Raw genomic sequence first — 72,089 nt, 5'->3', positions numbered from 1 at the left:
AACTTGTCAAATTTGTACCAAAATTTTGTGGATGTTACATCTTCCCCACCTTAAAATGAATCTCGTCCACGAGATTCGCTAGAACAAATGTGGATACTTCTTTCTTGTTTCCGATTCTAACTCCCAAGTAAATTCTGGTCCTCGTCGGGAGTTCCACCTTATTTTGACTAGCTTCAGCTTTCGTCGTTTAAGTCTTTTTACTTGGAAATCTTCAACTTGTAGAGGTTGTTCTACAAATTTTAGATTTTCGTTGATTTCAACATCCTTTAAAGGCATAGCTAAAGTTTCGTCAGCTAGACACTTTCGTAAGTTAGAAACATGAAATACATCATGTATTCCTTTCATCTCTTCTGGCAATCGTAAGCGATAAGCAACATTACCAATTTGTTCTAACACTTCAAATAGTCCAACAAAACGCAGACTTAGTTTTCCTTTCTTACCGAATCGCACAACACCTTTCCATGGTGAAACTTTTAACAAAACTTTATCGCCTACATGAAATTCTAACGGCTTACGGCGAATATCAGCATAATTCTTTTGTCGATCTCTTGCCGTTTTAAGTCGTTCACGGATTTGTAATATCTTATCTGTTGTTTTTTGGACTATCTCAGGTCCAGATATTTGATTATCTCCTGTTTCAGACCAACATACCGGCGTTCTACATTTCCGTCCATACAATGCTTCAAATGGTGTGGCCTGAATACTTGTGTGATAACTGTTATTATATGAGAATTCCATCAAAGGAAGATGATCATCCCAACTTCCTCCTAGATCAATCACACAAGCTCAGAGCATATCTTCAAGCGTTTGAATTGTTCTTTCACTCTGCCCATCAGTTTGAGGATGATAAGCAGTGCTAAGATTCAATTGAGTTCCTAACGCTTGTTGGAAACTTTTCCAAAAATGAGAAGTAAATCTACTATCCCGATCAGATATGATAGATAATGGCACACCATGCAATGATACTATGTTATTCACGTATATTCGTGCCAATCTATCCATAGAGTAAGATTCATTGATAGGTATGAAATGAGCAGACTTAGTTAATCTATCAATAATGACCCAACTAGCATTATGTTGGCGAGTAGTCTTAGGGAGTTTCGTAATGAAATCCATTGTTGTCATCTCCCATTTCCAAACGGGTAGTTCAAGTTGTTGAAGCAAACCTGAAGGTTTCTGATGCTCAGCCTTGACTTGCAAACAAGTTAAACATTTAGCTACGTATAGAGCAATATCCTTTTTCATCCTGTTCCACCAATAGTTAGGCTTAAGATTTTGATACATTTTATCACTACCTGGATGCATCATATACTTCAATCGATGAGCTTCACTCATAATCCTTTCACGTAAATCCTCAATCTTCGGTACCCAGATTCTATTTTCAAGTCTGAGTATGTCATCATCTCCTTTGACTAATATTGTACCATTATGTTTTTCTTCGGAGATTTTATTTTCTTCGATTGCATTCTTCTGAGCTTCCTTGATTTGTGCAATAAAATCTATTTGTAGTTCCAGTCTTAAGGCTCTAACCTTCTTGGGTTTTCCATGTTCTTTGCGACTCAACGTGTCAGCTACTACATTTGCTTTTCCTTCATGATAGATGATTTCACAATCATAGTCATTTAAGGTTTCCATCCATCTTCTCTGACGCATGTTAAGTTCTTTCTGATCAAAGATGTGCTTTAAACTCTCGTGATCAGTGTACACGATAAATTTAACTCCATATAAATAGTGTCTCTATAACTTTAAGGCAAAAATTATGGCACCTAATTCCAGATCATGAGTTGTATAATTCTTTTCATGTACTTTCAATTGACGAGAAGCATAAGCTACTACTTTGTTTCGTTGCATTAGTACGCAACCCATCCCAGAATGAGATGCGTCACTATATACAACAAAGTCTTTTGTACCTTCTGGCAAAGCCAGTATAGGTGCATTAGTAAGCTTTTGTTTGAGTAAGTCAAATGCTTCTTGTTGCTTGGTTCCCCATTCATACTTAACATTCTTTCGAGTTAAAGAAGTTAAGGGAACTGCTATTCGGGAGAAATTCTCAATAAATCTTCTATAATATCCAGCCAAACCCAAGAAACTTCAAACTTCGGTTGGCGATTTAGGAATTTCCCATTTAGCTATTGCTTCTATCTTGGCGGGATCTACTTGAATTCCATTTGCGTTAATAACATGACCAAGAAATTGTACCTCATGAAGCCAAAATTCACACTTAGAAAACTTAGCATACAATTTCTCATTTCGAAGTAGTTCAAGCAAAATCCTAAGATGAACCTTATGATCCTCTTCCAATTTAGAATAAATAAGTATATCGTTGATGAACACGATTACAAATTTATCTAAATAAGGCTTACAAATTCTGTTCATCATATCCATGAATACTGCGGGAGCATTTGTAAGTCCAAACGGCATGACCGTGAATTCAAAATGTCCGTATCGGGTTCTAAATGCAGTCTTTGGAATATCTTCTTCTTGAACTTTTAATTGATGATAACCCGAACATAAATCGATCTTTGAGAAACAACTTGCTCCTTGTAGTTGATCAAATAAATCATCGATTCTTGGGAGCGGGTACTTGTTCTTAATTGTTACTTTGTTCAGCTCGCGATAATCGATGGACATTCTCATCGATCCATCTTTCTTTTTCACGAATAAGATCGGAGCTCCCCAAGGTGAAGAACTTGGTCTTATAAATCCTTTCTCTAACAGTTCATCTAACTGTTTCTTTAATTCTTTCATCTCCGTTGGAGCTAATCTATACGGGGATTTGGCTATTGGAGCGGTTCCAGGTACTAAGTCTATTCTAAATTCAACATCAAGCTCCGAGGGTATTCCTGGTAATTCTTCAGGAAAAACGTCAGAAAATTCTGAAACAATTGGTACGTCTTCTAATTTCTTTTCTTTAAGTTATTCTGCCACGTACACCATGAATGCTAAGCATCCTTTGCGTAAACATTTATTAGCTTTAATCATCGAGATTAATTTAACATGACCTCCATCTTTGTCTCCAGCAATTTGAATAATTTCCCCGTTTGCATGAATTTCTATTGCTTTCTTATCGCATAAGATACGGGCTTGATTATCAGATAACCAGTCCATACCTAAGACAATATCAAAGCCTGCCAATGTCATGGGTAACAACTGGACAGGTATGACATGTCCTGCTAGTAGAATTTTGCCTCTATTTAAAACTTCAGTTATTCTAACCTGATTACCATCGGCCGTTTCTACTACAAAATATTTGTCTAACTTAATTAAGGGTTCAATTAATAGGCTGCAAAATTTCTTATCTATAAAACTTTGGTTTGCACCTGAGTCGAACAAAACTCTAGCATAGACATTATTGACGAGAAATGTACCGGTGATAACTTCCGGCATCTCAGCTGCCTTCTCAGTGTTGAGCACAAAAACATGTGTATTCCCTTTTCTACCTTCATTCTTGGTGCCACTACCACTTGCACCTTCTCCTCCAGTCTTTCTCTTTGGACATTCATTTTGAAAATGTCCTGTTTCTCCACAACCATAACAAGCAATCTTATTTTTCCAACAATCAGTGGTTGCATGACCCACTTGCTTACAATTAGTACATGTAACTGACTGATTAAACCTGCACCTTCCAAAGTGTCTCCGGTTGCATATCTTACACAACGGGATTGATGATTGAGAATTCTTTTTCTCTCCACGATATTGTTTCTTATCGTCCCTTTCATTTTTCTTAAACACAACATCCTTCTTGAAGGTATTTTCTTTCTTTTCTTCTTCACAGGTTTTAATCAACCCATTCATCATATACCTAGCCAATTCCATGGCTGAATCAATGGTTTGAGGTAGAGACGATCTGACCATATCTCTAATTTCCTTTAGCAAACCCCAGATATAACGAGTGACCTTGTTATTTTCCGGTGTTACCAAATGTGGTACTATCCTACAATATTCCAAGAACTTAGTATTGTAGTCCTTGAGATTTGTCCCAACAACTCTATGATTTAAGAACTTGATTTGAATTTCATCTTTCTCGTTCATTGGGCAAAAATTCCTGATTACGAGCTCCTTAAATTCTTCCCAACTCAGTTTGTATATGCTTAATCTACCCTTAGCTTGTATAAGGGTATTCCACCATTGCAGAGCTTCGCCTTTGAACGATTGGGAGGAATACTGAATTGCTTCTTCCTCAGAGCACTTACTAATGACATTAATGGCTTCCATTTCTTCAAGCCATCCCAGTGCAACAATAACACCATCGCTTCCATCAAAATTCTTGGGTTTAAATATCTGGTATGTCTTATAACTACAGCCTTTCTTAGTCTTCTGTTTCTTGGTTTTCTTCTTCTCATAATCACTATCAGCATTAGAGCTGACATGTTCTTCTTCTTCTTCTTCTTCTTCTTCTTCTTCTTCTTCTTCCCTTTTAGACTTGTTAGATTTCTCATTGCTCGATGTTTCCTTCTTTCTCATAGTCTTGAGCATAGCTGGAAAAGCTTCGGCAATTCCTCTTGCGATCAGTTCTTGCATATCTTCGTTTCTTACGAATTGATCACCAATGGGAGGGGTAGCATTTTCTTCTTGATTATTAACAACTTGTTTTTCGGCATTTTTCTTTAGTCTCCCTCTTGTATTCCTTGAGGGTCCACTATTGACTTCAACGTTTGAGTTTCCTCTTTTTGACATTCTATAGACAAGAAATAAAGGTAACTTATTAGTTACTATCTCTAAGAATTTAGCAATAGCATATATATCTTATCCGTACTTTCATGTGCTTAAATTGGTTAAAGCCTAAGTACTTTTATCATATACTTAATTCGCTAAAACCGATGGCTCTGATACCATCCTGTCACACCCCGCCTTCGGGCCTAGGCGTGTGACTCACAGTTGGTAACACTTTTGTCATTTTATCAAAGTTTGCAGCGGAAAATGTTATTTTAAAATATTTACAATCATAACATAGGGAATTAAACAACCTTGTTTGTTTTACAAAATTACTTGTTTAAAAACAAGTTTAATATATATATATATATATGCCTCAATACAAAATTAGCTGAGCCACCAGCTGTAAATTATGCCTAGTTTTCTTTTATCTCCACTGGCATATTCTTCTCTATACCTTACTCTTGGTTACCTGAAAACAGTTTGAAAATACGTCAACTATATCCAGGTGAATACGCTGACTTAATAAAACATTTTCACAATTCGTAATGACACAATTCGTTTCTTACGAATTGATCACCAATGGGAGGGGTAGCATTTTCTTCTTGATTATTAACAACTTGTTTTTCGGCATTTTTCTTTAGTCTCCCTCTTGTATTCCTTGAGGGTCCACTATTGACTTCAACGTTTGAGTTTCCTCTTTTTGACATTCTATAGACAAGAAATAAAGGTAACTTATTAGTTACTATCTCTAAGAATTTAGCAATAGCATATATATCTTATCCGTACTTTCATGTGCTTAAATTGGTTAAAGCCTAAGTACTTTTATCATATACTTAATTCGCTAAAACCGATGGCTCTGATACCATCCTGTCACACCCCGCCTTCGGGCCTAGGCGTGTGACTCACAGTTGGTAACACTTTTGTCATTTTATCAAAGTTTGCAGCGGAAAATGTTATTTTAAAATATTTACAATCATAACATAGGGAATTAAGCCTTTCTTAGTCTTCTGTTTCTTGGTTTTCTTCTTCTCATAATCACTATCAGCATTAGAGCTGACATGTTCTTCTTCTTCTTCTTCTTCTTCCCTTTTAGACTTGTTAGATTTCTCATTGCTCGATGTTTCCTTCTTTCTCATAGTCTCGAGCATAGCTGGAAAAGCTTCGGCAATTCCTCTTGCGATCAGTTCTTGCATATCTTCGTTTCTTACGAATTGATCACCAATGGGAGGGGTAGCATTTTCTTCTTGATTATTAACAACTTGTTTTTCGGCATTTTTCTTTAGTCTCCCTCTTGTATTCCTTGAGGGTCCACTATTGACTTCAACGTTTGAGTTTCCTCTTTTTGACATTCTATAGACAAGAAATAAAGGTAACTTATTAGTTACTATCTCTAAGAATTTAGCAATAGCATATATATCTTATCCGTACTTTCATGAGCTTAAATTGGTTAAAGCCTAAGTACTTTTATCATATACTTAATTCGCTAAAACCGATGGCTCTGATACCATCCTGTCACACCCTGCCTTCGGGCCTAGGCGTGTGACTCACAGTTGGTAACACTTTTGTCATTTTATCAAAGTTTGCAGCGGAAAATGTTATTTTAAAATATTTACAATCATAACATAGGGAATTAAACAACCTTGTTTGTTTTACAAAATTACTTGTTTAAAAACAAGTTTAATATATATATATATATATGCCTCAATACAAAATTAGCTGAGCCACCAGCTGTAAATTATGCCTAGTTTTCTTTTATCTCCACTGGCATATTCTTCTCTATACCTTACTCTTGGTTACCTGAAAACAGTTTGAAAATACGTCAACTATATCCAGGTGAATACGCTGACTTAATAAAACATTTTCACAATTCGTAATGACACAACACCAACAGTATTCAACGACTCAGTGGGTCTCAATCCCATCTCATCGGAACTAACATACGCACAAACCACATAATCGGACTTCACTCCCCCTAGAGACAGTCACTTGCCTCATGGTCAATATGTCTGTAGTGTGCCCACTACAGTACGTATATGTATGGATCCAGACACATGTGTATTTTAGCCTGAGTGCTTAGTACTACCTTGTATCAAAATGTTTTAGAGAATTTGAACCAACCCTCATGCAAATATTTCCATAACTCTTTTACATATGGATAACAGTCCATAGTTTTAAAGAGTAAATATCTTTTCAAAATATACAGTATATAAACGTGTTCACGTCATAAAACTATAAAAAGGTTTGGACGTATTCACCTTTTGTTGATTTCAAGATTTCTCACCAACAGATATCTGATCTTTATCTCGGACCTATAGTACGAGAACAACATTCTATAAATAACTAGATCTATGATCTAGCTTTAGACCTTAAGTCTATTTGCATAACCTTTACCTTGATATTCATTTCATTTTATAAAACATTTATATACTACGTTTCTTCATCATGAAGGAACGTATATATATTTCATTTCTTCATCCGTAAGATATATCTTTATAATAAAGAATAATATTTTATTCATAATCTTATCTTATGAAAGCTACATTTCACTTATTAATTGATCAAGGTATAGACTATACCCCCGACTAGGGTCTAAGCCATATATATAATAAAATAATCGGACAGAACCCCTACCTTGTATGGCTTGTGTACGAAATGCTTAAACTTCGCGTGGGTAGCACTCCTACTTGCACGTACTTCTAGACAACTAGCGCGTCGGAATTGTCGAGGCTATGGCATGGAAACCGAGGTAATGTGTGGGTGATGTGAAAGAGACTTCATCCCCATGGCTGCCTATTTATAGCCTGAATCCGTGCATCTTCGCGTATCGCGAAGCTGCACTAGCCTAGGTGAGTCATCGCGTAGGCTTGCCACGTGTCGCCACGTGTCACTCCGGTCTGCCACGTGTCCTGCATCTTCGCGTATCGCGAAGATGAAAAACGTGGATTCTTCGCGTATCGAGAAGATGCAAAACTTTGAATCTGTTCATTTTTGGTCCCTGATCTTTTGGTAACTTGCCATATCTTGATTTCATCTCATCATCCAAAACTACAAAGGCGGCTCGCGGAGATGCGAGCGTGCGAAGTGCAAAGTGCGCCATCAAAGCGCCACATTGTGCCCATCGCCCTTCATCCGAGCCCGTGCCCGTGCCCGTCGGGTGCTTCGCACCCTCTGTTAGGACTAGTGAGAGTGGTTAGCCATACAAGAACATTATCATAGAAAACTCCTTCTTTATAAAGTGATTTCATTTATTTCCCACCTTCCATGTGGGATGGGGATTATCATAGAAAACTCCTTGTATTTTCTTGTGTCTTAGATTGTTGGTTTGATCATTTTTGAATACTTGGAAGCTATTGTATTGCATTTTGATGAAAAATTTGGGATTGTTTGTTTTGATTAAATTTTGGAAGCTAATGTATTGCAAATTCAGACCATTTTTTTGTTGTAATTGCTCTTATAATGAGTTCAACTGTGACCAGTAAGTTCTTTTTAAAATAAAATTATTGATACATGAATCTAGATATAACATTATGTTTTTTTATTTATAAAGATTTATAAAAGGGATATATGTAATTGATGTTGTTATGAAGGAGATATATGTAAATACTTCTTTAGTTAGTTCATTAAGGGTAGAATAGTCATTTAATGTGTTAATTTTAATGTATTTGGTAAATATGTAATATATATGGTTTAGGAAGGAAACATATATGTAATAAACTAACTTAGGAAAGGGAGATATGTAAATGGCCCTTTCATATTTATTAATAGAAGTAATATTAATGTACTAATTATATATATATATATATATGTTTAAAAATCAAATGTCAGCATACTCACATAAATAACTGTAGTTCAGAGTTACAACTCTTTATGCAACTTGTACAACATCAATATGCAACAGAATTTGTACACTTATCTTCTCCTTTAGGTATACGTGTACGATAAAGAGCAACGATGCCGGTGGTGCTTATCGTCGTCTCACTTCTCTCTCCATCACTTTCTCTTCGTCTCCTTCCTCCATTGAAGGTCTCAACATCCCAGTAATTCATATCCAAGACCAAGAGTTTGTTTCAAATTCATCGATTTACCTACCCTAAAACTCTTAAATTGTAACATTCGTTATTTTTCAAACCCGACCAATTTCTAAAACTTTCGTTATTATCTGGACTATCGTTATTTAATAAATATCAATAATTTATTAACTTTTTGATCATTGGTTATTTAATTCACTTTCTGTCACTCGGTTTAGTTCTTTTATTTAATAAATTATTAAAACTTTTAGACACGTTCATAATATACCCACCTAGCTAACTTTTACCCACTTTTGAACCTAAAACCAAAGCCCGAGGACCTAATCGCAAACTAATCAAGTTATTTTCCCTCCCTCCCTCTTCTCTTCCCGTCAGCAGCTCACACCCCCCCCCTTCAATTTGATCCGTTAATCATGTCGTGAATCATGGAATCAATCACCCCAATGCGTTAACTGGTCATTCCCGTGTTCAATCATAGTCTAATTATGTTAATTAATAGCCTAACGACACCAAACCTTGGTTATACGAGCCGCGACTCTCTTTGACCCAATTCACTATAACTAATTGTGCTCAGAAGCATTTCAGGATTGATTTTAATCTCGTATTTGAGCCGTAAACCCTAGCGTCTCGTTCGCAGTCAATTCGTCACTATAACTGGTAATTAATACATGTTTTAGGTTCGTTTTTATCCAGCAAACATGAACCCCAAGTCAATTTTGATCAACAACAAATAATTAATCAAATTTTGAATTCTAGGGTTTATGATTTGGGGAAGATGGAACTGAGTATGTATATAGTTATTTTGTTTTGATCTTCTAAATGAGTTAGACACCTGCCTTAGTGGTAAGTGCAATTTTCTTAATACGTTGAGCCTGCCTGGAGGCGTGGGCTCGAGTCCCCCCACAACCTACATTTCTGGAGTAACTTGACTTCGCCGTATGACCGGTGGAGGTGAAGGAGATGGTGAATCATAAACTAGAGTTCTCTCCTGTAACTGATTGTTTTTCACCATCCTGTCATACTCTTCTTTCAACTTTTGTTGCTCTTGTTGGTACCACTCCTCCGGAGTCAACACTGCTTTCCCAGATCTGGATTGGTGACGAACTCATGTTTCATCACCATCAAATCTGGGAACTCTCCGGATCTGTCTTCCAGAACCGGAGTTCGAGTACTTCGACGAGATTCTACAAAGATCTGTCCGGCATCTTCTAAAATATCGTTTTTGGGGATGGAATTTGTGGCGTCAACCTATAGGGTTTCCAGTTTTTCTAATTTCTTCCCTAGCCAAGTGTGAACGATTACCCTTTGATTTACCAGAAGCAGAAGAAGAATTAGTAGCAGGTTATCAAACCGAATATTCCGGTATCAAATTTGGTTTATTTTATGTTGCTTAATATTTAAATCTAATAGTTTCTTCATTATTTGTAACAGTTCTTTACTTGGGAGGTTGAAATCTTTCTATTCCGTACATATATGTTCTTGATCTTTTTGATATTACAAAAATGGGTAGAGTTTTTGGAACAATAATTGGTACCTTTATTACATTAGCTAAAACTTATTTGTTCTTGTTCATTCCTATCGCAACAAGATGAACTCTACCGCGGCTGAGAATGGATCAATTATTAAACCCTCGGTACAATATTGACGATCTCAAGAAACATTTTATTCAAGGATTAAGTTATTACTCAACAAAAAAGAATTTAAATTATTAAAAGATATGATGAATTCAGAAGCAATATATATATAGCAGACAGAATTCCAGGGATCTCCAGAAACTTCAATCCGTTTTCCTCTCGCCGGAGCTACCATAGGAAACTGTTGGTTCTGACTCATCGTAATAGACCACAAAAACTTCAAAAAACAACCAAAAAAACCGTGAAAGCCAGCTTTGAAAAATACATGGCGCCAATGAAGAAGCACAGATCCAAACTGGATGGTCTGGATTTATGTTTCCACAAGTACGATACACTAAATACCCGGTGAGATCAGATTCCAGCTAATTTTTTTGCAAAGCAGGCATCGTGAGTCTCGTCACAGGAAGGACAAGATGGGGGGTCTTCCCGTAACCACCCACCGGCGTGAGAATAAGTACTGTACTGTGATTGAATAAATACGGAGTACAAGTAATTGCTCTGATTAAGTGAGTGTGAATGAATATCTCATGAAGACGATTCAAGTATTTATAGCTGGGGGTGAGGGAAGGTGATTGGTGGAGTTGTCATTGTCAAGATATTCCATATCTACCTGAATGGACACGTGTCGAGCGTTTATAGGATATGACAGCCTGGCTTCATTTGGGACGTTTATCAGGTGTCTAACTGTCTTTCTTTCATTGGCTGATGTCGCTATCAGGGAATGTTGGGCAAATATTCTAGAAGTTGTTTGTTACAACTGCTCTTCCATATCTCGTGGGAACCTTGCTCGTGTGAAGTTCGTTATATGTCATGTGGATTCTCTTCCGCATATGCACATTGGTAATCCGTGGGTGAGGTTCGGATCCGTGGGGTAATTTCTTTGATTTGCAGGTAGCATTACTACCCTACATCTATAAGTCCCCCAGTCCATTGTTTCTTCTGTGTCGTGATGTCGCGGGTGGAATTATGGACTCATTGCTCTGCTCTCAACGTGAGGTGAATCTTGATCCACGGATTTTGAAACCTTTTTTTTTTACTGAGGTTACTATTTAGGTGTTGACATGTGACAACTTCAGTCTAAGCCTTGTCAGGCGTTACTTTTGAGATGTCTGCACGTATTTTTAGGCGGCTGGTTGAAAATCATTTTGTTTTGTCACTTCCCGCCTAACGTCTAATTGTCTTATTGGATGATAACTGACGATGAGTTGTTCTCTTTATATCGCATTAATTGCGATGAGTATATATAGAGGGTGGGCGTTACTCTTATTTCTTCACTTGTAGAAAATTTCTAGCGATTTATCTTCTTTTTCTACATTTTCTTTGCTATCTATCATCATAGCTTGCTGTGAATCTTATCGTTCTGTTCTGATGGCTGGTGGCAAGACAGAGGGTCCTCCTTCAACCATCGAGAATATCTTGATAAACTGGAAGGAGAAAGACTTCCAAGATATCGTTAACCTGTATGGGTTAGCGCCGAAATGGGAGCCGGAACTCCCCGTCGCCGGCTCCACCGCGAATAGGCCTCCTCCGGGCAAGCTTGCCCTATACAGCGAGTTTCTTACTACCGGTAATTTCCGTTTGCCGATTACGAAGTTTGTGAGCCGCTTTCTTACACTGACGGGGATTCATATTTCCCTGATGCGTCCTTTCGGGCTTATGCGGCTACGTCACTTCGAATTCTGCTTCCAAGCGTTGAAGGAGGCGCCTTTAGTGGAGCGTTTTTGCGCTACTTACAAGTTCCAAGCCCACGGGAGCTGGTTTAGCTGAACCGTTGTGATGAATCCTATAGGGTCTGAGCCCCCTAGGAGTGCTCACGAGTGGAAGAACAAATTCTTTTGGATCAACGAGGATGTTATACCAAACTCTATGGTATATCGCTCGTTGACCGAGAAGTTTACTTATCTTACCTTGGCTGATTCCCAGAACTAGCCATGGTATGATACTCTGACGCGGACTCCAACTCCGATGGGCTTGATCCCAGAGCCTGCGCTCGTGTTGGTAGGAATGCGCCATTTGTGGCCATTCCCGGATGAATTCCCTTACTTCTCCAGGGATGATGGAAGTAAATAACTTCTCTTCTTTTGTTTTTTTAACATGCTTTCATTTCAGTGGATGGCTCTGTTTTTTACGTCCTCGTTCCTACCACCTCTAGAAATATGTTCCATCGTCCGCTTGAGGTAGGGGAATTGCCCATCCTTGAGCAGACCAAGGAAAACTTCAACTTCCCAATCCGCGGGCACCTCGAACCCACTGTTAGCGAGGCTGTCTTCGCCCAAGGTGTGTACTTTCTAAATCCTCGCCTTCTTACAGTTATGGACCTGGATGGGACGATTATCCTTTCCTCTAGTGAAGCTTGTTCTTCTAGCGAAGGATCGTTGTCCCAAGATATATAATGTTCACCGTTTGATTATGTAGGAGTTTTGCGCGCTATTGTATATTTTACCCGCAAACGCAAGCGGAAAAATGATGGTTCACCAAGTGGAAGAAGCCTTCAAATGTTTTCTGTCCTTAGACTTCCAACGAAACACTAAATCTGATGGTGTTGGCACTTCCTAATCACTTCCTTAAAACGAGTAAATCCCACATGACACGACTCACCCGATAACTGTGAAAAGTGTCGAATCTCAATCCGGGCTTCGCTAGTCTTCGATTGTGAATAATACTCGTTAAGGAAAACCTGCTGCATCTCACTCCAGTTCTCAATACTGTGCATCGGTAACGAGTTAAACCAGTGTTTTGCTTTGTCTTTTAGGGAAAACTGGAACATCCATCACCGATAGACCCGTAGATAGCTGAAAAATCTGATAAATGTGAGTACGGGTCTTCAGACGCTATCCCTTGAAAATGAGGAACAATGTTTATGTAGGATGGTCAGGATTTAAACGTCTACTGTCCCGGTATATGAACCTGTGGGACAATCGGTGAAGCTCCATCTGATATAGCCGGTCTGAACCGACTGTTTACTCCCTGATCCGGGGCCCCGTAATTCCTACTTATGTCCCTCGATACTTCAAAACCTCCCATGTTAACCTGAATTGGCGGTGTTCGTTCTTTCCGAAATCTTCCAATACCTTCTCTGTCTCAGTCTCTATTTCTCCACCTCTCACCTCTCACCCTAACCGGTTCCTCAACCTCCTCATTCCGAACAATCTCATCTTCATTTATCAGCTCAAACCTGTCATTCCTTCTAACCCTCCAATCATCCCCGTTACTACCATCATTCCTCTGTTCTTGTTCCTCCTGACCCCCCTCTTCTTCGTCATCAGTGTTAATACTGACATGATCGAAATCTCTGATGATTGGTTGTCGGTGACGAGGGGTATTGTTTGGGGCTGATGACCCGGGTTTGTCAAGGTTTCAGTTTCAGTTTCTGGATTGTCAGACTGAGTTTTGTGGTTGTTGATTGGTATTGATAGGTGGTAATGGGTCATTGTTTGGTGGGTTTTGGTTATTGGGTGGGTTCTGTTCTGGTTGAAAGATATTGTTATTGGGTGGTGGGTTTTGGTTCTTATTTTGATTCTGACCGTTCATGTCTAACTCTCTGATCTGAGCTCGGTTCTACCGAGCTACACATTCAATCTCGGACTCGTAAATCAGTGGGGAATTTCTTCCTAAATGGCAGGTGTGCATAAACTTGTTACCTGCACAGACAACACACCCCACGTAAAGTGGGAAAATAAACTAAACTAAAATTAAAAATAACAACTAAGATAAACTAAACTAAACAAAGAAATCAATTAACACAAAAACACTAAGCGCACTAACTCCTCAGTAAAGGCGCCATTTTTGATGCTAGACTGTCACTATCTAGTCAAAAGATGTTAAATCAATGTCCTAATCACCTAAGCAAGCTATGGTAAGTAGGGTGTCGAATCACGAGGAATATGTGGTCAGTGTGAAGTGAAATCGATTCCTAACATTATGAAGTAACTTAGTTAACAGTGCTGATCACAGTAGCGATTGATTGGGTTTAATAATAAGCAAGTAATTGAGCAAAGATTTGATCAATAAACAAAGCAAATCACACCGGGGAATTCAAGTAAGCAACTAACAGTATTCTCATGCAACCTAATAGATTAATTACCTGATATCAACACAGACTGACTAACAAGTTAAACCTTACGCATCCAAAATCGCTAACACACGGCACTGGTTATCAAACGGTCCCTGCCAATGTGACTCAACTAAGGGCAATTTATGCTTCCTTGCAAATAACTAGTCAATACAATCCTACGAGCAATAATTATAGCAACCAACAAACTAATCGTTCTGATTGACAAAAACCTAAACCGACTGAATGCACGGACTAAACATCAATACTCATAGATTAACATCAAGACAATTACAATTAGTTGTTCTATTACATGAGAAATAAACTTAAAGATTACAAACTATACATCCCGAGTATGACTCGAATGAACTAGCCGCGTCTCGGCATCTCTCGGTCTTTGATTTGAGTGATATAGATCATGTTGGAATTATGGACTGGTTCGAGTAAGTCAACACGGCCAACTGGGTTATGACCCGTGAGAGTTACACCGTGAGGTAACGAACCATAAACCAGCTTAAGTTAGTTAACTGGCTTAGACACTTTAACGAGATAAAATTACATGGAACGGACTTTGGAGCAAGACATGGACTTATTGACCCGTTGGGTTTATAACTAATTAGATTAGTTAAACCTAATTAAGGGGTTATATAAATATGGGATATTTTATAACCTTAACCTTAATCCTAACAAGTCCATCTTCTTCCTCCTATACCCTAATCGCCGGTCACCTTCATCGTCGGTCTACCGCCGCCGTCTACTGCCAGCCGCCTACCGCTGCTGCCACTAGTCGTCGAATGCCACCACTGCCTGCCGCTGTTGTCGCACGCCGTCGCCGTCTGCCCGCCGCTGTCCGCAGACTGCTATCCGCATACCACCGCCGCTGCCACTAGTCGCCAACTGCCGCCACTGCCTGCCGCTGTTGTCGCATGCCGTCACGGTCTGCCCGCTGCTGCCGCCGCCGTAGTCCGTAGACTGCTATCCGTATACCACCGCGGCTGCCGTTGCCCTCGTGCACCGCCACCGCCGGTCGTCTGTCTCGTTGTGTCACCTAGGTCAGTTCGCTAGCCTTCGGTGTCTCAACCGGTTATATATTAACCGAGGTAAACTTAAATATATCGTTAGTTTTAATTATATATTTATAGTTTGACCCGTACTCGTATTGTCTTTAACCGGATCCTGTTGGGTTTAGTTTCGGTGCTGATTAATTGTATACATTCCGCTGCGTATAATTATTAATCAATGAGATTAATTATTATTAACCACGTTTATTGAACCGGTTTTAATAAACAAAATTTTAACTTATCACCACTGAAACTCAACAGTGATATCAAAGCCTTGGTTACAACATACGAGTCAAACCTAGTAAATTTACAAGTTCTACATCATAAACTTCAAGGTAGTTGAAGTTTTTGATCTAGATAAAATATTAGGGCAATTTTAGTTTGGTCAAAATTTTATTTATTTTATTTGACCAAAATATTGCCCAACTTATTTTTCGTTGAATATGTAAATCTAGCCCGACCTTGATTGTATGGTTGAATGATTTTTTTTATTTTGGCCATATGGATGGTTCAAAAGTTGTATTTTGTTTTCGGTTTTATTTTATGGTTTTTGCCCACCTTGATGGTTCAAAATTGTAATAGATAGGGTTTAGTTTCTCATTACCTGTATTAGTGTAATTTTATAATGAAGAAGACCCGAAGGAAAACCGAAAACGAGCTCATGGAGTTCTTGAAGTCAATGGGAGTTACCAAAGATGACGGGATGCACCAAGAGTCTATCCTTGTGGTTGTTTTGTGTTGTGACCCCTTGACCCGATTGATCTTGCTAATAGGCTCTAGCAAGATCAATCACTAATCTTGGCCATTTAAGATTTACATATTCTTATTTGCTATTTTTGGTTGCTTGCTTGATTATAATAGGTTATAATACCACCAACCTAATAACAAATATATTATAATAAATTAACCAATCATGTTTTGCAAAATTAAACTAAATTTAATTTTCCATAACTAATAACTTAATAGGTAAAACTATTAACTTAAAATTGGTTGGTATTATCGCGACAAACTTAGTTTTAACAGGTTATATAAAACTAAGTGTCCTGAGAGATGAAAGGGTTCATCAAGTTGTCTAGATCAATAAAGTAAAACTAGACTTTTACTCCATTCAGTAATATTTAAAATTAATCCCAATTTAAATCAATAGTCTATGCCATCCTACTATAAGTCACACTTGAGGCATACTACGAAACTTCAAGTGTTTGGAGCTACAGCACCGCACTTGATTTCTAGCCTATCCCTTCAAGGTGAAAGGGTTTCGTTGACACATCCGGCTTTTTCACAAGTTACTATACTAGGGCGACTATTACTTTACTCTCTTGTTACGTACTACAGATGTCTGGAGACTTAGGTGGGCATAGATGAGGCTAAATGTAACTACTTAGGCAAATGTTGTCTTAATAGGCCTCATAAACGAGAGTTGTGCTCAATTCACAATTGGCAATCGTTGTCTGTCTGCCTAACCACTTACTAATGTTGTGTGCTACAGCTGCCATTAGTAACTGGAAGCCGGATTCTCAAGTTCCTATTTACTAATGTTATTGGTTCATTAATAATAGGATTAAAACATCGAAAATACTAATTAAAATTTACTTTTGCTTATTTAAACAGATGTCTACTGATAATAACTCCACATTCACTCTCAAGGATATTCTTGAGAAAGAAAAGTTGAATGGCACCAACTTTCTTGAGTGGCACCGCAACTTGGGACTTGTTCTCAAGATGGCAAAGAAGCACTATGTTCTCGATGGACTTGTTCCAACCGAACCTGAAAACAATACTACTGATGCCAAGAGGGTTCTTGACAAGCATATGGATGACTCGGCTGAAGTCGCCTGTATCATGCTAGCCATCATGTCTTACGAACTTGCTAAAGGCTTGGAAGATTTTGGTGCCTATGAGTTGCTTGAGCAACTCAAGGGCATGTTCCAGAAACAAGCCCATCAAGAACGCTATGACACAATGAAGCAGCTTATCAGTTACAGAATGAAACAGGGATCACCTGTTAGTGCGCATGTTGTCAAGATGAAAGGGTACATCGAACAGCTAAAGAAACTTGATTATCCCCTGTCAGATGAAATGGCAGCGGATTTCATCCTGAACTCTCTTCCCAGCTCTTACGACCAGTTCGTAATGAATTTCAATATGAATGGTTGGGTGAAGACAGTGCCAGAGCTTCATGGAATGATCAAGACGGCTGAGATGAATATTCCCGCTAAAAGCAATCAAGTTCTTATGGTTCGATCTGCTGGTGTCGTCAAGCCTAAACCCAAGAACCGAGATCATAATGGTAAAGACAAGAAGAAGGTTACTGTTGCTGCCAGGTTTGCGACCAACACTAACAAAGGTATTGAAAATGTACCACCGCCGCCTCCTGAGGAGCGCCAGTGCTATAAGTGCAACAAAATAGGACATTGGAAACGTAACTGTCCCGACTACCTTGTTGAGCTGAAAAGGCAGAGGACCAATGCTGAAAGCTCCTCTAAAGGTATTTCTATTTACGTTATTGAACTTTTCACTGTCTCTATTTACGTTATTTGATACCGGATGTGGTTACCACATCGTTAATGTTTTGCAGGAGCCTAAAAACTGGAAGAAGCTGAAACAAGGCAGCATGGAACTCATCGTTGGTGATGGGAAGATAGTCCTAGTTCTTGCAACTGGCACATATCATTTTGCTTGTCCGCCTGGCCTTGTAGTTACTTTGGATAACAGTTTGTTTGCACCTGGTTTGACCAGAAACATTATTTTAGTTTCTTTACTATTTGAACAAGGATTTAAGTACGTTTTTAATAGTATTGCTATTTCAGCCTACTTGAATGATATCTTTTATTTTGAGGCTAAACCTCGAACTAGTATTCAAGAGGTTGATGTTCAAATAAACAATAATTTATATAATCTTTCTGAATGTATCAGATCTGGCATCAATGATACATTTCTATGGAATTGCCAACTTAGCCACATAAGCAAGGAACGAGTCAAGAGACTCCAATCCGAAGGGATTCTTGAATCCACAGGACAAGACTCTTTTGATGACTGCGAATCTTGTTTAGCTGGCAAACTCGCCAAAGGCTCCTTCACTCATAAGAATGAACGAGCAAAGGATCTGCTGGGAATCATACATACTGATGTAAACGGTCCTTTCAGAACCATGTCTAGGAATCATGAAAGATACTTCGTTTCTTTTATTGACGATTATAGTTGATTGCTTATGTGTATCTTATGAAACACAAGCACGAAACTTTTGAAAAGTTCAAAACGAAGTGGAAAACCAACTCGGGAAAAATATTAAAATGCTTCGATCAGATCGAGGCGGAGGTATCTCAGCTCAGAATTCATACATCATCTGAAAGAGCGTGGAATTGTTTCACAGCTCACGCCACACGGAACAACCCAACACAATGGCATGAGCGAGAGGAGAAATCGAACCTTGCAAAACATGGTCCGATCGATGATGTGTAGAACTAACTTGCCTCACTCCTTTTAGAGTTTTGCCCTTTTGACCACCGCTCGCGTTGTCAATCTGGCTCCAACTAAAAAGGTAAGCAAAACCCCATATGAGATATGGCATGGGTGAAAACCCAATTTGACTTTCCTTAGAGTATGGGGATGTGATGCTTATGTCACTAGTGATTCTGATGATAAGCTCAATCCTCGCGGTGTAAAAGTTGTTTTCATCGAATACTATAACCAAAGCGGATATTATTTCTTCCATCCTGATACAAATGTGATTTCTATCAAAAGGAAGGGCCACTTTCTCGAGAAGGAGATTCTCGATCGAGGAACTGGAGATAATATTGTCGATCTTGAAGAAACTCAAGAACTACAAACTACCGCTGAGGAAGTTGGAACGTCTGATCTACAAGTTGTTGTTACTGATATATCAGACATGAACACAAGCATTCGCAGAAGTAATAGGACTCGCATACCAAACTCTAAATACCTATGGCATCTAGATGGTCCCGAGGTCCTCTTAGTAGCCGAGTCAAGCGACGAACCTACTAATTATAAATCTGCTATCTTAGATCCGGAATCTGAGAAATGGCAAGATGCCATGAACGTCGAGATGCACTCTATGCGTGACAATCAAGTCTGGAACTTGGTTGAGCTACCCCCCGAGTGTCGGGCAGTAGGGAGCAAGTGGATTTTCAAAAAGAAAACCGACATGCATGGAAATGTGCAGACTTATAAAGCACGGCTAGTCGCGAAAGGTTTTACTCAAACTCAGGGTATTGACTATGATGAAACCTTCTCGCCCGTTGCTATGACTAAGTTGATAAGGATATTACTTGCCATAGCCACATACTATGACTATGAGATATGGCAAATGGATGTCAAAACTGCTTTTCTTAATGGACATCTTTCTAAAGATGTCTATATGGTTCAGCCTGAAGGTTTTGTCAATCCCAAATATCCAAACATGGTGTGCAAACTGAATAAGTCCATTTATGGACTTAAGCAGGCATCTTGCAGCTAGAATCTTCATTTTGATGAGAAAATCAAAAATGAAGATGAGCCTTGTGTTTACAGAAAGGCTAGTGGGAGCACTATATCATTCCTCATCTTGTATGTGGATGATATACTAGTCATTGGAAACAACATCCCTATACTTAAGGAAGTTAAGAACTAGTTGGGATCATGTTTCACAATGAAAGATCTTGGTGAAGCTGCTTATATTCTAGGAATCAAGATCTACCGAGATAGGTCTAAGCGGCTTCTAGGGCTGAGTCAAAGTACATACATGGACAAAGTAATGGCACGCTTCTCTATGGATAACTCCAAAAAAGGAGCTCTCCCCATGGCTAAAGGAACCGTGTTGAACAAATTGCAATCTCCGGCAACAGACATTGAAATAAGCATGTGCAAGAAATTCCATATGCTTCAACGATTGGTTCTATCATGTAAGCAATGTTATGTACTAGACCTGACGTCTTGTATGCGCTGAGCATAACTAGTCGTTTTCAGTAAAACCCTGGCATTACCCACTAGACTACTGTGAAGAACATTCTAAGATACCTAAAAAAGACAAAGGACATGTTCTTAGTGTTTGGAGGAGTGGAAGAAGAGCTCACTGTAAGGTGTAACACTAATGCTAGCTTCCAGAATGACCGAGATGTTTTTCGCTCACAATTTGCTTGGATGAAGAAATTCATAGCCCACCTCGACCTGGTTCCAAGTTTTCGGAAACCGGTCAACGTAATCTGTGATAACACAGGATCCATTGCTCAAGCCAAAGAGCTCAAATCTCATCACAGGGCCAAGGACATTCTAAGTAAGTTCCACTATATACGGGATATACTGGAACAAGGAGACATCATAATAAGCAAAGTAGACACAGATCAAAACCTAGCTGACCCGATCACTAAACCGATGACTCAGGACAAGCATGATCATCACAGAGATGCTATCGGTCTTAGATTAGCTAGTAGTTTGTTTTGATTTAGTATTTGGATGTGTGAACAATTCAAACAGTTATACTTTTGAGTTCTCTTTTGATTTAATGGTTAAATGCAAATGTTGAATAATATAACTGTGTTCGGTTTTAATACGTTTAATCCATGAATATTGTATTCTCAATTATCCGTAGTCGGTCAGACTCGTGGGAACGACTCTGAATTAAGACTATTCTGACTTTGGACTCAAGGGGTTGACTTTCAAACTCACAGACCTCATTAAGAATGACGTTGGATGTAACTCGCATCAAATCATCTTCATGGATCTTAGTCATATGATGTTTTGATACTGGTATACTCATTTAGTATCCTTAGACCTAAGATACATATTAGAACTTTCGTTTACTAAAGGCTACTCTTTGATCAATGTCAACCATTGTCGCGTAACTGCCAGCTATAAAGGCATTGGTTGGGAATAATCTGAAGTTCAGTGAGAGTTGTATGTAATCAAGATGGGATTTTGTACTCTTACATGATATGTAACAGTTAGACATCTTGGCGCCCTCGTTGATTCAAACTGGTAAAGTGTGAGGCCTCACCCAAACTAACTGTGTGTTTGATTGGACCATTTTGACTCTAGATCGAGAACTATAATGATTGAATGCCATATGAGATTGAACCTGATCCATGTCTCATTGTTCAATTGATGTCTTATACAGAAAGGATAGATGACAATGATTACCATAAATTCATTATCTTGCAATAGTGTATTCCAAGATTGTTTTGGTTAATGAATTTAAAATATTATAACCTGTTGGGGGCAGCTATATGTAGCTAGAGCACCGCTGGCTATCAGTATTGTGAAACTTAACCGGAAACCGTCCAAGTGGGAGACTGTTGGAATTACGGACCGGTTCGGGTAAGTCAATACGGCCAACCGGGTTATGACCCGTGAGAGTTACACCGTGAGGTAACGAACCATAAACCCGCTTAAGTTAGTTAACTGGCTTAGACACTTTAACGAGATAAAATTACATGGAACGGGCTTTGGAGCAAGACATGGACTTATTGACCCGTTGGGTTTATAACTAATTAGATTAGATAAACCTAATTAAGGGGTTATATAAATATGGGATATTTTATAACCTTAACCTTAATCCTAACAAGTCCATCTTCTTCCTCCAATACCCTAACCGCCGGTCACCTTCATCGCCGGTCTACCGCCGTCGTCTGCTGCCAGCCGCCTACCGCCGCTGCCACTAGTCGCCAACTGCCAGCCTCTGCTGCCGCACGCCATCGCCGTCTGCCCGTTGCTGCCGCCGCCGCTGTTCGCAGACTGCTATTTGCATACCACCGCCGCTACCTTTACCCTCGTGCACTGCCACCGCCGGTCGTCTGTCTCGTTGTGTCACCTAGCTCAATTCGTTAGCCTTCGGTGTCTCAACCGGTTGTTTATTAACCAAGGTAAACTTAAATATATCGTCAGTTTTAATTATGTATTTATAGTTTGACTCGTACTCGTATTGCCTTTAACCGGATCCTGTCGGGTTTAGTTTTGGTGTTGATTAATTGTATACATTCCACTGCGTAGAATTATTAATTAATGAGATTAATTATTATTAAGCACGTTTATTGAACCGGTTTTAATAAACAAAATTTTAACTGATCACCACTGAAACCCAACAGATCATGTAGATGGCCTTGAGATGAATGAAAGTGATGGTAGGTTGATATTCCTCTCTAAAACGGCTCTGGAAACTGATTAATGTCGAGTTAGGTCGTCAAAACGTAATATAACACAAAACCCTAACTTTCCCGACTGTGGGACCCATCGCGTAGCGCGATGGTCCCCCTTCCTGGTCCATTACGTAGTGCGATGGACCAAAGTCAACGTTTTTTAAATATTTTAACGGGCATCGCATAGCGCGATGCCCTATCCTCAAAACCAATCACGTAGCGCGATGGGTTGCTTCACTCAGCAGCCTCAGTTTTCCATCTTGGTTATCGTGCTGGACATCCCGGGTCTTCATCCCGTGCTCGTATAGGTCCAAATTAGTCGCGTTAAGTATCTGTGACCTGAAATACAATAAACACGTATGAAGTACCAAAGTTCCTAAACTAAGCAACTAAAACAACTAAGTTAACGAACCAAACTATATACAAATAAATCGAACGTCACTTTCCCCCCAAATAGATTTGGACAAATTTGTTCTAATTGAAGCCTTCCTAACCATCAACGACCTGTTCTCCACAAGATAAGCATCATGCTTGGGAATGCAAGGCTTCCTTACATAAGCTTGAATTCGGTTACCATGTTACATAATTAATGTTACCATAAAAATATGTGAATAATATATTAAAAATAATAATTAGAATGTGGAAGTGGTAATGCATGTAAAATTGGATTATATAAATTAGTTAAAAATATTTAAAAATACCATTTCGTCCTGCAAAATCATCTCTATTGACCAGTCTTCCCTCGGTTTGCTATTGTCCTTGAGACTCCATAACTTCAATATACGAACCTTGAGGATACTTTCATTGTTAAGAATATCTAACTCGTTCAACACTGTAACGTTTATTGGCTCCATCATGATGTTTGTAAACAAATAACAATACAAAGAAAGTATTAATTTTATAATTGCTATAATGCATGAACAAAGCAAATAATATAAATGAATTAAATAAGTATAACGAAGAAAATCTACCTAATAAACTAACAAATATGATATTGTAAAAGGTGGTGTGATGGTGTGAAAATTCGTGTGCCAAAGACACACTATATATACACAGGTAATAGGAGTAATATTTTTGGATTGTTAAATACAAAAGGAATCCATTATGAAACGGTTATAAGTTACGGGTCAAGTTATTCTACAAAGGGAGATAAAAATGAGAATGATGAAAAAGATTTATAACCACACAAAAAAATCCTTCAAAAAAATTAAAAATAAATAAATAAAAAATCATAACTCAAAATAAAAAAACAAAAAAAAGTAAAAACACAAAAATGTTTCCTTCGTCTTCCTCGTTATTAAAAAAAATCTCAAAAAAGACACAATGTTGAGTGAAAAAGACCATTGTGTCTTTTTGTTTATAATTGTATTTTGTGTTTATTTTCGTCATTAATTGTGTCTTTTTTCCTTCACGCTGTGTCTTTTTTTCTTGATATTGTGTTATATTACTCAGCATTGTGTTATATTTTGTGATTTATTGTGTCATTTTTTAGTTATAATTGTGTCTTTTGTTCATTTTCGTCATTGTGTCTTTTTAGAGAGTTTTTTTTTAACGAGAATAACGAGGGAAACATTTTTTTTTAAACTTTTTCGTTTTTTACTTATATTTTGAATTATGATTTTTTTATTAATTTTTTGGAATTTTTTTAGGGGTTTTTTGTGTGGCCACAAATCCTTCTCACTTCTTATTTTTGTCGCCCTTTGTATTTTAACTTTTCCCTAGGATTATACTATTTTGGTTAGTTAAATATAAAAGGTATTGATTTATAAATTACAAGTCAAAGGCATTAATTTTGAATTTTAAAAGAGCTTGAAATATGAAACAAAATTATTAAACATATAGAAATTGAATCAATTATGAAACACTTTTAATTGTTACAATTGATTTGATATTGATATATTCTTGAAATTTTTGATTTTATAATTGATTTGATTTCAATTATATCTATCAAATAAAAGTTGTAAATATTTATCAACCGATCAAGTTATAGCACATTAATTAAATTAATATGATACAAAGAAAATAAGAAATATATACTTAGTTATGTCGTGTGTTTTCTCTCCACACTTCATTTTTTGGTTTTGGCCACTGAATGGAGGTCTACATTAACAAAAACAAAACACATTGTAAAAAAATAAGATGATTTGAACTAAAATACGATAATTAAAAACAAATAAACGAAAAACTTGATAATATATATGAAAATTTTGGTGTTGTAAGACTATAAGAGGGTAATTTCATCCGTGATATTTAACCCCCCCCCCCCCCCCAAAAAAAATCATGATCAAAGTATATATGTTTGATGTCTACCGATTATTAATTCATTAAAATGATGCAGAAAATTAAGGTTTCATTTATTGATACAAAGTATAAAAGGTATCGATATAATTCATATTTTCATATATATATATATATATATATATATATATATATATCTTTGATGTCTACCGATTAGCAAAATTAGGGTTTATAAAATTGAGGAAATTAATACATTAGAATGTATAAATGAAAATTTGATACGACGTAAGATGATATGGATATAATCCATCAAGGAAATCAAATCCGATTATTACCATAAAACATAAATATGGAATTGGAATAAATCGATGGAAACAATTAGAGGATATATTTTGCACTAACCTTGTTTAATATCAATCTTGATTAACCAAGCATAATTGATGAAGGATACTCAAGAGATTAACACGGACGAATAAGGAGGCGTGAAGGAATCTAATAGATGAAAAGCGGGAATTAGGGTAAGTGGCGGATACAATGTTGATAATCGAGTATAACGTAATGAGAATACCTAAATGGGTATGTTAAAAGAGTATAATGTATAATGACAAACATAAATGGGTTTCTTATTAATTGAATTTCTTTTTGAATTATTTAATTAGGAAGAAAATCAAAGAATGGGTTGTTATATATGGAAGCAATAGAGTTGTACCGATAAGTAGAGGTCATATGTCCAGAAACTCTATTACTTTATGTAACAACTCGGGCTTTCCATGTATGAATTTATATCTGTTACCCGACCCGTTTTATGTTCGAGAAATTTTAACAACGAAAAGTAAACACGTTTATCGAGACATTAATATAAAATTTATAATTGTTTATATACTTATTTAATATATGTTTAACTTTAGAAAATGTTCGTTTTTAGCCTAAACTAAACTCTAATCCTTATTTGTTCCCACCTCAAATCTCCAAGGGCTAAAATGCAATTTCTGTATAATATATTTATAACCCATTAACCCAACCCGTTAACTCATGACCCGTATACCCAATCCTAGACCCGTTTATCTTGCTTGATGCACAATTGTTGTCATAAATTAGGAATTTAATCAGGTTTGGGATTGTTCTTGCTATAAATGGCCTAACCGACTCAATGAATTAGGAAACAAGATCAATAATAAACCGTATGGGTATATAAAATTAAACCGTCTCAACCTAAAATCAATTATATCTCTTAACATAATGCAATTAATCACGGCTGTACACCTCCAAGACCAGCGCGAAACAAACCCCTATGGTTAATTGGATTTTTGAAGGCTGCATGTACCTTGATCGTCGTCCCTCTAAGCCGGCCTGTTGACTTCAAATTAACTTGTGTTTAAACCTCAAAGCAGTTAATGATTTATTTGTTTGAAATCGCCTATCATTGTTGTCATTAGCCCTAATCTTAATTGAATAAACGTTTAACGGATTGGGCGATTGAACATATAGGGTTCATAATCAAATTGGTTTTAAATAACTTATGTATATATTTATCTGTTTACACTTGTTAATCAACTGACACCCTAGCACAGATGGCTAGGGTGTGTGTGTTAACTTCTTTGAGCCGGCCTCTGCCCGAGTTCGAGTCCTGCAGCAGCCGTTTTTGTGGTATTTTCATGTTTTGTTGTTTTAAATTCTTTTAAATGATTTGTTAAATATTATAAATAATATTGAAAATCAAATAAGCGTTATTTAGTTAACCCAACCCGACATCAGTAAGTCCTTGTTTCTTATCAATTAATCTCATTACAAGTTTTCGTGTGTGTGTGTGTGTGTATATATGTATTAGTCTTTTAAATAAAACTGTAATAAACATATTAAACGTGGTGTCTATTAGATCTTCGTTAAATTTACAAGAATATAAATTTTATGATAAATACATAATTAAACGTTTATCGCTATAAAATATCTTAATTCATATTTATTTAAACTAATTGTTCGTAAATCCGATTTTATGACAAACAATGATTTTTATAGTTTAAATGGTAACTAATAATATTGTTTTTGCAATACTAATAATCTGTAGGATCAATCGTTCAATCTATAACATACCAATCATAATTGTAACTCAATCCACATCGAAATCCTAAATTCGTTATACGTATTACATCATTTATAATCCGTTCATAATATTATATTAGGATTATTGTTGATAATTCTCAAAGAGCGTGATTTCCACTTTCTTGACGTAAACATTCCCGTTTGGCTTATTCAATCATGTGAGTTTTATCATTCCCCTATTTTACTCAGTTTTCTAAAACATTTTGGGTACATATACGTATATCATACTATATATATACATATTTATACATATATATCAAAAATAACAAACGTGTAATTGTGTGTGATTAATCAAATCTACTTGTTATGTGCTTATTTGTCTTTGCATGCAATCGGAGAGGGTTCTCATTGACCACTGCCCGAATCGCTTGGCAACGGTTTTATTCTATTTATTTGCTCATGGTTGATTTACCGGCGCCCGATTCGCTTGGCAATGGTTTAGTCGACAACTTATTTGCTTATAGTTTGATTTCATTATCGTATTTATTACGTTTTGCTTATTTATTATATTAACATTATTTTTGGTGTCAAAACTTGATAAACTCAATCAACATGTTTGTTGACAAAACTCCATTTTCTACGCATATGCAGGTTGCTTGAAGTTGAAGTATGGACACTTAGAAAGACCTTAGAGTTACATTGAAGGAAAAACTTGAATTTAAATGATTGTGTATATGTATTTGAATTGTATTGTTGTATTGAATATTGTTTGCACTTTTGAAATAAAATAATTAAATAGATATTGTCACATTTACATTATGATAGTATATTCGAGCTGTGAGCAATCGGATCACGCCCCGGCATTTCCGCCTTAGGTTGGGGTGTGACACTTTAATAGGATAGGAAGATGTGTTTGATTATTATTAATTTTTGGTTGAAGAAAGTTTGTAGAAAAGTTAGGTATAATGAATCGGTTTATTTTAATTTCTGTTTATTATAGCATTCTGCAGACGTTAAAAAAACAAACAGTCTTTTTCTTGCATACTACAGATGCTTGGTCTACCTCTTCTTCCACAGATGTCTGTAGATTTGGTCTGCAGACTACAGACATTTTACCTTTTAAAAAACAAACAACACCTAACCTTCTTAGACTCGATTCCCTGCTCGCTAAGGTACTTATAAACACAATTTTATTGATATCTTTGTTTAGGACTTCTACCCTGATCAATATCATGATTGGACAAAACATAAAAACATTATTTAACAAATCATATTATAATTGTGATAAAACTCATTTGTTTATAAATTCTAAATGATTTTAAATTTATATAAACTATTTTATATAATTTTTGTTTTTTATTGCTATTTTGACTTACGTTATCCATGAAAATGCATTTTTATCATATTATTTTTTATTTATTTTATTATCAACTTCTCTTAAATCTTAAATATATATAAACGAAACTTTTAAAATCTCTTTGGTTGCTCTCTACATTCTCTCAAGCCATCAGATTCTTTTATTTTTAAATGGAGGTATTCCATGCATTTGATCCAAATTCACGGGTATGAGTCTCACCAAACCCAGATAGCCCTTAAACAGGTTATAACATTTCATTAAATTAAAAATCAATCTCACCAAATATTATATACTAAAAAATAAATATCCAATTTAAAAATATATATTTATTATTTATAAACAAGAAACAACTTTATAGTTGTAAAGAATAATCGGGTTATGGATCTTACCAAATGCAAATAACTTTTAAACCGAGTTATAACATCTCCTTTAAACTCTTTTATCCTCAAATCCTATGTATATTATTAAATTCATTATAACAAATAAAATTAAAATCTAAAAAAATGAATATTAAAAACGAAAAAAGTAAAGCTAACCCTGTAATATAGGAATAAAAGCTAGTTAAATTATATAAAACAGAAATGAAAAGGTGAACATCGAACAAACTCTATGCTCAATTTAAAACGTTAATAATTCGTTTTAATCTTTCCTCTCGTAGTATCAAGTAAAAAAAAGCAAAAAAATTATAATTCTGTTCAAATTTGTTAAGGAAAAAAAATTAATAATAATAAAAAATTGAAATGTTGGTTTTTTGTTTTCATGACTATTACTAAAAAATAAAGCAAAAGGGGCGCATACATGAATTTGTGGATCGACAATAGAAGAAAAGCAGACCTTCGTAGCAGCACCAACGGCAGTCATGTCCGCCGCCGTCGCCGTGCTATCTAAAACTTCTCATCTCCGTCGCGCTTACCGTGTCTTCTCCACTTACGCCGCATCTCGTCTAGCACCTCAAATCCCCGATTCACCTCTCCACCGACCTCCCATTCAATCGGTTCGTCCTCTGGCTTAAAACGCTTCCTTCCTTGGGATAATAATCATATTCGTTATATTTCAGGGTTTCGGATCATTCACAAGCCTCCCCAGGTTTCTATCCACTGGAACCAGCACTGACTCACCTTCCAAAGAAACCACCACCGTGTCAGATGATAAGGGCAAGCAGTCCGAACAAGGAAAGTCTGTTCGAGGCGGGGTAATAAACAAACAATTCCCATATTTTGGGCTTTTAATTAATTAATTGAGCATGGTTGTACTGTGATGATTTGCAGCCGATTTCTTGGTTGAGCTTTCTGTTGCTGATTGTGACTGGAGCAGGGGTTGTCTTTTATTATGATCAGGAAAAGAAGCGCCATATCGAAGGTAGATAACTATGGTGAGTAGGGTATGTGCATAGTTCTGGGAGCATTATGCTGATGATTAGAGTACACTTACTTACCAGCATATTAGTATGTCACATGTCACTATATATGTAGCTTACCTATTGGACCCGACCCGACCCGAGTTTATTATCATGTTATCCGTTTTCTTAAACTTAAACTTGTTGGCTGAAGGGTCAATTCCAGCCTGCATTGTGACTCCTTGAATATCTGATTGTTGGTTTCGGACTTTTAATGTTCAAAGTAGATTATGTGTTTGTAGGTTTTGTCTCACTCAGTAAGTGCTTTATTTGGTTGCATATTTGACTCAACAATAAAGAACAAAGTCTCAAGAAAGCACTTCTTTATTACTTGGCTTCTTTGTAGAACAATACATACATTGTCCATTGAATTAAAGATGCACTGTATAACATGTTTTTCTGTAAATGTGGCAGTTGATATAAGTATTTTGTTTATTGGTTTGCTCAAGTGCGGAAGTGAGCCTTAAGATTTCAACCTGTGTCCTCCAAGTAGCATATGACTCAAGCCCATCCTAACTTAAAATCCTAATAATACCAAATAGTTTAATAGACAAATTCTATATTCTATATCTATGCAACCAGATCATGATTTCTCTTTCTTGATCACCAACTTTTACATGTAAACCAATACAACCGTCAACTTTTCAGTTTAGTAATTCAGCCCCTTATCAAGACTAATGCGGAGAATGATGATGGTTATCTTGATAAGGGGCTGAATTAGTGAACCGAGAAGTTGAAAAGTTGTTTTGGTTCACATATAAAAGTTGGTGTTCAAGAAGGAGAAGAGATAATTTGTTTGAATTAGAAAGAGTATAGAATTTGTTAATTAATTAGTATTATTAGGAGTTTGAATTAGGATAGGTTTGGGTCATGTGTTATTATAGATAGTTGTATGGAGCTTATTGCGTGGTTCAATCATCAATAATAATAATCAAAGATTCATGGTTGTGAGCTTTAATCACAAATCGGTTGTGTTTTTTGAGTAGCTTGATCCAATTAAGTCTAACAAATAAGTGTTGACAGGATTGAATCTATAGCTCTGTTCTTCTGATTTTAACATGCTTTTGTAATTAGATTAAATATAGGTGGAATTTGTATGCTTGTGTGTGTGTGAACGTTAACTATCTTAAGCACTTCTATTGGTCCCTTATCCACTTGTGTCAAATTACTTTTTTCTGTAAAGTCTAAAAGTAACTTTGTTACATGGTTTTTTTTCGATCTTAGTACTAATATACAATCGGGCCTTGAATTTTATTTCTGTTAATAGTCCTCTAAACGTGTTTCAGTCAACAAATTCTTGTTGGCTCTTTAATCAATGCTATTTTGACAACAATTTTAGTCGTAAATGTTACTACTAAAGGTACTTTTGACGGTCTGCTTTATTTGTGGTTGCACACTGTTGAAAATAAAGTGTCTCTCCATATATTTGAAATCAAAACTCCCAGATTTATGATATTGATATTTAAGACTTGCCTTAACTGTGGGAATGAATATTTTTTCAGTTTATGATTTTATTGGGCAACCAAAAAAAGTTTAAATTTTGACTTAAAAGAGACATGATTTAACTAATTTTAAATGGTTTTTTTTAATATATGAAAAGAATAACTAATATGAATAGTTACTGTAGTAATCACATTATGGTTTTTTTTTTTGTTTAATATATGAAAAGAATAACTAATATGAATAGTCACTGTAGTTATCACAATTAGTATATGTAAACTTAAGCTAGAAAATCTTAGGAAAAAGATGCTGCAATCTTCCTGGAAGTGCAAAATATGAACAAATAAGCATGAATCTTGTTATTATTAAACTTCTTTTGAACTCATTGTTGATTTGTTTCCTTAGATTATTCAGCCATACTATTATGCAGTTGTGGTTATAACAATTAGTACGTGTATTGCTGCAGAAATAAATACTGCTTCAACTGTAGTAAAGCAAGGACCTTCTGCTGGTAAAGCAGCCATTGGTGGTCCATTCAATCTTGTTGACGATAATGGGAAATCTGTTACTGAAAAAGACTTCAAGGGCAAATGGACCTTGATATATTTTGGTTTTACTCACTGCCCTGATATCTGCCCGGATGAGCTTATAAAGCTTGCTGCTGCAATCGACAAAATAAGTATGTTCGTACTATTTACTGATCAGATTTGATTTTAATATATAATAAGTGTGTCAAAAATGATTACAAGCTCATATACTTTACTTGAATTCTAATCTTATTTTTGAATATATTATGATTCTGAGGTTTTATGCTTTAAAAATGCACTTTTGGGCACCATTTATATGCTTTTTTCAGATAATAATTTAATTTGTGAACACACACACACACACACTCATATATGTGTATGCATTTGCGTATTTGCAGAGGCAAAGGCAGGCTTAGAGATAGTACCGGTTTTTATCTCAGTTGATCCCGAGAGGGACACAGTAGAGCAAGTTCATGATTATGTGAAAGGTATGAAGACTGGTTTTTAATATTAAAACTGCATGTGTGAACTTATTATTGAATTTCATAAGTTGCATACGTTTTTCTTTTTATGTTACAGAGTTCCACCCGAAGTTGATTGGACTAACGGGTGATCCAGAGGAGATAAAAAAGGCTGCTCGTGCTTATCGGGTTTACTATATGAAAACAGAGGAGGAAGGGTCGGATTACCTCGTTGATCACTCGATAATCATGTGAGTATAGCTTTAATATTCGCCCATCTAAGCCCGTTAGAGAGAAAAGCTAAACTAAACCAACCCGTTGATGAGTAAAAGAGTTGAGATTGTTAAGTCTTACTAGGTTCGTTGTATGTTATTTAGGTACTTGATGGATCCGAACATGGAGTTTGTGAAGTTTTTTGGGAAGAATAATGATGTTGATGCTCTTACGGATGGAATTATTAATGAAATCAAGCAGTACAAGAAGGCTAAAGCTTAATGTTAGTGTTATCCTTTTGATGTGTCCCTTTTGTTATGCGTTTTTCATCCGATGAGTTTTTAAAACTTTGGTCTTTCTTATTATACAAAGGCTAGCATTTTTAAAAGGATCTTATTGTTAGTTATTGATCGGGATGAATGAGTTATATAATAAACCCATGTATTACACGGGGAATTAATAAAAATTATAATATTTAAACATTAAGCAAAATACAATCAATAACACATAAACAATTATCATATATTATTAGTACAATTACAGCTTACATTAAAATTACAGAAATTACAAAATAAATATTATGCAACTATTTAACAAATAAGAAAAATTTTCCTTATACACTACATTTGTGGTTGTATTGGTCAAATTACCTTATTTATCAAGAAATAGAATCTTTAGCCCACACATGCTTGTAACTCTTGATAAGGCGGCATATAGCTGTCCATGTGAGAACACGGGTTCTTTCAAGTACAAACTAACCCTAGATAATGATTGACCTTGGCTTTTGTTTATGGTCATCGCAAAACATACTGCAAAGGGAAACTGCCGTCTTTGAAACTTATATGTTATTTTGTTGTCTGTTGGAGTCAGTGGTGATCTATGGATCAAAACTCTGTGTCCAATGTTAGTTCCAGAAATAATTTTTGCTTCAACTATATGGGTACCTAAAGATATAATTTGTAGTCGAGTATCGTTACATAAGCCTTCTTTCTGGTTAAGATTTCTAAGGAGCATAACAGGAACACCGGTTTGAACCTGATATTAAAAAACCGGTTTGTAGTTATAAACCACCCGGTTAGGACCGGTTTGGAGTTTTTTTTTTAGCTAAAACCGGTTTGAACCCAATATTTTGGAACCGGTTAGACAAAAACAGGTTTCATCCGGTTTAAAACCCGTTTGTAGCTCAAAACTAATTTATAGCTCACATATCATATCCATTTATAGCTCATTGACCATTCTATGTAATTCCCCATTGAAAAATCAATTTATTGTAAAGGAAAATATGATTGTAATTATAATAATGATATTAACAATTGCTTATGTTACAATAAGAAAGATATTTTGGAACCGGTTAGTCAAAAACAGGTTTAACCCAAGTTAAAACCCGTGTGTCTATATACGTCAGCTTTAAAACTAATTTATAGCTCACATATCATGTCCATTTATAGCTCATTAATCATTCCATGTAATGCCCGGTTGAAATTCGGAAATCAATTTATTGTAAAGGGAAATAGGAAATATCAATTGGAAATCAATATATGGTAATTAGTTCGAGCCGTAATGGCAGTATCCATACATAGATACCAACACTGATCGGATAATATCAATTGACGTAAGTATTTGTTGACGTACGTGAAGACCCAAATCTATTGGTAGCATCTGGTAAGTAAAAAATTCTTGGTAATGCTTTGGTTGACAGTTTCTCAAGGTTATAAAAAAAGATGATATATACAATTTGTCAAAACTTCTTTATAAAATATAAGCCTTTAAAGTGTAAGGAACCAAACGTTCAATGAACTGCTTGGTTTAAACCGAAAACCGGGTTATGCACCTCTAGTAACAAATGTGTCAACTACTATTTTAAAAAGGAAGCGGTAAATAGCAAATGTTGTTTAATAATTTATTGTAGTTGTATAATAAAGGAAAATAACTTAGAATAAAACTTTTTTTTTTTTTGATGTTTCGATGTTTTGTATTAAATGTTACTATATATTATATGTAACAAAAAAAATGATGTTACATAGGGTTTTCGCGGGTTTTCACAACTCAAGTAGGTTTTTATTTTAACCTGATCCTATATATATATATATATATGGTAAAGATAACATACAACAGTAATGGAGTCGGATTCTTGATGCTATTGAATAATTAAACAAACAAATTTAAGTAAGACTAAACAAATCAACATATCAATTGATTTGAAATTGGAAATAATTCTTCATTAAAAAGTGTTGATTGGTCATGGAAAGTTTAAAATATCAATTGAAAAAGTGTTGGTTTACCATTCTTTTAGACAATTAGCAAACAAAGGATACGATAATAAGCAATTGACGAAAATAAAAGATCATTGCTTTTGAAAATTAAAGTTGAAATCCTTGCATTAGTGAAAAATAATTGAATAGAAAAAATTCCAAAAATTTAAATCCCCATAGAAAAAATTCCAAGCAAACAAATCTAGATTTTAATTAAAACAGATAAACCTTATTTTAAAATATCAACATTTTTAGTCTCAGTATTGATTTGACTTTTGAACGGTTATTAAGTCAAATTCGATACTTACAAGCTACAATTTTAAAAGTTAATACTATAATATAATTGCTAGTATATCAAATGCATAATTAAATTAAATTGATTTATCTAGTGGATATGCGTTAGAAGAAAAGGGAGTCATGAGAGCATGATAAGTGGCAAAATATGGTACTCTTTTATTAGAGTAGTAAGATACTAAGAGGAGTTTGGAATTTGTGGAAGATACTAGAGTTGTATTTGGTTGACAAAAGAGTCATGTTTAGTTTGTTAATTTTTTAAAAAGAAGTTAGAATAAGTGGTTGGTTTCGAGATCCTTGCGACACAGTGAAGGATTTGGTAATCGTGGCGGATACAAGGTATTGCTTATTTATATTTATGTGTGTACAAATATGTTTCTAAATAATTAGCACCATGACATGGATTCATAATATCAGAGTCGAACTGTGGAAGCTATTGTGTTTTATTACAGGGGAATTATATATATATCCTTATAAAATTAAATATCATATATGTCCAAACCAAAATCAAAATATCATATATATCCTTTCTTTAATGAATTTTTTGTTTATTGACTAACTTACCCTTTTGAACTATTATTATCTTACTAAGCTCAAACTCCTCTGAGCACTCATTCACCCATTTCAATGGTGATAAATGGGTCTGTGGCTCAAATCTACTCAAATCCAACAATCTCCCTCTTGGACGGTTTCTGGTAAAGTTTCACGACGCTGACAGTCAGCGGTGTTCTAGCTACAAGTGCTTTATAAGTCTGTACATTTCCATGCATGTCGGTTTTCTTTTTGAAAATCCACTTGCTCCCTACTGCCCGACATTTTGGGGGTAGCTCAACTAAGTTCCAGACTTGATTGTCACGTATATATTGCATCTCGGCGTTCATGGCATCTTGCCATTTCTCAGATTCCGGATCTACGATAGCAAATTTGTAATTAGCAAGTTTGTCGCTTGACTTGGCTACTAAGAGGACTTCGGGACCATCTAGATGCCATAGGTATTTAGATTTTGGTATTCGAGTCCGATTACTTCTGCGAACGCTTGTGTTTATGTCTGATGTATCAGCAACAAAAACTTGATGATCAGGCATTCCAACTTCCTCAGGGATTGTTTGTGGTTCTTGAATTTCTTCAAGATCAACAATATTATTTCCAGTTACTCGATCGAGAATTTCCTTCTCGAGGAAGTAGCCCTTCCTTTTGATAGAAATCATATTTGTATTAGGATGGAAGAAATAATATCCGTTTTGGTTATAGTATCCGACGAAAACAACTTTTACGCCGCGAGGATTGAGCTTGTCATCGGAATCGCTGGTGACATATGCATCACATCCCCATACTCTGAGGAAAGACAAATTGGGTTTGCGCCCATTCCATATCTCATATGGGGTTTTTCTTACCTTTTTAGTTGGAGCCAGATTGATAACGTCGGCGGCGGTCATAAGGGCAAAGCTCCAAAAGGAGTAAGGCAAGTTAGTTCTACACATCATCTATCGGACCATGTTTAGCAACGTTTGATTTCTCCTCTCGCTCACGCCATTATATTGGGGTGTCACGCCATTATGTTAGGGTGTCACTATTTTAAGTTTTAATGGCACTTGGAGTATGCCACATTTGCTTGCCACACACTTTTAGTAGCATTTAGCATTTGTGCCACTATGTTTGTGTTTTAATGGCACTTTGTGTATGCCATATTTAGTTTAACACACATTTTTAATGGCACACGTGCGTATGTACCAATCATTGTCCAAAATGACACTTTTACTTGCTTATTTGGCAGTTTACTATTGTCATCAACGAAAACAAAATTCTGGTAAAAACGAAATGATCATCGTTAGTATGGTTAATCTATTGCAGCCTTATAACTAAAAAGTCATAATCTCACACCAACACCAACACCAACACCAACACCAACACCAACCCTAAAATACATAATACGTTTCCCCAAGAGTATGCCTGTGGTGTCTTTAAGGCATAACGCTATACTATAAGTTAAAATCATATTTTACATACGGTGACAACTAAAGATGTTAAAGCCATATTCGATCGGTTTTCCGGTTGTTTGGGTTCACCCGAACATTGAGATTTTTACCCAATGACCGACCTGCAAACCTTCAATCAGGTTCGGGTTTATCATTAATTCGGGTTGGTTGTTTTCGGGTTTAGTTAATTCCAGTCTCGGGTCACCTCGATCGGGTTTGGTCTTCGGGTGCGATTAGAAAAACTCGAAGACTGGCCGAATTGTAACGAGTGTAATTCGGTCGAAGATGCATGGAATTTGGGGATTAAAATAATAGCTAATTCCAAACTTTGTAACCAAATTTGTAACGAGAAGTATGTTATGCCATGGTTTCATCTCCTTACAACGTGTGTAATTAATTTTGTTGAAAAATAATTGAGTAGGATAATTTAGTTCATCTCCCTACAAATTTGTAGTTGTAAATTTCATAGAACAGAAAACAAGAATAAAATAAACAAACCAAGTGATGTAGAGGTTCTATATTAAGAGGCGGAGAGTAAACAATCCAATAGATCAAACTTACTTTTGATGTAACTAATTTATATTTAATATCTGGCGCACCCCCGCTAAACCAAATCTTACACCTGATGTTGTAGCACAGACCACCCAAATCAAATGACTTTGAATTCTAATCCTTTTCATCGTATTTGATCTAGCGTACGATTATAGAATTAGGATATGATCTTGTTTCTAATTACACCAATCTTAAACCTAGTTTGATCCTTAATCATTCTCAGGTTGAGTTCTCTTATCAAAATTAGGGATGGTAATAGGTCATGTTTGAAACAGGTTTCGCTATTCTCAAACTCATACCTGATTATTAAAGTCCATCCCAACCCCATCCCCAAAACCTGTCGGGTACTCATCGGGTATCAGGCATACCCGTAAGTTTATTAAAAACACTCATCGGGTATACCCGATCCAAAACTCGTCTTGTATCTATCGGGTTTTGATAAAATATAAGTAATTAAAATCAATACGCTGGTAATCAATGGCGGATCTAGAAAATTTGTTCTATGGGTTCGGGATTTTTCAGTGCTCGACTTTTTTCCGGCATCAATGTTTTCGGGCTCATTTGGGTCGGGTTAGGTCGGTCATTTGGTGAGATAAGTAAACTTATCACTATAAAAATAAAAGTATGTCAACCATTCATTATAGTACAAAGTTATATTAAACAAAAAAAAAAGATATCACATACTATAATTCTTTGCTACGTGTTTTCATTTTTTGAAAACGATTCATAACATCTTCTATCGCGACTTTAAAAAAAAGTTATTTTCAATATAACAAATGCAAACATCATATATAGTTGTCACTCATATGATTATACAAAATCAAATAAAGATTCGTCATGAGCTATGAATCGATTGAAGGTTTAAAGCAATCAAAGAACGAGTCGGTCGGTCGACCATTGTTGAGTCGGTCGGTCGACCATTGTTGTCGACTGGTTGAAGTTCGGCAGGTAAGGCGATGGTTGAAGTCTTAAGGTGAACTGGCAAAGTGATGAGCCGATGGTCGTTTGGTCAATAGAAACATAATTTATCGGTCGCTGAAGCGATGAATGCGGTTTTTGTTCTTTTATATAATTTTTACTTACGTATTATATTTAAGAATGTTAATTGGGTTGGGTTTACTGGAAATTTCTATGAATTATTTGAACTTTTTTATAATCTATATATGAGTTATTATTGGCCCATTTATAATGTTTTTAGCAATTTTTAAAGTTTTGTATATATTATTAAAAAATATTGATTACTAAAAAAAATTGTAACTAAAATTTTCATAATTAATGGGCTCGAATACTTTTTTTAAATGACATTGGGTTCTCCTGCCAAAAAATAAATTGGTTTACTCGTTGGTTTGATATAAAGTATTGCCAATTACTAGAGAGTATTTGTGTTGAGAGATTGAGAGATCCTAAAAACCGCTTTCAACCAGATTGAACTTGCAGGTTGCATAGAAAGGTCTAATGCAACCTTTCTCATAAGAAAGTAGCCAAATTTTTATTGAAACCATAACCTTTTCATTTAAAAGTTTCAAGTTTTACTAAAAATTATAAATTCTTTTATGAAAGATTGAAAAACTCATATCATCCTCAAAACCATAAAATCTCAAAATTTCATTTCCCTCTTCAACTTAGTTTTAAACCCTAACCAAGTCCCTCCCTGTCCATTCACCAAACACTTGCGTCAATGGAATCTTTGTGCAGTGAAGATTGAGAAGCCACAGACGAGGCAAGTTCTTCCCTGTTTTTTGTAGCCAGCCGGGCAGCTTGCTACTCAGTCCGGCGTCGATTCATCAACGGGAGGTCTGAATGTCTGATCTATTCTTACTTTTATCTTATATAATCTTGTTCCAACACCAAACCTTTTGTTCCATTTTAGGCTTCCCGGATACAATTCATATGATGCATCAAAGTGCTCCTAAGCAAAATCTTCAACCAATTTTTTATTCTTCACTGTATACAAGATTGGGAATTTTGATGTTGAATCAATTATCAATTTTAATCTTGTGTTGACTGGGATTTTGGGGTTTACTTGGAAGGATTGTGTGTATCTTTTTTTTTATGTAATAACGCACACCAAATGCTCGATGAAATGTCTAAGTGAGATTCCTTTGAACAATAATGGTTGAGGTTATGCAGATGTCGTGGTAATTTCTAGACAATTATTTATTGCTAGTATTTGCTACTTAGAGGTTTCTATTAACTAAACTGTTTATGTTAATGTGTATTCAAAAGTGTTGTTTGCGGGCTAAGGGAACGCGCATGTCTAAAAAATTGCACACAGCCGGCCAAAAATGATTTCAAGAATTCGTGATGAGTTGTAATATGCCTTTATTTTGATAGTGATTTGTAGTTTTTACTATTCAAGCTGTTGATTATTTTTTTTTAATAATATATGATGTCATGAATATTGAATATAGAGAAATGAAGACCCAAGCATAACCAAAGTATTTGAATGTACACGTAAGAGGACCAAAGAGCATGGATATCTTGATACATATGATGACACCGCGGGGAAATTGTAAGTTCTATCTAGTTTTTCGTTAAGTATGTTATACATTTAAATAAAACATTAAAGTAGTAACATATAGATTCAGTTTAGAAAACTAAATATCTTCAGTAAGTGGCTAAATAATTGAATAAACAGATGGTTTAAAAAAGATAGGGTAAAAGTCGGTTGGACAGGTGAATTTGAGTGAATGAACCGGTCTACCAAGAAGAAGATAAGCTTGAATTGTAAGGTTTTTTGGACTCAAATTGTTTTTTTTTCTCTCTGCTAACTGATTGAACTTGGGCTTCAGAAAGAAGCAAACTGTTGTGATCAAAACTGTTGTGAATTACCTTTGATCACAATTCATAACTGTTATAAGTAGATCCATACGAATAGTTTAGAATGCTTGTCAACATAGTGCTGCAACGATTTGAAAACCATTGTGTTTGTAGATAATAGCTTATGACAGGCATATAAGCTATTATTATTTTGAATTAAAAGCATTTTTCTTGAGAAAATACAACTACACTTAGTAAATCACACATTTAGTAAATCACAGCTGATGTATCATAAACTTGGTTCAGCAGTTAGCCAGTTAGCATAGATCTATACCCATTTTTTCTATATTTTTAACATGCCAAAAATGGGTAGGTTTTTTTAGTTCGGGTTATAGACAATCTTTTCTCTGTTTATTTTAATATAATCACAATAATAATCTACTTTTTAAGTGGGATGATAGTCATTTTAATTCAGTATTATAGATTTGCTTTATCTTGTGACCTCCCTTAGTTGTAATTTATAATCATCATTTAGAGTGGCTAGTTTAGACTTATTCACGGCTTTTTACTATAAGTGTACATGACCTTTTGGTTTTTGGTTTATTATTGGTTGCTCTATTTTGTACAATATTTTCTTATTCACAGAACAAATCAAGAAATACATACTTACAGAAGATAGAAGTGCTTTGGTTGATCCTTTTACAGTTGTAATGGACAGGAGCGTGATGGCTATATTATAAAAAATGGATGGTGCTGAGGAATTTCACGTGATTCCAAGGGCTTGTGGAATTATTCATAGCGAACCTTGAAGTTAAAAAACTCAATTAATTGAAATGTGAAAAGAAGTTGAGAGGGGCCATCGTAGGAAAAAAGAAAAAAAGACGGGCTAGAAGCAATAAAGAAAGATTTTGGCAGCCATGAGCAAACTTTTAAATCATGATGTAGAATATTATGAGAAAGCTGCCTATTAGAGTACTTCAGGATCTTTGAGATAAATTGATATTATTTATAAATTTTTTTATTATGTTTTTTTGAGTTTGGACATATGTTGAATGATGCTATACTATTATATATTGTATTCATGTTATAATATTACATTTACAATTTTATAGAAAGTTTGTTTTATATCTTATATTGTAAATTTTGTAATTTATGTGGCAAATTATGTCACAAGTTTTTTTTTTAAACTGTGGCAAAAAAAAAGTATCACTAAATCTAATATTATAATAACTAGGATTACTTTTTAATAGCACAAAATTTGTGTCACAAAATTCTATTTTTATATTGTGACAAAAAATAAAGTGCCACTAAAAACCCAAAAACCTTGTGCGGCATATCGAAAAAGAGCCACTAAAAGGCTTTAGCGTCACCGCTTTTAGTGACACTCATTCTGTGTGCCGCACATTCTTATTTGGATCTTTAGTGGCACTTTTTTGTTTTTAAGTGGCATTTTTTCTATGTCACTATATGGCATTTTTTTGTAGTCCAGTGGAGTGAGCCGTGAAACAATTTCACGTTCTTTTAGATGATTTATGAATTATGAGCTGAGATACTCTCCACCTCGATCTGATCAAAGAATTTTAATAGCTTTCCCGAGTTGGTTTTCCACTTTGTTTTAAAACTCTTTGAACTTTTCAAAAGTTTCATGCTTGTGTTTCATAAAATACACATAAGCATATCCATTGTTATCGTCAACAAAAGAAACGAAGTATCTTTCATGATTTCTAGACATGGTTCTGAAGGGCCCGCATATATCAGTATATACCTAGCAGATCCGTTGAGCGTTCATTCTTATGAGTGAAGGAGTCATTGAAGAGTTTTCCAACTAAGCAAGATTCACGGTCATCAAAAGAGTTCGGCCCTGTGGATTCAAGAATCCATTCGGATTGGAGTCTCTTAACTCGTGCCTTGCTTATGTGGCCAAGTCGGCAATGCCATTAAAATGTATCATTGATGCCAGATCTGATACGTTTAGAAAGATTATATACATTATTGTTTATTTGAACATCAATATCATAAATACCATTTTCTAGGTTTAGCCTCAAATAAAAGACATCATTTAAGTAGGCAGAAATAGCAATACCATTAAAAGTGTGCTTAAATCCCTGTTCAAATAGTAAAGAAACTGAAATAATGTTTCTGGTCAAACCATGTGCAAAAAAACAGTTATTCAAAGTAACTACAAGGCCAATGGACAAGCAAAACGATATGTGACAGCTGCAAGAACTAGGACTCTCTTCCCATCACCAACGATGAGTTCCATGCTACCTTGTTTCAGCTTATTCCAGTTTCCAGGCTCCTACAAGACATTAACGATGCGATAACCACATCCGGTATCAAATGCCATGTGTTGCTAGAGACAGTGAAAAGTTCAATAACGTAAATGGAAATACCTTTAGAGGAGCTTTCACCATTGGTTCTCTGCCTCTTCAGCTCAGCAAGATAGTCGGGACAGTTACGCTTCCAGTGTCCCATTTTGTTGCACTTGTAGCACTGGCACTCCTTAAGAGGCGGTGGTGGTAACTTTGCAGCACCCTTGTTACTATTGTTGGCAGACCTTGCAGCAACAACAACCTTTTTCTTGCCTCTACCGTTATTACCCCGGTTCTTGGGTTTAGGCTTCTTGACACCAGTAGATCGAACCATTAGAACTTGATTAGTTTTAGTAGGAATATTCAGCTCAGCCGTTTTGAGCATACCATGAAGCTCCGACACTGTCTTCACCCAGGTATTCATGTTGAAATTCATTACGAACTCATCATAAGAGCTAAGAAGAGAGTTCAAGATGAAATCCGCTACCGTTTCATCTTACAGGGGATAATCAAGTTTCCTCTTCATTTTGACAACATGCGCACTAATAGAGGATCCCTGTTCCATTCTACAGCTAATAAGCGACTTCATGGTGTCATAGCGTTCTTGGCGGGCTTGTTTCTGGAACATGCCATTGAGTTGCTCAAGAATCTCATAGGCACCAAAATCTTCCTAGCCTTTTGCAATCTCGTAAGACATGGTGGCTAGCATAATGCAGGCGACTTCAGCAGAGTCATCTCTATGCTTGTTAAGAACCTATCTAGCAGCAACAATATTGTTTTTAGGCTCGATTGGAACAGGTCCATCGAGAACATAGTGTTTCTTTGCCATTTTGAAAACAAGTCCCAAATTGGGGTGCCATTCAATAAAGTTGGTGTCATTCAGCTTTTTTTTCTCAAGAACAGTCTTGAAGGTGAATGGGGAGTTATTATCAGTTGACATCTGTTAAATAAGCAAAAGTAATTTTAATTAGTATTTTTGATTTTTTAGTCCTATTATCAATGACCCAATTAACATTAATAAAATAGGAACTTGAGAATCTGGCTTCTAGTTACTAATGGTAGTTGTAGCACACAATATTAGTAAGTGGTTAGGCAGACAGAGAACGATTGCCAATTGTGAATAGAGCACAACTCTCGTGTAACATCTCGGATTTTTCAAACTCATATTCGTTTACATAAAACTGATTCGAGAACTTATTCGGATCCTTATTATTAATAATATCAAATTTATAAGTATTTAAGAATTTTATTTGCATTTTATACCCTTTAAGTTCTTAAAGTTGTTCATGTTTTGTTTAAACTTTAAAATAATCAAGAAATGACCATTTATGAAAGTACAAGGACCTAAGTTGTAAAAAAATCAAACTTCCCTCCTTTTGGCCGGAGCGTCGCGCGACCATGGGTGCCATGGCCGCCGCTTGGCGCCTCCTGTAACACCCCAGCTTTAAGTGGAAGACGCTCGGGTGTAACGTACAGATCACTTATAAGTTCGTAACGCTATTAAAGCGACAATAATTATATTTATTTCATTACATTACATCACAAATACACAGTTTGGCATAAATCAAATAACAATACAATAACTTTGAATTTCATTATGATGTGCTTCTAATAACCTAATGGTCCAATTATCTAGTCTTCAATCCTTAAACTTCAACCTGCAGCACGTTTAAAAATAATATACTTTGTCAACAATAATGTTGGTGAGAATTCATAAAGTTTTGCTATATATAATACGAAAGTGTAAAATTCACAAATCAATATGTATCGTCTCAGTCATAAAGTAAAATAAAAATAAATACATGATATTCCCGTTCGCTTGACATAAGTCAAATCTACTAAGGAACCTCCGTTCGCCGAGCTACTTGGAGCATAGAATAATGATATTGATACGGCCATTTAAAAATGGACGGCGCAGGTACGTCCTGTCGGACCCTCCCACTTTGAGTATGTGTATTAGTCTCCACCAACAAAACAATAAACAACTAGCACATAACCAATAGTTTACAAACAATATGATACGAAGTAAATACATACAAGACAAGCGTGTTAATTTTAGTTTGCAACATGAAATAAAAGTTTGGAACGTGCTACACCCCAAAACGTTAAAAGATGAAAAGGGAGTTATGAAAAACTCACATTTGAAATCGAAGCGGAATTAAAGATGAAACCGAAATGCGACAAAGGAACCGAAACGATTGAACATTTCGAACTATATAAAAAAATAAATACGAACATTTAAAGGCTAACTAACGGGAATAAAAGAAAAGTTGTAAATATTTAGTTAACAGGATATTACATTATTTTAATATATTTTGTTAGCATTTTTTTGGCATTTTGTATTATAATATTATTTTTTTATTTTTACCGGTATTTTAATGTTTATATTAGAGTTAAGTGCCATTTTAGTACTTGTAGTTTGCCCAATTACGCAAATTTAGTACCGTTTTTGAATTTTTTGCAAATGGCTACTTCAGGTTTCTAAAACTTGCAATTTTAGTACTTTTTTCTAACCCCGTCTATTTTTGTCCGTTAAGTAAGGGGTAAACTAGTAATTTTCTTTTTATTTATTTTCTTTTTTTCTTTAATCACCTAACCCCTTGGTAAAGTTTGTATCTTCATAACCCAAGAACCCTAGAAAACCCCAAACTCCACCCAAATCAATGGCTTTGTCCTGCACATATACACCTTCATCAACATTATAAAGCCCCTAATTTCATTGAATTTGAGTCACCATGATGAAGAACTGTAGTTGTGTTCTTCCAAATATGTACAGACAAGCAATAGGGGAAGACGACGGGAAGGGGAGGGATGTGGTGGTGTCGGATTTGAGATGAGACAGATGTGGCGGCGGCGGCGGTTGGGTGGTTAAATGGTGGTGGTTATTGCTTCATGGTGCAGTGGTTGTTAACTGGTGGTAGTTCACCGGAGGTGGTAGATGAATAACAATGGTGGTTGACTTTCAGGGTCATGCCCTAGATACGAGCAAATCGTTTTTATCTTGTACATGAAATCGAAATTATTGTGGTGTTTTCTTTGCAATGGCTATTGTTGTGGGTAGAGAGACAAAGACGATAGATCTTGTGGTGACTGGTGTGTAATACTCATGGTGGTGGATAGGTGTATAGAGAGAGAAAAAGAATATGGAAATAGAAATTAAAAAGAGAAAGGAGAAAGATAATTTGATTAAAAGAAAACAAAAAAAATAAAACTAAAAAATAACGAAGTTACCAGTTTCCCCCTTACTTAACGGAGAAAAATAAACGGAGTTAGAAAAAAGTACTAAAATTACAAATTTTAGAAAACTGAATCAGCCATTTGCAAAAAAATCAAAAACGGTACTAAAGTTGCGTAATTGAATAAACCACACGTATTAAAATGGCACTTAACTCTTTATATTATTTAAATATTAAAACTAATGCTATTAAAAGTCTTATGGTATTTACAAGGTACGGATTTTATCTCGCAAAGTTAACTATGCTATTAAAATAACCCAACGAATTATACCCTAGCTCTAACGGTATTTTATTTATGGGAAAGCGAATTAAAAGTTTACGAAACAAGGTTTAGTGAATTAAATGTAATGAATTAAAGGTCAATTAACTTTAAAGTTAATGAATTAAATCTAACGTAGTCGAAATTTGTAACTTCAATTTTTAATGATTTAAAATTAATAACATAACGAAAATATAATTTAGTTTTTATTGGTTTTAACGAAAGTCAGTTTTTAGGTGAAATGTGATTATTACAAATTATATTTATTTTTATTTAATTTAAAATACTTTTATTGAAATTTATTATTATTATTTTAACTATTTAAAAACATTTATTTGGTTTTTATTAATATTAACTATATGGGGAAGGTTCATGTGCATTTTAGTCTTAACATGAGAACGTAGGAAATAATACCAATTTATAAAAAATTGAGAACGCAATAAACAATACCAACTACAATACCAATCTACATAAATAATTATTTATAATAACAAAGAAAAAAAAGCTAAAAATTACAACAAAAAAATCAAAATCAAGAACAAAATAATAACAGCATATACCAGCAAATATTTATATCAGCAAAAGAAAAAATCTAATAATAACAACAAAATATATATAAGCAAATAGTTATAACGTCTCATAATAAAAAATTAGCAAATACAAACAAAAAATAACATCAAACACTTATAAAAATAAAACTAAAAATAAAAGCAAATTGGTTCTCACTGTTTTCATGTTAAGAATAAAATGTATTTGATCCTATTTATTAACTATATTACACACACACACACGTTCTAAAAAAAAGGAAACATTGCACATGCCTGGGTTCAAATCCGGGTCTAGTGGCTGGCACTAACATGAACTAACCACTATACAAAGTATGATTTGTGTTTTAAGATTAGAAAAAAATTATATATAAATAATATTAAAAACTTCATCTTCTTACTTGATAACCCTAGATTTTCAATTCACTCAATCTAATCCATGTTTGTTTGATGTAGTTTAGGGGTTTTGAGTTGTGGCTTAAAATGATTCAAATGAATATAAAGTTTACATGTTAATGTTAAAGAATGATGACGAACGGAGCTTGGCCAGAGACGATCTTTGATGATCAATTTCGCGATTAAAGAGAGTGTTTTAGGTGAAAAAGATGTTTGGGGCGAATTTAGTTGAAGATTAGGGTCATATTTATAGTCTCAATTGGAGCGTTTTGCGTTTAATGTTCGTAATGAAACTTTTACTATAATCCGGCCGGTTATACGGATGATTCGCGCCATTAAGGGTGTTTTACGGGTTATAAATCAAATATTAAGATTTGTCGTTACGGTCTACGAGTTTGAAAGCTTTTAATCGAGTCAAAACGCGAGATTTAAGTGGTTAATAAGTATTGCCGGAAAACTTGCGGTTTCGTCGGACCCTAGGCCGGAAAAACGGTGGCCAGATTAGGAAGAAATGGGTTTTATTAGTTTATTATTATAATTTAAAAGAATTTACATATCAGCCCCTGATTTTTCATAAAATATTAAAACAGAAAATAAATTATAGATTTACCAATTGGACCTTTTACTTTGAATTGTGATAAAAATGAAATAGAAATTATATAACTTGGATATTCTCGTTTTATACCCACCTGGTTTGCAATTCGAATTAATTTAATAAAATTCTTAAAAAACATTAAATCTCAGAGTTTCGATAATCGATCAAAATGGATAAGGAAACCAAACGATCAACAACTTAATTCCTTATGAATATTATATTAGCGATGAACGTTAAACACAAATGAAATGACACAACGAAACAGGTCGGTTTCACGAATACGAACAATAAAATGACGATTGTCAAAAAAAAATACATGAAACAAAACTTGAAATACACACACACACACACACACACACACACACACACATATATATAGGGAGAAGATCAAGAAAAAAACTCACATTTAGAAAGAAAACTTAAAAACTCCAAAAAGAATTATTTTTAATTAAAAATAAAAAAATATTTTCAAAATTCTGTTTTAGCCATTATTCTTATATTTCACTCGAAAAATATAAAAATAATAATAAAAATAAAAAAAAACAAAAAAAACCGTTGTAATGCACATACGTATTACTATGCGATACCATTGTATTACATATGTGTATTACTATGTATTTTTGAGTTTAATAGTGTTTTATTGCATATATTCAATATTTGTGTATTATATATGTGTAGTAGTGTTGTATTATATGGAAAAAAGATAATAATAAAATAAAAGTCGATGTGGTGCACATGTGTGTTAATGTTGTATTACACATACGTACTAATGTGCATTCGATGTGTGTATTAGTCTTATATTGTATATATACAATGGTGTGTATCAAATATGTGCAATAGTGTTGTATTCTATGCAATACAAACACTTTTGCATATATGCAATGCACACTATTACACATGCGCTCGCACTATACCGACGAGGTTACCGACAAGTTTTTTTTTTTTTTGAACCAATAACAACATATAAGAATAATGGAAAAAAAAAAGAAACTTCAAAAAAAAGTTAAAAATAGTTTTTTAGAAGTTTTTAGGAGTTTTTAAGTTTTCTCTTTAAGAGTAGTTTTCACTAGAACCCACCTATATATATATATCCGAAAATTTAAAATGGGTCGGGTTTTCGGGTTTGAAAATGAACGAATGTTACACCTCCAACCCCCTATGCAGATCGTTTTGTTCTTGATCGTTTCCTAGTTCGTTTTTGGCCCAAAATCTTATTTTAGGACTAAATCGAGTGAATTAAGCCACAAGAAAAGTAATATAGCCTAAGTACATGTCCATATTCATTAACCCTTGTCCAAGAACGAATTTTACCGATTATAATATTGATTTTGTCATTTAATGCTTATTCGGTTTCCTAAACGAGTAAATTAACTAAAAATAGTTCGTTTTTGTGTATTCTATATAAACAAGGCACATTATACATGCCACAAACTTCCCTAAACCCTAATATATCATTCCCCAGCCGTCACCATCCTCTGACCTTCATCATCTTGCTCGTTTTGTCGTTTTACTTGAAGATACAAGCCTTGAAAGTTGACTTTGCTTATACATTGATCTTTGACTCCACTTTACAATTGATTCCTTTCATTTTCCGGGTAAGTTGTAAACTGTAAGATCGTTCATACATATTCCCTAGTCAATAACATTCAATCAATTTCAATGGTTGAAGGGTGTTGACTGGTCAATTCGTTTAAAACCCGTTAAAGGGAAAAACAGTTAACAAGTCTGACTATCCGTTTTCTCATACTTCTGGTCGGAACCAACGTTTGGTCCAGAATACTTTTATTCTCATAACGAAATTTTAAGGCTACTGACAAAAACCCGACTTCCGAATCGTTGTTCGGATTCTGGTCAGTACCGACTCACTTAAATCTTTAATTTAAAATAACCAGAGTTCTAGACTTTCATTTGGATCGATTCCAGCGGAAACAAGTTCGTTTTACTCCTATTTTCTTACCTTAAAGGTTTAGGTTTAGTTGGTTTATTTTATTCGAAGCATTAGAAGACGATCTAATTAATACTTGATTCGTTTATCATTATTATTATTATTCACTTGCCTTCGATTTAAGGTGAGTTTTATCATTCCCCTATTTTACTAAGTTTTCACAAGTTTTTGGGACATATGCGTACTTATTAGTATTTCGTATTATCTATTTATCTCGAAATAGCAAACATGTAATTGTGTGTGATTGATTAATATACGTGTTACCTGCTTACTTGTTTATTCATTCTTATTTTGGAGAGGTCCAACATATGATCATTTGTAGTATGATCATACTATTGACCCACGCCCGATTCGCTTGGCAACTCTCTTATTATTTGCTCATGGTTGACTTACCAACTCCCGATTTGCTTGGCAATGGATAATTGACACCTTATTTGCTCCTGGTTTGATTTATTTATCGAAACTTATTACGTTTCGCTTGTTTCTTTTATTTATTATATTAATATTATATCATTGAAAAAACTGGTGATAATCTCACTCAACATGTGTTGTTGACAAACTCTATTTTCTACGCATATGCAGGTTGCCATTGAATTAAAGTTTAACGTGAAAAGGACAATCTAGAAAAGACCTTAGGGAGAAGACAATTATTATTTAAATTTATTTATTTAGATTATTTGTTTTAAGTTATTTATTTGTGTTATGAATATTTGTTCACTGTAATTTGCAATAATTAATTTAATAGATATTGTCACATTTATATTTATGATAGTATCTTCGAGCTGTGAACAATCGGCTCACGCCCCGGCATTTCCGCCTTAGGTTGGGGTTTGACATCTCGGTTATGAGGTCTATTAAGACAACACTTGTCTAAGTAGATACGTTTAGCCTCATCTATGCCCACCTTAGTCTCCAGACAACTGTAGCACATAACGAGAAAGTAAAGTAATAGTCGCCCTAGTATAGTCACTTGTGAAAGGGCCGGATGTGTCAACGAAACCCTTTCACCTTGAAGGGATAGGCTAGAAATCAAGTGTGGTGTTGTAGCTCCAAACACTTGAAGTTTCGCAGTATACGTCAAGTGTGACTTATAGTAGGATGACATAGACTATTGTGACATTTGAGCCAAAACAAGGTACACCTAAGTACGTATTTACCGATTAAGCAAATAAACGCCTTTTGCGTAACAAACGAACGATTAACCGAACGGGTCGGGTTATGACCCAGATATATCGGGGGGCCATTTATAAGTGATATACGATCTATACAAGCTAAAATATTAGAAATATGGTCTTAGTTTGATAGCAAACAAGTAAAACGAAAACATGCTAGTTTAACCACCCGCTATAGATTTAAACGCGAAAGATAGTTACAAACCAAGCATTGTATCATCCGTTAAGCCGAAAAATATTTACCAAACACTTATTTGAAATGTTTTAAGTGATCCGTGAAAATATTTTTTATTTTTACAAACATATAGTATGTTTTTATAATTTTACACAAAACTAGCCGAAAAACACTTGTTTTCGCTGTTTAACGCACCCGATAAGTTTTTCGCGCCAAAAACCGAACCCGAACTAAATTTGGACCGGGCTTTTCGTAGTTGGGCTGAGAAACCAGATTAATGGGCCAAAACAGCCCATCATAGGCCCATAAAGAATCCCGGCCGCAGCCGCCACCCCCCTTGTTTTTCTTTCACATTTAAACTAGATTCAAGCCATTTTCAACACCAATTCCTGAAAATTCTGGACACCACTTCTTCTCCAGCCAAAAACAACAATAAAACCTAAGGTAAGAGCTTAAATAAGTAGCTTTTGAACTTGTTTAAACTTGTTTTATACCATAAAAACATGTCTTGGTTACTAAAAATCATTCCTAACCGTGTAAAAATCCTAAAAATGGTACATAACCATTTTTTGATCATACACATGGTAAGGAACCTATTTTGATAGTTTTTTTGGCCATAACACGGATTAAATGGTTGAAACGGCATTTTTACGGTTCAAAAGTTCGTTTTTGTGCACTAGCCGAAACCCTAAGTTGAGGGCTGTTATGTTGATGAAATATTGCTTGGTTTGTGATATAGGACTTGTACCTAGCTTTCTTAGAAGCACAAGAACCTGAAAACTTGATTAAAAGGTCGGAAACGAGCCAAACCCGCTAAGGTAATGCCGAAACACTTGCTTACGGGCTATTTAGATTAAGGTTGTGATGTGCATATTTTTAGGACTTGAAATTTTTCAGGGACATCAGGGACCATCCCAATGAGTCCCTGTTCAAATTTGGTAATTTTTAGACCATCCGAGAATATTTGGCGAATTTATTACCGAATTGGGACGTTTATTTGGAAAAATAGCTAAAATACTTTAAAAATTATAAAAATTTTCTGGGAACTCAGATTTGATGTATTTTGATCACATATGAATTTTGGGATCATTTGGAGAAGTTTAAAGGTATTTTGTTTATTTACGTTCGTATGAATTTTTACAGCCGAATTTGGGCCGAAAAGAATATTGAACGAGATTTTTACATTCTGTAATTGATACAAGTTGTTTTAGGACATGATTTGAGTATTCAGGAATTTTTTTGGAATTTTTGGAAATTGTTTGGGGTAAACGGACGATTTTCAGGCGAAATATAGATGATAAAATGAATTTTTATAAATTAATAAATCAGTAAATAAATTCCAGAAATATTTTTATTAGAATCTATATATTTTAATTGACAAGTGGTTAAATTTTCATAATTTAATGATTAACGATTAATTAATTATGCTAATCTGAATATTAAACAAATTCAGTTTTTATAAAAACCGGCAAGTTCGCGACTAGTAAATCTGCGGGAATGTTAAAACACCAAGAGTGATCAAAAATCATATTTTTGGACTAATTAAGTAAAAATGAACTTTTCTATGAGAAACCTGGACAATCCGGGTGGATTGTGCGCGTTTCTTCTCAAATCAAACTGTATAAACGAAAACGGGCCCCGTGGCTAATCCGGGACCCCAGTATGTGATCATTCTTTATAACTTAATCATTTTATTAACCAATACATTTACCCAAGCTTATTTTCCCATAACTGCTTTCTGAACGCGTAAACGAGCAACTTGGCCCGGCTGGAAAAACGGGAGTCTAAGCCAAGTTCGGTTTTAAGTATTAGACATTGAACAACATCACAACCTAAGCCTATTGCCACTTTTTGGGCGTTCCAGCTACACCCAGATTAGTTATACAGCCCAGTTTAGTATTGAGATTATATTAATATTAAAGTATTAATATTATTATAATATTGATTATAGGAACTACTGATAGCGGACCGAACAAACCACGAGCTGATTCAGTACTGAAGATCTACTAAACCGTGAGTTTCATGACCCCACTTTTAAACTGTTTTACGAACTTTTGGGGTGAAAAGCATGTTTGATTTCATATACATACCTGAAACATGTGATGATGTGAATTATCTAAGTGCTAACACATGAAAGTCCCCACTAACACAATGATTAACTTCGAGCCGGTGGCTTGTGAATAGTACTATTGGTCTGACAAACCCAGGCGGGGCCAGCACGGTTGCTGAGACATTGTCCCGTTTGCACATGTCCATATTTCATTTTTACGAACCAGCTATGTAGTGTTAGACATAGCTACCGGAGCATGTTGTGGGCGGAAAGGGGCCACAGTGGTTTATTGAGCGTGACAATGGAGGCACGCGGCACGAACAGTCCAGGCTTCACTGTAGCTTAGCATAATTACATCACATACATCATTTACATACATACATACTTTTTTCATGATTACAAGTGTTGACTTGTGAATACTCATTACTGATTTCTTGAAACTCGTGAAACTCACCAACTCTAGTAGTTGACCCGTTTTAAACTGCTTTTCAGGTGTACCTAAATTGGAATGATTTGGTGACCTGTTACTTGCCGGAAGTGTGTGGTTGATGCTACGTGAATAGAAGCAAGGGCGATAGTAGTAAGAATGTATAATTAACGAACTAGTTTTGTTTATATCGCCTAGACTGTTAAACAATGATAGAACGAAGAAATGTAATATATTGTAAATTAGTTTGTAATGTTTATTTATAAACAATGTGTTGGTATCAGAGGTGTCTGTTACATTCCCGTTTTACGCTTCCGCATTGTGCTAGTCGGGGTGTGACAACTATTGATTTTAAAATTAGGATTAATTTTAAATATTACCGAATAGAGTAAAAGTCCAGTTTTACTATATTAATCGGGACTACATGATGAACCCTTTCATCTCTCAGGACACTTAGTTTTATATAACCTATTAAAACTAAGTTTGTCATGATCATAATAACCAACTTTAATTAATAGTTACCTGTTAAGCTATAAGTTTTGGAAAATTAAATTTAGTTTAATTTTGCAAAACATGATTGGTTATAAATTGTTTTAAATAAAACTTTGTTTTAAAGACAAAATTTGACAAGTTGTAAAACTCATTTTAGAACATGTTTTAATATGATTGTGTTTAATATTTTAAAACTTCTTTTAATATATATATATATATATATATATATATATATATATATATATATGTTGGTGTGAGGTTGGTTATTATATAACAATTATAAAAAAAGCAACCACAAAAGCAATAAAAAATATGTAAATCTATATGGCCAAAATTTTGTTCAATCTTGCTAGAGCCTATTAGCAAGACCGAACAGGCCATGGGGTCACAACACACAAGCAACCACAAGGATGGACTTGAGTGCATCCAATCGTCGTCTCGAGCAACTCCCACTGACTTCATGACTCCCGTTTAGTTTTCATGGTCTTTGTCTTCGGGTCTTCTTTTATTACAATATTTACAAATAAATACAATAAAATATTAACCCTAACTATTACAAATTTGAATAATCCATATGGCCAAAACCAACATCACAAACAACCACAAACACGGTCGGGCCAGATTTACATATTGCATAACAATCACATAAAAATTCTGGCATGATTTTGGTCAAATAAAACAAAATAAAATATTGACCAAATATAAAGTTTCCCTAAAAAAAATTAATTAGACCAGAAATTTTAAAACCAGTTAGAGTTTGTGTTCAAATTTCGGTTAAAAGACTGGTACCGACTCGTACATTGTAACCAAGGCTCTGATACCACTATTGGGTTTCAGTGGTGACAATTCAAAATTTTATTCATTAAACCCGGTTAAATAAATGTGACAAATAATAATTAATGTTATTAATTAATAAATGCGCAGCGGAATGAAAACGAGTAATCAACACCAAAACAAACCCCGACAGGATCCGGTTACAAAACATACAAGCACGGCTACAACAAAACTAATAAAATACATATAAATGTAGACCGACAATACATACATACATACATACATATAATTTTACCTCGATTAATAAATAACCGGTCGAGACACCGAAAGTTAACGAGTAACCCTAGGCAACAAACGAGACCCAACGATGGTGGTGCACTAGGCAGCAGCAACCGCGGTGAACAGTGGTGGCGGTGGTAGCGCGCGGTTAACCGGACCGGTTTTTTTTTGCCCGGAAAAAAACCGGTTCGGTTAATAACCGGACCTGTTAATAACCGGTTTTTGTATGTCAAAACCCTAACCGGTCTAACCGGTTAGGACCGGTTTAGAAACCGGTTAGAACCGGTTAATAACCGGTTAACCGGTTTTTTTTTAAAATAACCGGTTAATAACCGGTTTTTTTTCATAATAACCGGTTTTAAAAAAAAACGGTTTTTCCATTAACCGGTTCGTTAACCGGTTTTGGATCTAAAACTTGTAACTGAAATACGAACCGGCGGTTTGTAAACCGGTCAAACCGGTTTTTAAAAAACCGGTTTTCGTAAAAACCGGTTTCCGGTTTAAACCGGCAAACCGGTTCCCCAACCGGTTTTTTTGACCATCTCTAGGTGGTAGCCAACGGACAGCAGTTGCGGTAGCGGCGGAGAAGCAACAGCAACAGTGGTGGGGGTGCTCAGGACAGCAGCGACAACGGCTAGGAGGCCGGCAACTGGTGTGGGCTCCACGGACAGCAGCAGGCGGAGGCTAGGGGTCGGCGGCGACGATGGTGTAGAGTTCTTGGAAGAGATAAATGCTTAAGGTGGCTAGGGTTATTTATAATGATAGGTTAACTAGTTTATAAATAAACTAGTTAAGCTAATACGGGCCACCAAGCCCATCTCTTGTTTTCAAAATCCCGGTCCAAAACATCTCGTTAATTTATGTCATACCCGGTTAACTAATTTAAACGGGTTTGACGCTCGTTACCCACGGTGTAACTCTAACGGATCAAAACTCGGTCAGCCACGTTGACTTTGCCGAACCGGTCCATAAATCCAACATGACATCCTTCACCGCTAGTCGTCATAATAATTTGTTTTTACATAAGTCATATGTGTAATTAGTATCTATAATATATATAATTGAAAGTCCTAAAATCCTACTTGTCACGATGTAGTCGCTCCCTCTTTTATGGAAGCTATCAATGTAACGCCTTAGTTCCGATAAATTATAATAAATAAATGTTTCGAGTTTTAATTAGTTATCGTATCGTGTGGCGATATTTAATTAATTAAATAATGTGTAAAAAGTGGATAAGGTTATGGGGGATTAATGGACTTAAGAAAGAAATGGACCTAAAAGCCTTTGAGCTTAGCCTATTTAAACCCAAATTTATCCCTATCCTTATCATTCTAGCATCACCATTCCAATCATTGGCACACCAATCCATACACACACAAACATTCTCCTGTACACATTCCATCTTTTCGTTCAATCCTAGATTTTAGAAGATTCGTTTAAAGGTTCAAGTAGTCGAGATTTAATCAAATCCGTAAGGTAAACATTATAAGTATTTATTTACATTCCATTCTCTTTTCGTTACGATTAATACCAAACGAGCCAAACCGACATAAACGAATCAATATAAACGAACAAAGATAAACGGGTTTCAATCAAATAATAACAAGGTGTTTAAGAAAATAAATGATACGAATAATAAACTGATGCAAACGGGTCTTCAACGAGACCCGGATTCCAACGGTTCAGCCAAAACTGAAACCTGAGCCAGATCCGCAAGCTCGGGGCTCGAACCACCTGACCGGAGCTATTTGTTGTTCCTCACACGAGTCAAAGACGGCCAGAATAGGGCCCGTAACTGAGTTCGGTGATAGTGGAACCCGGCTCCGGCGAACTAAAAACAAGCACGGGAACCGAGAACCAGATCTGGAAACTGAGCCATGCGAAATTAAGAATTTCGCATCCCTATGCGAAATTCCTGGTGCGAAAAAGTCCCATGCGAAAAACCCGAGCGAAAAACTCGTGCGAAAATCTCTATGCGAAAAACTCGTGCGAAAATCTCTATGCGAAGCATAATGGGACGATGGTGGCCGGCACCTGATTCCGGCTAGTGGTGGCGGCGGCGGCGGCTTGGACAGGAGGAAGAAGAAGGCGCATGTGGGGAAGGCTTAGGCCGTACAACCTAGTTGAGTGAGAGAGAAGGGCGGGGTGGTGTGGCCGGAGGGTGTTAGGGGCGGCGGTGGTGTTTGACGGGAGAGGTGGAGAAGAAGGAAGGGATGTGGGGGTGGGGTTAGGGTTAGGGTTAGGGTAGGAGTTTTATAGTTAGGGTTGAGGAGGGGGTGTTTGGCAATTTGGTTGAAGTAGGGGGGGTGTTTGGATAGTGCTATTAATAATAATATTAAAGATTATAGGGATGTAAAGACTTGATCAAACCCGAACTTGGTTCAAAGCGTGAACGAAACCCGAACCCGAGACCCGACTCGTTTAACAACCTGTGAACTGTCTCAAACAAAAGAGTGGGAGTAGAATGGGAACCGAATACGAGAACCAACCTGTTAAAAAAGGAATGAATGAACGAATGATAACTTATTATTTACACACACACACACACACACACACACACACACATGATACAATAACAAGTGTGGAGATGAGAACTTTAGATAAAATTAAGAATGTGAATTAATAATAAAGAAATAAGTATAATAATAAATATATGTATAATAATGATAATAAAGAATGCAAACTAATGAAGTCGGTTCGTTAGTAAAACAAGGATAAGTATATTAGATTAATGAGAACGGTTAAAGATAAATACATGTCGGTTCGGTTAATTTAACGGTTAACCCCGTTAACTCAAGAAAATAAATAATAAACAAATATAGAGAATTAATACGTGTTCATTGATAAACAGTTAGCCGTGCGCAACTCAAGAAGGGAATAACTGTTAACGGTGAACGCAACAAGATCCAGGTGAGTTCTAGCCCCCTTTTTCCTTTAAACGTTTTTGTGGCTGTATGACCATACTCCTATGTGAAAGAATAGATATATGTGACTTTAGTTAATGACATATATCTTGTAAGAACGTGTTTATATATATTAATTTATTAATATATATTTATGTTTGAATGTTTGAATGATAGTTAGAATAGAAAGAGTTAAGGAATATATCCTACTAATGCTTTTGTAGAAGGTTATACGAATGTTAATGAGTATGAATGCTATGTATAGAAGAATGTGTATAGGTTCATGCGTAGAGCCTTCGGGCCTCATGCATGCAGAATAAGTTATGATGACAAATCCATCTAACTTTATAGGGCTCGGTTAAGAGCAAAGAAGGCTCGGTTATGAGCAAAGATAGGAAGGCTCGGTTATGAGCAAAGATAGGAGGTTCGGTTATGAGTAAGAGTACGAGGCTTATTTACGAGCAGGCGTATAAGAATACAGCTATAAAATGATTGATAGACAGACATAGAGGAAGTAAATAAAGAATTATAAACGCTATGATATATATAAATGTTTGAAAGATGAGATTTGCTTATAAATCGTATGTTGTGAAACAAAGAAACGTTAGAACTCACTCAGCGTATAGCTGATTTTTAGTATGCATGCAGGTATTGTGATGACGTGGCAGGCTTGAGGCGTGTACGAGGCTATCCATATTGAAGAATAGTTAGAGGAATAAGTTGTTAGGTAAAAGTTTTAGTTTCTGCTGCAAATTAATGATGCTTACGCTGTATCAAACTGAGTTTATGAGTAAATCCAACACCGAATGTAAGGCTACCGGGATCGGGGCCTTACAATCAAATTGCTTGATTTTTAAATGGATGCTTCTCATTGATTTAACCCAAATTCATGGGTATGGGTCTTACCAAAACCAGATAACTCTTAAACGGGTTATAAAATCTCATTAAATTAAAAATTAATCTTACCAATTATTTATTTGATAGGAAAATCCTATAAAATAGGGATATACTAAAATTTAATATCCAATTTAAAAAGAAAAAGATATTATTTATAATTAATAAACAATTTTATAGTAAAAAACATAAGCGAGTCATCGGTCACCAAATCCAGATAGCTTTTAAACGGGTTATAACATATCATTTATTTATGAAACCCTTTCATCATCAAACCCTAAGTATATTATTAACTTTCTTACAATAAAGAAAATTAAAATCCAAAAAATAAATATTAAAAAAAGAAAAATGTAAAACAACTATTCTCTCAAGCCATCTAATTGCTTTATTTGTAAATGAAGGCTTCTCACGCATTTGGCCCGAATTCACGGGTAAATGTCTTAACAAACTCAAATAGCTCTTAAACGGGTTATAAAATCTCATTATATTAAAAACTAGCTTTTAGCCCGCGTGTCACGCGGGTTTATTTAGATTTTTTGTTTTTTTAATTATTTTTCAATTATATTTTTGTAATTAATTGTTTTAATTTAATTAATTATAAGAAAGTTTGTTATATTCATTCAAATCTTATATACTTGAACCTCTCCATTTATGTTTTTTTTATGTTCGTTCATTTATGTTTTTTTTCGAATGAAACATTGAATTAGTCGTCTACTTAATGTTTTATATTTATTCGTTTGTGTTCATTTATATTCGTTTATGTTTGTTTGTGTTCGTTTACATTTGTTCATATATGTTCGTTTACCTTCGTTCAATTATGTTCGTTTATGTTCATGAACTTTTCGTTTAGATTTTAAATGAATGAAAATAAACGAACACGAACATGTTCACATTTTAACGAACTAACATGTTTACGTTTGTTCATATATGTTCGTTTGCCTTTATTCAAATATGTTCGTTTACGTTTGTTTATATTCATGAACTATTTGTTTAGATTTTAGGAACACGAACGAACATAAACATGAGCTCATAATCGTACACCATGTTCTTCCTTTATGTGAACCTCATAAAGGGATTGCTACCACATACCTAAACCCTAGCACACCTGCATCATAATCCAACAACTCAAATAAGTATCAAATTAACGATCTTTTTTTGGAAGGCTTATAGCCCCTGTGTCATGGTGTTTTTTTTTTTAAATTTTCGTTTCTATTTTTGTGAATATATTATTTTGGATTTTAATTTAATATATTATATTATTTTATATATCAAATTATGATAAACATGTCTAAATATTATGAATTCTTTCAAGAATGAATCTTTGTTTTCTTATTAAGATGTTCTACTTTAGTTAAAATTTTGTTTTTTTAATGTGTGTTTTTTTAAATCGAACGCTTTTTTTGCGCTTTTATTCAAGGCGCAAGGCGAAGCCTCAACGCTTTCAAGTGTTTATCGCGTTTGATAACTATGGTAATTTTTAAATATCGCAAGTAACTGGTACTTTAAACTATGGCTTTGTAATGAATAAAAAACAATTTGTTAAATTCTGTCAAAACCTTCAATAGTATTAATTTATTGAAGCTAATTTATGTAAGTTAACAAAACACATAATAGGCAAGACAACGTGCGGTACATTTAATATATGAGATATTAAAGGAAATGGCCCAGTTCTTAATTTATAGGTTTGGTCTCGTGATCGATTTTAATTTTAGATTGGGCGTTTTAAAATCTTCAAGCTATACTGAACGGTTTAGTTTACAATTTATACTTAAAATCAGTTAGAAAAAGGCTGAACAAAACCATAACATTTTTAGTTGTGTGATTTTTATATTTTACTTGGATTGTGTTATTTTTTGTATTTTACTTGTTTTTTTTTAACTTTTTAAGTTGGACCGTAACACAATTAAGCTTTGTTTGACAAACAATGCTTGAAGCTGGTCTTTTAAGTTATCCGCTCGAATATTATCAAGATTTTACCTTTGTCATACTTTACGCATTTTTATTATTAAGCTCAGCATGCTCGCAAAATCAAACTGAGGCCAAACCGTGATCAATGCCAATTCTATTAGTTTCTATATATGACTTCTTTTATTTTCATATTATAAAAGCTGAATTATAACATTTCGGATTTTCAGTATTCGTTTGCGTATAACCCAACCCGGTAAAACTTTTAGATCGTTATTATTCATCAAGAAATTAATATTTATAAGTATTAAAGATTACAAGTTCATTTTAGGCCCTTATACTTTATATATTGTTCAAACTCTTAAACAATGCATAAAAGATTTATTAAATGTCCAAATAATAAACTCCAAGGACCAATATCGTCAAAAACCAAACTTCACCTCCTTGCACCCGGGGCGCCGCGCGGCGGGGCTGCCCTCACTTGGCCGTGTAGCGCTATGGGGTACCTGCACCAGATCGTTTACTTGATTTCGTTTATTAGCTCGTTTAAGGTATAAAATCTTGTATATTAAGCATTAATGAGTGAATTAAGGTCCAAGTAATCATAATATAACTAAAACACAACTCCTAATTCGTTTTCCCCTGATCAAGATCATATCTTTTAGTATATCTCATTGATTCTTTCCTTAAATCGCATATACTTGCTTAAACGGGTCAAAAAGCCTATAATTAGTTTGGTTTATGTTTTCCTATATAAACCCATCATAATTCCCTGCTGTAAACTTTAATCTAACCCTAATACACCTCTTCTAACCGTCACTAGCCTCTGCCATCTCGCAAACCATTCGGTTTTTGCATATTCGTTGAAGATACAAGACTTGTTCGTTGACTTTGCTTGCTTTAGGACCTTTGACTTCCGTTTCTCATCAATCCTTTCACTTTCTGGGTAAGTTGTAAACTGTAAAATCGTTCATACATATTTCCTAGTCAATAAACTTCAATCAATTTCGGTGATTGAAAGGTGTTGACTGGTCAATTCGCTTAAAACCGTTAAAAGGGCAAAACAGTCAACAAGTTTGACTTTACGTTTTCTCACACTTCTGGTCGGATTCAACGTTCAGTCCAGAAGACTTTTATTCTCGTAACGTAATTTTAAGGCTACTGCCTAAAACCCGACTTCCGACTCGTTGTTCTGATTCTGGTCAGTACTAGCTCGCTTAAACGCTTAATTCAACATAACTAGAGTTCTACTCATCCGTTTGGATTGATTCCAGCGGTATTAAGTTTGTTTTTATTTATAGTTTCATATCACAAAGTTTCAGGTTCTGATCAGTTATCTCGTTTGACGCGTATTGGACGACTCGCTTACCCGTTGACTCGTTTATTCTTAGTTATACTCACTTGCCTTTAATCTAAGATGAGTTTATAATTCCCCTATTTTACTCAATTTTCACAAATGTTTTGGGGACATATGCGTATATCATACTATACATACATATCTATATATACGTACATATCAAAAATAGCAAACGTGTAATTGTGTGTGATTAATAAAATCTATTTGTTATATGCTTATTTGTTATTGTATTCAATCGCTTGACATATCCCCTTGGAGAGGGTTCTCGTACTATTGACCCCCGCCCGATTCGCTTGGCAACGGTCTTATTCTCATTATTTTCTCATGGTTGATTTACCGGCGCCCGATTCGCTTGGCAATGGTTTAATCGACAACTTATTTGCTTATGGTTTGATTTCATTACCGCATTTATTACGTTTTGCTTATTTATTATATTAACATTATTTTTGGTGTCAAAAATTGGTGATAAACTCACTCAACATGTTTGTTAATAAAACTCCATTTTCTACGCATATGCAGGTTGCTTGAAGTTGAAGTATGGACACTTAGAAAGACCTTAGGTTTATATTGAAGACAAACTTGAATTTAAATGATTGTATACATTTATTTGAATTGTATTGTTGTATTTGAATATTGTGTGCACATTTGAAATAAAATAATTAAATAGATATTGTCACATTTATATTATGATAGTATCTTCGAGCTGTGAGCAATCGGATCACGCCCCGGCATTTCCGCCTTAGGTTGGGGTGTGACATGAATTCACTCACTTGGTTCCATCTTACATAGCATCTATCAGTTATTACTTATTACAAGCATACCTCCCTATACAATAACACTGAAGCAAACCAGCGAAGCGGCCACCTTTAGTATCATACGCTCATACCTGTTAACCATAAACCTCAGTCGGACTCGCAGGCACATTTCCCTATTTTGAATCAATAAAGCTCCTAATAACATACTGTAAAATGTCCCCATGATCAAAATAAGCCAATCCCACCTGCAGTTCAAACTCATCATCAACATACATCACTTGTTTCCCTACCACCATATATGCAAAACAGTTAATGTGGAACACATTACCTCTGTGTCAAACCTTAATGTACATTTGAGTGACTTCCCATTGTCTGTTTTGACCATTATGTCTTGCCTAGGTTTTCTCTCTCTAATATCATTTGGGAGGTTAATTGTGTATCGTTCACGTCCAGTCGACTCTAGAGTCTCGGTATCCTCCTCGGGCTCGAAACAAAGCGGGATGATATCCATACCCACTAAATTCCTAATGAATCCTTTCAAAGCTCTTCGCTATTACAGCTTTAACACCCTGAACAAATACACAAAAGGTCAAATACAAAGTCAAAGTCAAAATCAAGGTCAATAGCAAGTTTACCATCAATGACCACTATATGTTAGACAACTACTGCAAGACAAAATGCATATAATGCCGTGTAGTAGTTTACCTTTATTAATCTATGCGACTCAAGCACATGAACACCAAATACTCTTTGTAGACTGCAAATAACACAAAGACAAATGATATCTTTGAAAAGATTAAGAGTAAGATACAACAATAGCAATGTTTGAAAAGTCAAAGAGATTCTCACTTGGTCAATTTGCTCTTTTTGAAATCCATGGTTTCTGCAATTCACACCCACCAACAATCTACATACATTAGGATATCAACAAAAGAATATAGGGTCCGACACACAACAATCTAACCGGATATTTTCTTACCTCTTGTAGGTTTAGCAGTTTGTCATGAGTAAGCAACAAAAGATCTTTCGCACCAGTTGATTTAAGCTCTTCAGACCGAGACATGATTCATAATACAAGACATGAAAACAATTCTAAAATACAAACACGACTTGAACCCGCCCAAAACCTGAGTAAACAACACCCGAGTTACCCGAACCCGATTAAACATATAAAACTACCGAGTCCGATCCTAAATAGCCCAAAACTCGAGTTCTGTACGTGTAGCATCTGTATAAAGACATTTAAAAAAACGTGCAAACTGTACTTATAATTCTACTATATTTATATATTTGATTATATTTTTATCTTTTCAGGAAAAAAAGGTATTGTTTTCTCTTTCAATATATTATTATTATTATTGTTGATTATGTGGGTCGGATTGTTCGGATTTCGGGCAGCTTCAAGTCGGGTTCGATAATCAAGTTCTGGTAAGCCAAGAGTTGTTTACTCAGGCTTCGGGTGGTATTGGTAATCGAGTTTTGTCGGTTTCAGTAATCCATTACGGGAAAAAAGGCCACCGCGTTACAATTAAAAAGAAAAAAGAAACGACACCGGGTCGGGGAAAGTATCATGTCCTCTCTCTACGGAAAGCCAATGCCAAAACCGTCAAGCATGACTGTTCCTGCATAGAAATTGAACCAAAAAGAAATAAAATCAAATGGGTAGCATCTAACTTGCATTATAGTAAATTGTAACATGGAGTTCTTTTCAAATACTTCTGATGATTAGAAAAAGCAATGGAGCTAAACAGAAAAAGGAAAAACAGTTAAAAAGAACAAAAACCATGAACTCGTGCAATCTCCCCTTTGTATGGCAGATTGTACGAGATGGAAGGGAGGAGATTGTATGACGTGAAAGTGGGAAGGATAAGAGACGGGTAGGGTTTGGAATTGATTTTAAGGCTATTTATGACCTGTGAAAGAGGTATCTGGGTCGAACCACGGGTTAAATCAACGAGAGGCCTCTATTTAAAAATCAAGCAATTTTGTGGCTTTTATAAAAGGGGGAAGCGATCACATCGCGACACATAGGATTTTAGGGTTTTCGTTTATATATATTATAGATTAATCTCATCAAATATTTGATATGAAAATCCTATAAAATAGGGATATACTAAAAATTAATATTTTATTTTATTTAAAAAAAAGATATTATTTATAATTAAGAAACAATTTTATAATAAAGAAAATAAACGGGTAATGGGTATCACCAAACCCAGATAGCTTTTAAACCGGATTATAACATATCATTTATTTGTGAAACCATTTTATCATCAAACCTTAAGTATATTAATTATTAACTTTCTTACAATAAATAAAATTAAAATCCAAATATATATATATATATATATATATTAAAAACGAATAATATAAAACAACCCCGTAATACGAGGGGATAAAATCTAGTTTATTTAATAAACTTACCAATCAGTTCTACCAAACTTATTCACTAAAACGCTAAAAATGGACCAAAAAAGAGTGAAATAAAATAACTTTTGAACCCAACAAAACCATTGTTGAGTCATCATCTATTAATTATCTGTATCTAATCTGTTTGCCCCCCATGGCTACCATCTCCATGGCATCTGCTTCTGCATTGGTCAACACTCTATATTCCAATTCCACCTCAATCCGACGCCGTATTCCACCACCAGTTCCTTTCTCTCCTTCTCGTAAGCTCTCTCTAACCTTTCACTCACATTATCTATCTTACCCTTTCAGATTCCTTTACTTTCCATTGTTCAATTCAATTCAATTCATCAGGCAGAAGACTAACAATCAGAGCAACGGAAACAGATGCAAATGAAGGTTTCTTAGGGCTTTAACTTTAATTTCATTTCATTTCACTGCACTGCACTTCATCTGTTACTGTCACTTTGAATCTAACTAGGGTTTAATATTCTATGAATCAAAACAAGTGTCTATCGTTTCTTAGGGTTTATCTTACTTTTACACTAGTAATCCACTAGTAATTGCTGCCAATTTGTATATAGCTAGGGTTTAATATTCAAATTCAGAGTGTACTGCATCTACACTATTGCCGAGCTTCATTGAATCGTATAGTCTTTGTTAGGGTTAATCTTACTTTGTTTATCATATTTGTTGTTTTGAATTGAGTTTTGTTCTGTCTGTATAGCAGTTAAATCTAAGGCACCGGAGAACGCGCCGGCTGCTAGCGGATCTGGTTTTAATCAACTTCTTGGCATCAAAGGAGCTAAACAAGAAACTGTTAAGTTTTTTTCCATTTCATTTAGTAATCAGACCTACCTAAAAGAAGATATGCATTCAAAATAATAATTAGTATTGAAAGTATGTGTATAGCAATTCGACTCCTAGATGCACTTACAACACTTGCCCTCACAATCTCACTTCATATATGCATCAAGTTATTGTATACATGGTTGTGAATATATAGGTTTTGACTATATTCATGTAACTTTCACTTAGGAGTTAACTAGAATTTTCACGCTTTAGCTGAGGGAAGTGAATGTACTTATTTTGGGATCTTAATGTAAGTTCTGTCATACAGGATATTTGGAAGATCCGTCTTCAACTTACAAAACCAGTAACTTGGCCTCCGTTAATTTGGGGAGTAGTCTGTGGAGCTGCTGCTTCTGGTACACCTGAAAATTTGAAATATTTTGATTTGCATGTTTTTTTTAGATAAATTAAACTTAAAGTCAAGATACATTAGTATAAAACACATATCTTCATAAGTCTTATGAGTTAGTTTATGACACAACTTGGTTTGCATTGCAGGTAACTTTCAGTGGACTCCTGAAGATGTTGCTAAATCAATTGTTTGCATGTTAATGTCTGGTCCATTTCTAACAGGTTATACGCAGGTAAATCTCTCTTATTCATTAGAATATCGTGTCAAAGTTTTGAACACTTATGACTATCAAATTACTTAACTTCATGTTTTTTGTATTTGTTCTGTAGACAATCAACGATTGGTACGATAGAGAGATTGATGCTATTAATGAACCATATCGTCCTATTCCTTCGGGAGCAATATCTGAAAACGAGGTTAGTTTTGTTACTTCTGTAATTCTCTATTGTCACTTTGAGAGATTTTGCCATTGTTATAAGGGACAAGTTGCATATTGTTTTAAACTTCAGGTTATTACTCAAATTTGGGTGCTTCTTATAGGAGGCCTTGGATTGGCTAGTATATTGGATGTGTGGGTATGTATTCTCATCAGAGCTTTTTCTTTATAAACTTATCATCAATTCCTGAGGACTATTTTGTTTCAGGCAGGGCATGACTTCCCTACAATATTTTATCTTGCTTTGGGTGGATCGTTGTTATCTTATATTTACTCAGCTCCACCTTTAAAGGTTAATTTCTTTTTCATTTCTGATTTCAATGTGTATTGGGAACAGAAGAGTCATCGTTTAAAACATAAATATCTGACTGTATAATGTTGGTGTGATTATAGCTCAAACAGAATGGATGGATTGGCAACTTTGCACTAGGAGCTAGCTACATTAGTTTACCATGGTATACTTTCGTAATATTCCTTACCACTTTTGATAAAGTCATGTTTGACTTTTGTGAGTCAAACCTTAAACTTCTTGGCATTTTCTAGGTTAGATGCATTTTAAGTTTATAAGTTCATATCACAGGTGGGCTGGTCAAGCATTGTTTGGAACCCTTACACCTGACATAATAGTTCTCACACTATTATACAGCATAGCTGGGGTATGTACAACTTGGATATGCGTTACCATCATTAAAGGGTATTTTCGACAATTAACCTGTTGGCTGTTTCTTCCCTTTTAAATTAAAGCTTGGTATCGCCATAGTAAATGACTTCAAAAGTATGGAAGGAGACAGAAAGATGGGGCTTCAGGTACACTTTGTTATATATGCTTGACTTTGACCTAATAACACTGAGTTTGATCTTCATATGCTCTGCAATTTTGACCAGTCTCTTCCAGTGGCTTTTGGTGAAGAAACAGCTAAATGGATATGTGTTGGAGCCATAGACATAACTCAACTCTCTGTTGCAGGTTTTGACCATGACTGTTGACTTTCAATTTCAAACCTAAAACCTTTTGACTTTCTGAAAACTGATATAAAATAGCACAAATGTTTTATAATCAAATTGTGAGATCGATGTTATACACTTTTTTGGTTGCAGGTTACCTTTTAGGATCTGGTAAACCATATTATGCTGCAGCACTCCTCGGTTTAATTGCTCCACAAGTCTTTTTTCAGGTAAAAGCAATTATTTTCAAAATGATATGATAATTATTTATTATTATTATTATTATTGTTTATGACTGCAGTTCAAGTACTTCCTTAAAGATCCAGTTAAATATGATGTCAAGTATCAGGTATGTCTTCAATAAATCATTATCATCCCATCAAAAAAAAGAAGACGTGCCCTTTTGACTTTTTAGGTCAAACAATTTGTTTACTGATTTTATAATATATATAAGCTTGTCACAAATCTATGTACATTTGTGCATGTGTATGATGTCTTAATGTCATTCTCAATGTTCTCTTAAGCCGCTTGAAGGCATGTGATGATTTAGATGATAATTTGCATGAAATTTTAGATCTAAGTTGACTAATGCTTTTATTTCAGGCTAGTGCCCAGCCGTTTCTGATTCTTGGTCTTCTAGTGACTGCTTTAGCTACTAGTCATTGATAATGCTTTGAAAGTTGTGACAAAATGACTGGAAAAGGTGGTGGGCCCCGCCTACAAAAGGCGGAAAGTCCACACAAGGTTGGCAGTTTTGTTCGGTTCTTGTTATTGTTGTTGAAATTTATGTCTTTTTATGTGCCCGAGTCATTTGGGCACTTGGTGCGAGTTCAGATGATAATTGTTGTAAATATAGGATTTTTCGATAATAAACTTGTGTATGGTACTTATTTTGATATTAAATTGTTAAAAGACTATTCATGTTTATTTGATAATTTTAAAGGTGTGACAAATTGAAAATCTTAATGTTGGTTTGGTTTGTATTTTGCAGTAGAAATTGGTGTCTTCTTATTTGTCTTTAATTGGTGTCTTAAGTTATCATCAAAGCGTATATCAAACTCAACCAATAATCAAATTGGTCCGCAATCTAGACCACCAGTTATTGGAAATTCGGTACAAAGGTTTGTGTCACCAAGTATGAATGTATAGCATGTGGCTTGAAGAAGCTCGGTTGTAAAGAAGCCGAGCTTAAGCTAGCTGTCGCTCGGCTCAGTTTTGCTAGTTGGTATGTCACCGATTAAGTCTAATGCATATAGTGGTATGTCACCGATTAAGTCTAATGCACAATTAAACTTAAAAACATGAGATAAAATCAAAACTTGAATAATAAAATAAAAGGTCAAAACTTAAATAACCGTTTGTAAGGTACACTAAGCAAATAAAAGTAAACTAAGCCATATGCCCATATGCTAGGAACTGAACATTAAAGCATTATAAAAGAGAGCATTTTATGAAAGGAAAATAAGAACATAAGAACATTAAAGCATTATAAAAGAAAGCATTTCTAAGAAAGGAAAATAAAACACTGAAAACTAGTTCTTAAATCTAACTAATACATTAAAGCAATACATGTTTCACATAACTTTCAAATATGTCATTCACATAGGATGTCAACTAATCAATTTTCATTTATACATATTCCACCTAATTAACTAATTTTTTAATTACCATTCATTCAATTTAATTATTTTTTATGTTAAATAATATAACAATTAATACGTTTATTACTGTTTAATATTTATTAATTACCTCAATTAAACCAATTATTACTTTCTTAAAATTATATTATTAACAATTTTTAATTAACTCAATTAAGTTATAACCTCGGAAAGAATGACTGGTTTCAACAGCTTGATTAATTGGTTAATTTTTTTTAACAAAGATATTACACACTTACGTCAAAAATGTCTGGTACAAGTTGACTACATTTGGGTATAAAAATTGGAGCATAGTTGAAAAGAAGTTATAGCAATTTGATATATTTTAGGTTCAAGGATACGGTTTGTTATCAAACAATTCATAATATTTCACAAATAATTTGCCCTTATACTATTTTTATGGTTATCTCAAAGTTTTTTTTATAGCAATTGTGATTAACCCATAATGGACAAAACAAATCCGCTCATAGTCGGTAAACGACAAAACCAATGGTGTTGTGACTCAGGTCGTTTCTCTATATGTGAAAAAGCAAGCTTGACTAATTTCAACAAAAAGATGGTCATGGTTATTTTATGTGTGTGTGTGTAAGATTCAACCTCTTGTTTTACACGACTCTTAAAAACAAATGCAAAAGCTACAATATTACATAAAAGTTTATATATAGAAACAAAGATAAATTTATTGTTCATGTCATCATAGTTTTTATGTTAATTTAAAAAGGCGGATTAGGCTCATATTTAGTTCAGATTAATAGTTTTTTAGTAAAATTTATTCAGCTCGAAACAGGTTATGAATGGAAAGTTCTCGTTTCGAAACAGGTTGTTTTAAAAGAATATCAAATTGATTAGGTCAAAACATGCGTGTCAAAAAGGGTTATGATTCGAATAAACTCGGGTCGAATCATGTTGTTTCAAATCATAGTATTTTCTAACTTAAAAATAAAATTCATTATCCATGTATTATTAGTTTTATATTAATTTAAACAGGCGGATCGGGTTCGTGTTTGGTTCAAAACAAGTTTAGATCAATGTGTTTTTAGAGTAAAATAAGTTCGGGTCAAAACAAGCTGTTTTAAAAGAGTATCAAATTAGTTAAGGTCAAAACGGGCCGGTAAAAAAGAGTTATGATCAGAATGATTGAGTCGGGGTTATTTTAAATGATAGTATTATCTAACTTAAAAGTCAAATTCATTATTCATGCATTTTTAGGTTTATGTTAATTTGAACGAGCGGTTCAGGTTCATATATGATTCAAAATAGTTTGTTGAAACAACCGGTATTTTCAAACCCGGTGAAAACTTTTTCCATTGAATTATTTCTTTTATGAACAATTTATGTTTAAATCCTTCGTCACTATTGTAATTAGTGTAAAATATAATTTAATTTAAGAGAAATTGTTATACCTTACTAAATTATTTAGCATTATGGATATTTTTAAATAATTTTAATTGTTTTATATGCTTGATTTTACTTAAAACTTGTATCAAATATGTAATATTTTTTTGTTAACATTATAGCATTTTTCAGCCCATGTAATACACGGGTTATTAACCTAGTACATAATATAAACAAAACCTTTAAAATCTATCTGGTTGCTCCTCAGTCCTCACCCCCTCTCAAATCACATATCCTTTCAAATCATCAGATTGCTTTATTTATAAATAGAAATTTCTTATTCATTTGACCGTAATTCACTGGTATGGGTCTCACCAAACCCACATATTATTTATATTATATCACAAAATAGCAAACGTGTAATTGTGTGTGAACTATCAAATATATTTGCTACCTGCTTATTTGTTTACTTTGTCGCATTCGAAGAGGTCCATCATATTCTCCTTTATAGTATGATCATATTATTGACCCGCGTCCGATTCACTTGGCAACGGTCTTATTACTTGCTCATGGTTGATTTGCCGGCGTCCGATGTGACAACTGCCCAATCCAACCCGACCCAGGTACCCGTTTTCGAATCCGATTCTTTTTATGATTTAAAATTTGATTATTAATCTTTGTAATTTCAACATTTAATAAATCATATATATATATATATATGTATTTTTATATTACTTACTAATAATAATAATTTCTTTTCCGCCGACCCGTCCCTTTCTTCCTTCTCTCCGCCGTCCCGCCTCCCTTTTTCTCTCTTGTCGCCGTCCCGCCCCTCTGCTTAACCCTTAAGCCTGGAACCCCTTTTTCTCTTAACTCTTTGCTTGTCCTTTGGTTCTTCCCGCCTAAGGATGTCTGCGCAGCTCCACGCGCCAGACTCCTTACAAGGAAGCCTGCGCGAAGACCAACTGTTCCTGCGATACGCGAGGCGAACTGTTCCCGCAGCGCGCTAAGAATGGTAGTTCTTCCCGCGGCGCGCTAAGGATTATAGTTCTTCCCGCGGCGCGCTAAGAATTGTAGTTCTTCCCGCGACGCGCTGAGGATTGTAGTTCTTCCCGCGGCGCGCTAAGGATTATAGTTCTTCCCGCGGCGCGCTAAGAATTGTAGTTCTTCCCGCGACGCGCTAAGGATTGTAGTTCTTCCCGCGGCGCGCTAAGGATTGTTCCCTGTCTGCCTTCGCCCTCGCGCGCGCTCGAGTATTCTCGCGCTAGACCTTAAGTCTTTTCTTCAGTTTAAGCCAGCCTGTATGCTTTTGAAATATCTTATCTTTTGTATGAACACTGTAGGTCAGTTCCGACATCTGTCCGAAAAGCCACTTTCGGCGCAGCATGCGCACCAATCCTATTGGTTGACAGAAAAAGTGACTGACATAATCTTTTGAAATCTTCTTTTGCATGTCTTGAACAGTGCTTTATCTGACACCTCCCATGCTTTGATCTGTAACCTGTCAGCTTTTCCCCATCCCCTGCAGCTGCCGGCATATCTTTTGATATCTTTTGCTTTTTGTT

The 72,089-nt window shown here is 35.1% G+C and overlaps 2 protein-coding genes across 2 annotated transcripts; both read left to right on the top strand.

Moving 5' to 3' along the window:
* Positions 1 to 29,054: 29,054 nt before the first annotated feature.
* Positions 29,055 to 32,656, top strand: LOC143560433 (protein SCO1 homolog 1, mitochondrial-like). Its single transcript, XM_077048738.1, has 7 exons — positions 29,055 to 29,189; positions 29,253 to 29,387; positions 29,464 to 29,554; positions 31,498 to 31,710; positions 31,957 to 32,046; positions 32,138 to 32,270; positions 32,397 to 32,656. Exons 1-7 carry the CDS (start codon positions 29,055 to 29,057, stop codon positions 32,512 to 32,514), a joined length of 915 nt encoding a protein of 304 aa, XP_076904853.1. The 3' UTR covers positions 32,515 to 32,656.
* A 32,444-nt stretch (positions 32,657 to 65,100) lies between these two features.
* Positions 65,101 to 68,457, top strand: LOC143560423 (chlorophyll synthase, chloroplastic-like). Its single transcript, XM_077048730.1, has 15 exons — positions 65,101 to 65,209; positions 65,301 to 65,345; positions 65,674 to 65,765; positions 66,067 to 66,154; positions 66,297 to 66,382; positions 66,480 to 66,566; positions 66,660 to 66,725; positions 66,795 to 66,878; positions 66,980 to 67,041; positions 67,167 to 67,242; positions 67,331 to 67,393; positions 67,472 to 67,553; positions 67,685 to 67,761; positions 67,833 to 67,880; positions 68,135 to 68,457. The coding sequence occupies exons 1-15, from the start codon at positions 65,101 to 65,103 to the stop codon at positions 68,195 to 68,197; spliced, it is 1,128 nt and encodes a 375-aa protein (XP_076904845.1). The 3' UTR covers positions 68,198 to 68,457.
* Positions 68,458 to 72,089: the final 3,632 nt, after the last annotated feature.

This window comes from Bidens hawaiensis, unplaced genomic scaffold (genome assembly GCF_021521415.1).
Source record: "Bidens hawaiensis isolate Kalapana, Puna unplaced genomic scaffold, B.hawaiensis_p1.1 tig00001143_1, whole genome shotgun sequence".
Taxonomy (NCBI): domain Eukaryota; kingdom Viridiplantae; phylum Streptophyta; class Magnoliopsida; order Asterales; family Asteraceae; genus Bidens; species Bidens hawaiensis.
The sequence above is the reverse complement of the archived record's forward strand: the minus strand, read 5'-3'. Positions and strand labels throughout refer to the sequence as shown.

Bases quoted from the DNA above. Each gene is read 5' to 3' on its own strand.
- LOC143560423 (XM_077048730.1), top strand. From the start codon at position 65,101: ATGGCTACCATCTCCATGGCATCTGCTTCTGCATTGGTCAACACTCTA. The intron at 67,243-67,330 runs GTATGTACAACT...TTTAAATTAAAG, and splicing joins TATTATACAGCATAGCTGGG to CTTGGTATCGCCATAGTAAA. The intron at 67,881-68,134 runs GTATGTCTTCAA...CTTTTATTTCAG, and splicing joins AATATGATGTCAAGTATCAG to GCTAGTGCCCAGCCGTTTCT.
- LOC143560433 (XM_077048738.1), top strand. From the start codon at position 29,055: ATGTCCGCCGCCGTCGCCGTGCTATCTAAAACTTCTCATCTCCGTCGC. The intron at 29,388-29,463 runs GTAATAAACAAA...GATGATTTGCAG, and splicing joins GAAAGTCTGTTCGAGGCGGG to CCGATTTCTTGGTTGAGCTT. The intron at 31,711-31,956 runs GTATGTTCGTAC...GCGTATTTGCAG, and splicing joins TGCTGCAATCGACAAAATAA to AGGCAAAGGCAGGCTTAGAG.